General features: G+C 45.2%; 2 protein-coding genes and 1 long non-coding RNA gene across 4 annotated transcripts; 2 read left to right on the top strand and 1 right to left on the bottom strand.

Annotated features, from left to right (window-relative positions):
* The first annotated feature begins 323 nt into the window (after positions 1-323).
* Positions 324-4859, top strand: LOC132008449 (secretoglobin family 1D member 2-like). Its single transcript, XM_059387076.1, has 3 exons — positions 324-378; positions 2621-2808; positions 4818-4859. The coding sequence occupies exons 1-3, from the start codon at positions 324-326 to the stop codon at positions 4857-4859; spliced, it is 285 nt and encodes a 94-aa protein (XP_059243059.1).
* Positions 4860-27970: 23111 nt separating this feature from the next.
* Positions 27971-50478, top strand: ASRGL1 (asparaginase and isoaspartyl peptidase 1). Of its 2 annotated transcripts, none has more exons than XM_059404136.1 (7): positions 27971-28097; positions 29297-29497; positions 38844-38986; positions 39568-39725; positions 47606-47724; positions 48473-48583; positions 49257-50478. In XM_059404136.1, exons 2-7 carry the CDS (start codon positions 29308-29310, stop codon positions 49460-49462), a joined length of 927 nt encoding a protein of 308 aa, XP_059260119.1. In that variant the 5' UTR covers positions 27971-28097; positions 29297-29307; the 3' UTR covers positions 49463-50478. The 2 variants fall into 2 exon arrangements, with proteins under 2 accessions (XP_059260119.1, XP_059260107.1); XM_059404124.1 differs by lacking the exon at positions 27971-28097 and adding an exon at positions 28128-28282.
* An 11461-nt stretch (positions 50479-61939) lies between these two features.
* On the bottom strand, positions 61940-63053 carry LOC132006744 (uncharacterized). The gene is made up of 2 exons (XR_009401213.1): positions 62660-63053; positions 61940-62139 (listed from the first exon to the last, which is right to left on the bottom strand). It is a non-coding gene; the product is annotated as an uncharacterized LOC132006744 (long non-coding RNA).
* Positions 63054-70942: the final 7889 nt, after the last annotated feature.

Genomic DNA, 70942 nt, shown 5'->3' with positions numbered 1-70942 from the left:
CCATTCATGAGTTGCCTCTTTATTTCATTGACTGTTTCTTTTGCTGTGCAGGTTTTTAATCTTGACAAAGTCCCAAAAGTTTTCTTTGCTCTTTGAACAGGAACTTTGACCAAGTCATTGGGGTCTATGACACTGATGGATGGCGTGAGCACTCACTGAGGAAGCTAGGGCTGGAAGCCAGGGCCGTGGCCAGACCACATGTTTATTTGGGCAGCACCAGGGAGGCTGTCTAGGTATAAGTAGCCTAGGTTCCCCAGTCTCCTGATATAAGCTTCTAATTGCTCACCACTCACTAAAGCCGAGAACTTGAAGGAAAATACACCATGAAGCTATTCCTGAGTGTCCTACTGGTCACTCTGGCTCTTTACTGCTATGAAGGTGAGTGCTATTTCTCATCAGACTGGCACCAGCCCTGGTGAGTACCCCTGTCTGAACTAGGTGACCTTAAGTGGCTTTACTCCTTTTCCTCTACTTGTGAACTAGCCTCCTGCCCCCACTCCCAACCCAGGGCTAATTTTGTGAGTTGCCAACACCCTGGAAGTTGTACAACAAATTATTACAGACAAATTTTAAGAATTTCCACTGAGGTCTCCCTCCTTATCTGTGATCTCTGTTTCAGAAGCAAGAGAACATAAATTTAGGTGTGAATCATGGCTCTGCCACTTATCAGACCTTTGACCTTCAACAAAATGCTTTATCTCTCCAAGTCCTTTGTCATGGTTGGGTTTGACAGATACCACAAGAGAAGCTATAGTAGTGGAGTGAGATTAAGTCCGTCATGGGTCTAGCTTTGGTGCTCCAGCCAGTATCTGGTACTTCCCAGACATAATCCTTCCCAGAGTTTTTCAGGTGCCAGTTGAGTCCACAGATTTTTCACTCATGGATTCAGACTCATAAAATGATAAAGTTGGAAAGGTTTGGGGAAGGTTTTCACTTCCAGAAGAGCCAGTGTTCTTTTAATATTTGATAATGAATCTTCAAGGGGGCTCTGAAATATACAGCATTCACTGTATCTACTAGTGAATAGATTTCACTGTATCTACCAGTCCTCCTGGTTTTCTAGGAGTGATACCAGTATTTTGTAGTAGAACATGTTCATTCTGAGGGGTGGAATTTCTGCTTATCTTGATTAATTCTAGCCATCCATTCCACAATGTCTGCTTAACCTTGAGACTAACCCAACTCTTATTCAGTCTTTCTATTTCATCTGGCTTTCTAAACATCCTCTTACTTCCTCCTTTGCCTCTGATTTAAACCTCTCTCAAATTCTTTGCATGGTGTGACATCTGATCAGGGGTCAGATTAGATCCTGACAGGATACCTCTCTGGCTACAGCATGGTTACAAAGACATGAGGTGTAGAGAATCCACAGTAGGAAAAGTGGTCACTTTAGGTCTCCACACAATTCCAGAGGGATCAGGAAAGAGCCCCATTCCCTGTCTCCCACCCTCTCTAAGGAATTCTGTACATCCATGCAAGAATAACAGAGCTAGCCATTGCTTTTTGTATGAGCTTTGAATGTGTTCAAACTGCTTACCTGGGAGTTTGTGTTTATATGCGTGTGTTTAGCTTTTTAACCATATCTGCATTCAATAACATAATCTTACTCTTTATTTTTTAATAGCAGATGATTTATTTTAACTTACTTTAAATAAACAAAGAAAATAAGTAGATTTTTAAAAATAAATAAATAAAAATAGAAGTTTAAATAAATATGAGTACAGGGACATCCATTAAGAGACCCTTTGCTGGAGATACCTAATAATTAACTAAATGAGAGGCCATTCCTAATGTTTGGCCTTCTGAGCTCTGAATTTTTTTATTATTATAGTATGTTAGTCACCATACAGTATGACATTGGTTTTTGATATAGTTTTCCAAGATTCATTGTTTACATATAACACCCAGTGCTCCATGCAATACATGCCCTCCTTAATAACTATCACTGAGCCAATCCATCCCCCCACCCTACCCTCACCTCTAAAACCCTCAGTTTGTTTCTCAGAGTCCACAGTCTCTCATGGTTCATCTCTCCCTCCTCCATGCTATTCCTTATGTTCCACAAGTAAGTGACACCGCATGATAATTGACTATGCCGAGTGAAATAAGTCAAGCAGAGAAAGTCAGTCTTAATATTCTGTCTCAAAGTGGGATCTTCCACCATATAAAGAGTGTGACGTGATCTTCTCCAGATCAACCCACCCCTTCTCTGCTCTCGGGAAAGACCTGACTCTACCATTCACTTAACAATTGATTACTAAAATCTCCTCTAACCCAAAATCCAAGACAAAAACAAGGTGTCATTCTATTCAGGTAAAACTTAATTATTTGAAATATAAAGAAAGTAAATTCCAGAAAACCAGGAGAGTCTTGGAAAGAAGGGAATGTGACTTTAAAAAGATAAAAACTGAACTAGGTATCAGTAAGCCTATATTCTCGTCCTAGATCCTCTGAGGGCTCTTCAATATGAAGTCACAGGTTCCCTGTTCACCCATTGTCATTGGTGCTACGGTGGGAAGGGATCATATGACCTTTCCGTTCCTGTCTAGTTCTAACATCAGGAAACCATCGGGGAAAACTGACTTTCCTTATATTAATTATATTTCTTTTTCTTCACCAGCCAATGCAATCACCTGTCCAGCCTTAGTAACTGATATGACAGGCTTCCTTCTTCAAGAAAAAAACATGTACGAGAAAACACTTGAGAAATATAACGCACCTCCAGAAATCATTGAGGCCAAGATGAAAGTGAAGGCCTGCACAGATGAAATGTCCTTTATGTCCAGAATGCTAATTCAGAAGGCATTGGTAATTCCTTTCTTCTTTGTGTATAGAGGCTTCTGCTCAGCTAAGCAGCCAGGAAGGAAATAAAGGTGCTGCTCTGTCACGGGCACAGGTGGTGGAGGTAGTTGCCTCCCTGTTCACTGCTGATAGGATGACCAGTGGCCCCAGGGTGGATGATATTATACCTGGGGAGGTATACAAAGGCTGAACAGAAAACCTGGGAATGTTTTTCCTTCTCAGGTCACTTCCCTGGATATCAGGTTCCCCATAGTGTCCTGAGGAGGAGGATACCTGGGGCCCCAAGCAGTGATGTTGAAGGACCAAAGTCTGGCTGCCTCCTTACCTGGGAGCTTTCCTGAGGGCAAGATCCCCCCACCCCTGAGTGGACATAGTCACAGGGGAATCCCAGGGGCATGTTGGGAGTGTTAGGGAGAGAGCTGGAAAGAAGGGAACTCAGACCTCTGTCAGCTTGGAGGGCAGATGGCTGGGCACTCTGCCAGCTTCTGCAGTCCAAGGCCTAACCCTCATATCTTAGCCTACTTCACCACTCCATGCCTACAACTCTCTCCCTTATCACACCCATGTCCAGAAAACATCCTTCCACTATCTCCTGTAGTCACATGTGAGGGAGAAACACTTAAATTATGTATTTGTCTAGAAATAAGATACTTGAAGGTGTCTCTCAGCCCATCCACTGCTGGATTTAGGTCATGAGGTTCAGACACAAAGGCCCACAGGGACTGGGTGTTCAGTGCTGAGAAGACATGTGCAATCTGGTTGATTTTCCACACCCTGAATCTGGGACTCTCTTGAAAGCAGCATACCCAAAGTCCCCTCCCACCCCTATTCCAGTCTCTACCTCCGTATCTCCACTGCAGTGAAAAATTGGAGCCCTTCCCCTTGGGATAGCAAAGAAAAGAGTCCTGGGCCGCTCCTCCTTCCGTTAGAAACTTGAGTCTTACTCTTGGGTCACCTCAGGCTTTAATTTGCCAGACTATGGAAATAGATTTTCCTGACTTGCTTCGTTGTTATATTATGTCAAGTGTATTTAGTTTACTATCCTCCCTGGTATCCTGTCTTGTGCCCACTCTACTTGCCTTTTGTTGGCTGAAACTTCACAGACAAGGTCTTGTGAGTAGAGTCTGTGTTAAGGTGTCATCCCCAGGAGCATCATGACTGAACTTCTCTCTCCTTTATCTGTTTCAGGGGAAAATCCTGCTGAAATGTCCAATAATCTGATAAACTAATACATCTGTCTTGCAATAATCACCTATTCTGGAAAATGTAAAGGTTTCAACATCTTGCTTCAATAAATCAGTTTCCCTGCACTTTTTTATTTATCTTGTTATTATCCCACAGTCTCTGGCCTTGAGTTGGGGTGTTCTTTGTCATGAGGTGGTCACTGGGTGTTGTCAATAGTAAATTTTGGAAAGCTAATGTCAAGTTACTCATGGCACTCTGGGGAGTAGGGACCACAAGAGGAAAAACTTGCCCAAGAATCATCATGCATCACTTATTAGATTTCCCATCACATGGCCATGAGTGAAAATGAAGTTTCGGAGTAATAAATGATACAAATATTCCTGCTATGGTTTTGTATGGAGGATACCCATGGCCTAACTGTCTGGCAAGTCACATGGTTCTCAACCAGAAGCACCACTAATAGTCTGTCCTTATCACAACCACAACCAACCTGCTCCATCCTGACACCTTCACTCTGGATTTGATCCTATGAATTCTCTAATATAATTTGTTTTCCATATACTTCTCAATTTTTAGTGAATCTCCAGGGTTCATCCTTAAGCTCTTTTTGAGTCTGCACCTGCGCATTGCTCATAAAGGTCCAGCCCACTCAACACCTCAAGCTAATGCTTCTCCCTCACATTTTCCCGAGAGCTCCAGACACAGCACCCAGCTGCCATCTGGAAAATTCCAATCAAGACTTCACAGTTACTTTAAAAAAATGTAGAAAACTATATGCACTGCCTGCAGCAACCTGCTCTACCTTCCATGAGCCTCCCTTTTTCCCCAAGACCACAAGCAATAAGGCACCAGATGCAGAAAATTTGGATTAGGGGTACCTGTGTGTCTCAGTCAGTTAAGCATCTGCCTTCAGCTCAAGTCATGATCCCAGGGTCCTGGGATCAAGCCCCGCATCAGGCTCTCTGCTCATCAGAGACTGCTTCTCCCTCTCCCTGCCACTCTCCCTGCTTGCGTGCTCTCTCTCTTTCTCTCTCTCTCTCTGTCAAAAAAATAAATAAAATCTTTTTAAAAAAAGAAAAAGAAAAGAAAATTAGGATTAGTTTCCACTGGCTGCTGCAAAACACTATGATACGTTTAGTAGCCTACACCAATTTTTTCTCAATGCTTGAATGACAGAATCCAAAGTCTATAACACCTTCCTGAAATCATTGTGCTCCCTCTGGAAGGTTGAGGTGAAAATCTATTCATGGCTGCTGATGGGTAGAAACCAACATTCCTTGTCTTGTGTCCCATCACTCTGATCTCTGCCCTATGTGGTCCAATTCCCTTTTTCTTTTCTGTGTCTGTCAATCTCCCTCTATCTCCTTCATTTAAAATATATGGGGTTCTAGCTTTTTGAAAAATACCAGTGGTATTTTGATCACAATGGCATTAAAAGTATAGATTGTTCTAGGCAGTATAGACATTTTAACAATGTTCATTCTTCTGATTCATGAGCATGGAATGGTCTTTCATCTTTTCTTTTAATTTTTTATTTTTTATAAACATATATTTTTATCCCCAGGGGTACAGGTCTGTGAATCGCCAGGTTTACACACTTCACAGCACTCACCAAAGCACAAACCCACCCCAATGTCCATAACCCCGCCCCCTTCTCCCCACCCCCCTTCCCCCAGCAACCCTGTTTGTTTTGTGAGATTAAGAGTCACTTATGGTTTGTCTCCCTCCCAATCCCATCTTGTTTCATTGATTCTTCTCCTACCCACTTAAGCCCCCATGTTGCATCACAACTTCCTCATATCAGGGAGATCATATAATAGTTGTCTTTCTCTGCTTGACTTATTTCGCTAAGCATGATACGCTCTAGTTCCATCCATGTTATCACAAATGGCAAGATTTCATTTCTTTTGATGGCTGCATAGTATTCCATTGTGTATATATACCACATCTTCTTGATCCATTCATCTGTTGATGGACATCTAGGTTCTTTCCATAGTTTGGCTATTGTGGACATTGCTGCTATAAACATTCAGGTGCACGTGCCCCTTTGGATCACTACGTTTGTATCTTTAGGGTAAATACCCAGTAGTGCAATTGCTGGGTCATAGGGCAGTTCTATTTTCAACATTTTGAGGAACCTCCATGCTGTTTTCCAGAGTGGCTGCACCAGCTTGTGTTCCCACCAACAGTGTAGGAGGGTTCCCCTTTCTCCGCATCCTCGCCAGCATCTGTCATTTCCTGACTTGTTGATTTTAGCCATTATGACTGGTGTGAGGTGATATCTCATTGTGGTATTGATTTGTATTTCCCTGATGCCGAGTGATATGGAACACTTTTTCATGTGTCTGTTGGCCATCTGGATGTCTTCTTTGCAGAAATGTCTGTTCATGTCCTCTGCCCATTTCTTGATTGGATTATTTGTTCTTTGGGTGTGGAGTTTGCTAAGTTCTTTATAGATTTTGGACACTAGTCCTTTATCTGATATGTCGTTTGCAAATATCTTCTCCCATTCTGTCAGTTGTCTTTTGATTTTGTTCACTGTTTCCTTTGCTGTGCAAAAGATTTTGATCTTGATGAAATCCCAATAGTTCAGTTTTGCCCTTGCTTCCCTTGCCTTTGGCGTTGTTCCTAGGAAGATGTTGCTGTGGCTGAGGTCGAAGAGGTTGCTGCCTGTGTTCTCCTCAAGAATTTTGATGGATTCCTTTCACACATTGAGGTCCTTCATCCATTTTGAGTCTATTTTCGTGTGTGGTGTAAGAAAATGGTCCAATTTCATTTTTCTGCATGTGGCTGTCCAATTTTCCCAACACCATTTATTGAAGAGGCTGTCTTTTTTCCATTGGACATTCTTTCCTGCTTTGTGGAAGATTAGTTGACCATAGAGTTGAGGGTCTATTTCTGGGCTCTCTATTCTGTTCCATTGATCTATGTGTCTGTTTTTGTGCCAGTACCATGCTGTCTTGATGATGACAGCTTTGTAATAGAGTTTGAAGTCCGGAATTGTGATGCCACCAACTTTGGCTTTCTTTTTCAATAACCCTTTGGCTATTCGAGGTCTTTTCTGGTTCGGAATGGTCTTTCATCTTTTTGTGTCTTCTTCAATTTCTTTCATGAGTGTTCTGTAGTTCCTTGAGTACAGTTTCTTTACCTCTTTGGTGAGGTTTATTCCCAGGTATCTTATGGTTCTTGGTGCTATCGTAAATGGAATCGATTCTCTAATTTCCCTTTCTGTATTTTCATTGTTAGTATATAAGAAAGCCACTGATTTCTGTACATTGACTTTGTATCCTGCCACGTTGCTGAATTGTTGTATGAGTTCTAGTAGTTTGGGGGTGGAGTCTTTCAGGTTTTCTGTATAAAGAATCATGTCATCTGCGAAGAGAGAGAGTTTGACTTCTTCATTGCCAATTTGGATACCTTTTATTTCTCTTTGTTGTCTGATTGCTGTTGCTAGGACTTCTAATACTATGTTGAACAAGAGTGGTGAAAGTTGAGCATCCTTGTCGTGTTCCTGATCTCAACGGGAAGGCTGCAAGCTTTTTCCCATTGAGGATTATATTTGCTGTGGGTCTTTCATAGACAGATTTGATGAAGTTCAGGAATGTTCCCTCTATCCCTATACTTTGAAGCATTTTTTTAAATTTATTTTCAACATAACAGTATTCATTATTTTTGCACCACACCCAGTGCTCCTTGCAATCCGTGCCCTCTATAATACCCACCACCTGGTTTCCCCAACCTCCCCGCCCCCCCACCCCTTCAAAACCCTCAGATGGTCTTTCAAAGTCCATAGTCTCTCATGGTTCACCTCCCCTTCCAATTTCCCCCAACTCCCTTTTCCCCTCTCACTCCCCTTGTCCTCCATGCTATTTGTTATGCTCCACAAATAAGTGAAACCATATGATAATTGACTCTCTCTGCTTGACTTATTTCACTCAGCATAATCTCTTCCAGTCCCGTCCATGTTGCTACAAAAGTTGGGTATTCATCCTTTCTGATGGAGGCACAATATTCCATAGTGTATATGGACCACATCTTCCTTATCGATTCGTCCATTGAAGGGCATCTTGGTTCTTTCTACAGTTTGGCGCCTGTGGTCATTGCTGCTATAAATATTGGGGCATACGTGGCCCTTCTTTTCACTACTTCTGTATCTTTGGGGTAAATACCCAGTAGTGAAGTTGCAGGATCATAGGGAAGCTCTATTTTTAATTTCCTGAGGAATCTCCACACTGTTCTCCAAAGTGGCTGCACCAACTTGCATTTGCATCAACAGTGGAAGAGGGTTCCCCTTTCTCCACATCCTCTCCAACACATGTTGTTTCCTGTCTTGCTAATTTTGACCATTCTAACTGGTGTAAGGTGATATCTCAATGTGGTTTTAATTTGAATCTCCCTGATGGTTAGTGATGATGAACATTTTTTCGTGTGTCTGATAGCCATTTGTGTGTCTTCATTGGAGAAGTGTCTGTTCATATCTTCTGTCCATTTTGATTAGATTATCTTTTTTGTGTGTGTTGAGTTTGAGGAGTTCTTTATAGATCCTGGATATCAACCTTTTGTCTGTACTGTCATTTGCAAATATCTTCTCCCATTCCATGGGTTGCCTCTTTGTTTTGTTGACTGTTTCCTTTGCTGTGCAGAAGCTTTTGACTTTGATGAAGTCCCAAAAGTTCATCTTTGCTTTTGTTTCCTTTGCCTTTGGAGACATATCTTGAAAGAAGTTGCTGTGGCTGATATCGAAGAGATTACTGCCTATGTTCTCCTCTAGGATTCTGATGGATTCCTGTCTCACGTTGAGGTCTTTTATCCATTTTGAGTTTATCTTTGTGTACGGTGTAAGAGAATGGTCGAGTTTCATTCTTCTACATATAGCTGCCCAGTTTTCCCAGCACCATTTATTGAAGAGACTGTCTTTTTTCCACTGTATATTTTTTCCTGTTTTGTCAAAGATTATTTGACCATAGAGTTGAGGGTCCCTATCTGGGCTCTCTACTCTTTTCCACTGCTCTATGTGTCTGTTTTTATGCCAGGAGGACATGGGGAGTTAGAGATAAGGGGGTTGGGGTAAATTGGAAGGGGAGGTAAATCATGAGAGACTATGGACTCTGAAAAACAATCTTAAGGGTTTGAAGTGTGGGGGGGTGGGAGGCCGGGGTACCAGGTGGTGGGTATTATAGAGGGCACGGATTGCATGGAGCACTGGGTGTGGTGAAAAAATAATGATACTGTTATGCTGAAAATAAATAAATGGGGAAAAAAAAAAAGCAACCTATGCCCAGACTGCTCACCAGCCCCACCAGCACCAATATACAGATCTCTCTGCAGGTAGAATCCATGCAATCCTCATTTCTTCATCTCCATTTTCTTTAGGTGGCAGTAGCCCAGTGTCTGGGGAGTCAGTTGCCATGTGTTCATGGTGGGAGGAAGACAAGAATCTCCATGACACTCAGGGAACCCCCAGCATCACTGTGGTGGTCACCTTGAGACATTTTGGTTTTATGTTTTATTTTTATTTAAGTAATCTCTACACCCAATATGGAGATTAAGTAATCTCTACATCCAATATGTAGGGCTCAAACTCATGACCCTGAAATCAAGAGCTCCATGCTTTTCTCACTCAGCTTGCCAAGCACCTCCTGCCTTGAGACCTTTCCTTAGCTACTACTGTAAACCACCAACCCTACTCCTTTTAGTGATACTCATTAGCTCCACTGTTATAAAACTAATAAACCAGGGTTTTCATATAGGAATATATTCCCTCATGAGCTGCTGCTAGAGAGTGCAAGGTGAGATAAAGCATGACTGCAAGGTCAGGGCTTGGAGGATAGAAGTTTATAAAGTATTTACTGCATGCAGAGTTTCTGTTTGAGATGACTTCTGCAAATACATAGCTATTACAACATTGTGAATATACTTAATGCAGTGGAGTTGTACATTTAAAAAGTTTGAATGGTAAATTTTATCTCGTGTATTTTACCAAACACACACACACACTCCTCAGCCTATAGCTACCTGACACAGCAGAAAGATAGCTACATGGGAGCAGGGTCTAAAGTTCAATCTCCACTGAACATATTCCCCCAGAGTTGTTGACACCTTGAAGTCAAACAACATCTAGTGTCAACTCACTGTTTGAGTCACCTCCTAGATTCTTTGTTGACATATGCCTAATTTTCTAGAAACTTTGGTTCAACTCACAACTGTTTAACCAAGCATGAAGGATGGATGTATATAGAGTCTTTTGGCTTTGTTTTCGAGGACTCTAATTGTTCCTCTGGTCATAGATTACTACTCTTTGCCCAAGGACAACTCCTCCAGTGGCTTCTCCCTGAATCCATCTTGCTCGCTATGAAAAGTCAACACTCTGAACACAAAGCTAAGCTTTTCCCATGGCTTATTTTAACCAAACCTTCAAAGGTCCACTGTTTCCTAGGATATGAAGTCTAATGTCTCCATTTGGAAATTAGTATATTGAGGCCTGTGTAATAATCAAAACCTCACATTGTTTCAAAATTAAGACTTCTCCTTTCTTTCACTCCTTTCCTATCACTTTTTCTCTCCCCACTACCAACCACAATTTCTGGCAGAGTTAGGGCCTAAAATGGTGTGAGATAAAAGACAAGAAAGTTCCTAACGGATTCATATTCTTTTGCATATTCTTTTAGTGTAGATTCATATTCTTTTAGTGTAGATTCTCTGGGCCAGGCAACTCATTCTCCTGTGGATCCTTTCATGGTTCTTCAGAAAGCCCACATTACCAAAATCTCCTCATCTCCTCAGGTCTTACAACCATTCAAAGTAAAACAAAGAGCTCTGGAAAAATTAAAAATAAGACCTCTGGAAAAAAATAATAATGAGTTGGAAGACAAAGCAAAATGGTGGAACAAAAGTAATGTATATGTAGTAGAAGGGATTAAAAAATACAAATATGAGAGAATGGAAAAGCATGTTAAAGCACCAATCCGTGACACCCAACAAATAGGACTGCAGAATGAGACTGACCACAGTGGGAAGAAAACTATCATAGCAAAATGACAAGCTATTTTGTAGAAATGAAGAATACAAAATTGAATAACCCACTCACTCCTCACCTCAAAACACATTTCTGTGATTCTTTTGAACACCAATCAGAAGAAAGGTATTTCTTTCAGAAGGAAACACTAGGCCACCCGAGAATGGAGAATAAAAATTAATTCAACACAGGACTGGAAGACGCAAAGTTTAGGTTAAAAATTCAGAGGCTGCAACCTGGGATTTTATATGAAACCAACTATCACTTAACTATGAAGAAAATGTTCAACATCATTAGCCATTCAGGGAAATTCAAATCAAAACTACATTGAGATACCAACTTCCCCAATTAGAATGGCAAAAATTGACAAGGCAGGAAACAACAAATGTTGGAGAGGATGCAGAGAAAGAGGAACACTCTTACACTGTTGGTGGAAATGCAAGTTGGTAGAGCCACTTTGGAAAACAGTATGGAGGTTCCTCAAGAAGTTAAAAATGAGCTACCTTATGACCCAGCAATTGTACTATGGGGTATTTACCCCAAAGATACAGATGTAGTGAAAAGAAGGGCCACATGCACCCCAATGTTCATAGCAGCAATGTCCACAATTGCCAAACTGTGGAAGGAGACAAGATACCCTTCAACAGACAAAGGATAAAGAAGATGTGGTCCATATATACAATGGAATATTACTCAGCCATCAAAAGGATGATTACCCACCATTTGCATCAACATGGATGGAACTGGAGGGTATTATGCTAAGTGAAATACATCAAGCAGATAAAGTCAATTATCATATAGTTTCACTTATTTGTGGAACATGATGAATAGCATGGAGGACATTAGGAGAAGGAAGGGAAAAATGAAGGGGAGGAAACCAGGGGGAAAGACAAACCATGAGAGACTATGGACTCCAGGAAATAAACCGAGGGTTTCACAGGGGAGTGGGTGGGGGATGGGTTAGCCCAGTGATGGATATTAAGGAGGGCATGTATTGCATGGGGCACTGGGTGTTGTATGCAAACAATAAATCGTGGAACACTACAAAAAACAAATGATGTACTGTATGGTGACTTACATAACGTAATAAAATAAAATTAAATAAATAAATAATTTGGGGAAGGCCCTGGGTGGTTCAGTCATTAAGTGTCTGCCTTTGGCTCAGGTCATGATCCAGGGGTCCTGGGATCAAGCCCCACATCATGGTCCCTGCTCAAGGAGAGGCCTGCTTCTCCCTTTCCCCTGCCCCCCCCCCCCCCCCCCCCGCTTGTGTTCCCTCTCTCGCTGTCTCTCTCTCTGTCAAATAAATAAATAAAATCTTTTAAATAAATAAATTTTAAATGGATATTTTGGAAGTGCATATCTTCAAAAGTTTTATCTTCAGTGAGCTTTTTCTCAGAAGGTATGGGAAGATGTGCCTTACCAAAAAGAAGGAGTAGATAAGGAAAGATAAGGCATGGAATCCAGTCAACACAGGAAAAAACTTTGATTTTTATGGATGAATCAGTAGAGAACAATTTAAAACAATATTAAGAACATAGCAGAACCAGGAGACACAGTGAAAGAAGTAGAGGAGTATGAGGCCATGTGGTGTAGATCAGAATAGAGACGACTCCAGCACTTCTCACTGGAAGCTGTTTTTCAATACTTTCCTTTTTCAATAGTGCTTCCATATAACCATTTTAAAAGGAAAATTTTGGGGGGCACCTGGCTTGTTTAGTCAGAAGAAGATGCAACACCTTGTCTCCAAATCATGAGTTCAACCTTATGTGGGGTATAGATACTACTAAAAATAAGTAAACCTAAAAAATAAAATAAGATGAAAATTTTGTAAAATACAAGAATTGTTAGAAATGAAAAGGAAGGACAGGAGGGAAGAGGAGGAGCAAAACAAAAAACGGTCAGAGAAAATTTTGGCCAAAACTATGTTATAATGTGGCAAATTATCTCGTCAACTATGAACCTACACTGCACCAAACATAGGAGCAATTTATGTATCTCATTGGAAGAATTAATGGATTTCCTTAAGGAATTAATTATCATGTCAAATGACAAGACATAAAAGAAGTGGAAAAGATATCAATATATCCCTGAGATTCTACCGTAGAATTCGAAGGCCATAAGACATTCGACCAAGAAGAAAGCCCTTAGGTGCTGAACATTCTTTCTGAAGGAAGACTTCGGGAAGAAAGACTAAGCTGGACTTTGAAGGACAGGGAGAATGTGGATGACAGAATGGAGAAACGATTGTCTGTGAACAAGAAAGAACAAGATGAGCTCTGTGTACCAAATGACAAAGACAATGCCAGTATCTGTCTGCACTGGTGCTCCTCTCACTGTCCACTTAGTGGGAGGCTACCCAGCACATTACTGATATTTTGCTACAGGGAAAATGCTTTTAGTTATTTGTCAAGGCTCTATTGACATTTGAGGATGAAAAAGTCCTTTTTGAGTAAATGTCCTGAGCATCCCAAGTTGTTTAAGAACAACCTCTTGATGCCATTAGCACACCACCCACCCTGTGGGGACACCCAAAATATCTCCGGACATTGACAAATGCCTAAAAGTGTAAAATGGAAGGAGAAAGTCAGTCAAGTTCAGTAGAAAAATCAGTTTTCATAGTGCAAACACTATATCAGTTCTCCCATGTACATCTTATAATGTACCTGAGGACCAAAGCTTCAAAACTATGCATGCCATGATTAGAGAGAAAAGGTGGGCACATAGTGGAGGGAAAAATACTAACTCAATACAGAAGATAATGGTGTAGATATCTAATGATCCATATGAACTGTCATGGGTAAATGAGGATTAAATTCTTTACCACACATTTCTTGACAATGTCACATTGTGTAAAGTTCAGGGTTTTGGTGAATGAGCCAAGACTTCACTGGAGGTGACACATGGTCCTGGCTTGGCTTTCAAATCCGGCTTGCGGTCCCAAGTCATCAGATGGATCCAGGATAGATCGAAACAAAGCTACATTGGCTCAAGGTAATGGTTGCTTCTGCCAGCCATCTCCCTATTGTGACACCAAAGTCCTCATCCAAGAACATAAACAAGGTGATGTTAGCACCACAATGACAGGCTGGTGACTGGTTTTAGTTTGGGATTTGATCCCTGACTTCACTAAATATCCAAATTTAAATGCACTTCTCTTTCTAAGTAGACCTAATAATAAACATGTTATATAATCAGTGAATCTTTATATAAATCCAAAATTTGTCCTGAAAAGCAGTTACACAGCAATTAATTAAGCACCTACCTTATCACTGTAACCACACAAAGACCAGCGGTGCATAGGTGGTACCCTGTACGAGCATAACAGGGAGGAAGGACCATGGGATCAATAAGGAGAGAGCTACACACAAAGCCGAGGAGTCTTGGAAAGAGAGATCCCTATCGATTCAGAGTCAGGAAAGGGCACAAGAAGAGGGTTGCCTTTGATGTAACATCAGGAAAGAATAAGGAGTTTCAACCCAGTGGGACTGAGGCAAGGACAGTGGCAAGGGGAGGCTACAGGGAGCAAAGTCCTCAGCAGAAAACTGGTGGCCTATGCAGTAATCCACCTGGAATTCACCAAGGACAGTCGTGTGAGTCACGATCACAAGAATCCAGTTGAGCCATAGATGAAAGTCCGCAAGTGTCAAACAAGGAGATTGATAGTGTTGAGAGTGGTTTCTCAGCCAGAACATTTGGGTCCTTACCCTGCCTGCCACCCACAAACATGGTCTGAGGGTCGACTTACTTGACCTCTCTTGTCCCATTGTCTGCATCTGGGAAGAAATGATATGCCCATCTCATGGGGAGGTGCTGGGAGAGAGGACGTGACCAGTTGACCGTGAGCTGAACCCAGGCAATTGGGTTCACCTTCCCTGTCCTTGGAGTGCAGGTTCCTCTTGCCGGCTCCACTCCCAGAAGCAGCCCCAAGCACAGTGCCCTGAGGTTGAGACCACCTGAACTGAGAATGTGACTGAACAAACTTGAGGCCCCTCTGTACACTTTCTAATTCTGGCACGTTGGTGTGGAGATTTACCCATCTTTTCTCTTACTCAAGACAAACTTCTTATGTAAGACCCCTTGCTCATTAAAACTGCCACATACCACCTGGAGGGGCCGGCCTTTTCTTCGGTTTCTCCCTACTTTCTGTGTACAGGGGCTGCCTTCAGATTACACCCAGGAAGCTGCAGAGGAGGTTGCCAACCAAGGGAGGGCGACCACACATCTCAGATTTCTCAGGAGAATCCTGGTTTATGCTGCTCTCCTGGCAGTCCACTCATTTTGGGAACTCTTTCACACTCTAAATTACCCACTTCAGGCCAATAACTGTTATTATCACCTCACACACTGGGTTGTTGTTGACAAGATTAGAGGAGGTTTGACCAATGCCTTGCCTCCAGTGACCGCTCTACTATTGTGTGCCATTCATATTTTATTGCATTTTGAAAACAGATAAACATCCATGGCTGCTGGGCTTTGAAAAGATTAACAAACCAACAGTGTGTGGAATGTGTTTGACAGAGAAGTGCTATGTAAATTATACCTCAATAAAAACTCTTCCAAAAAGAAGTCAGAACAGTATAAGTAAGCAAGGATCAAAATATAGTGCTGTATATCACACACAGAACTTTTGCCTCAGATCTCAATGTGACTTTCTCTAGATCATTTAGAGAATGTAAAGTTCAACCAAGTTTGCTGTGGTCTCTGACAGTCCCAGTAGTCCCTCAAGGTATATTAGAAGAGCTTTCTCAATTGTATAAAGTGAGTCACAGGCGGCTGCCATGGACACAGCACCTGATCTGTGCCCAACCCAGTCCTAAGGACTTGTGACAATCCCAGGACTATTCCCAGGGTACAAAGAAATGCAATCTTGAAATCTCCATAGCTGGCTGGCCCAAGGCTGGTAGTGAGCCTGGTCTAGGAATGGCCTAGATACTGTGAACAACCAACATCTCACTGCCTTCGAGATGTCTCCAAGGCCAGGTCCTTTCTTAACACCGCCGGCCTGGGTAACTAACTCCCTCCCTTCCCAAGTTCTTTGACATGATCATAATGAGGAAGAGGTTCACTTCCAAAGAATATACCTGAGGTTAATGTACCAACAGCCCTGCAGGTAAGGGCGGAACTGGTTTTCCAGAATGAGTAAAAAAAAAAAAAAAATGTGGGGTATTTTGTCCCCAAATGTCCCCAATTCATATCAGTAACTTACAACTTAGGAATGTTTAAAGATCATCTAAATTTCCAAAAGAAAAAAAAAAAAAACTTCATAGGCTTTTGTGTCAATGCATGAATCATTGAGAAAAGATGGTTCTGACTGACTGTTATTACTTTTATGCAATACGGCAAGGGCTCAATGACCAAAGTCTTGATGTAAGTATATCTCAGGTCTTCTGTGAGACTGAGGGCAGTCCAAATATAACTCACTCTTGCTGCATTTTTTCTTTCTCCTATGACACAAGTTGTTCGGGGCAAAACCTGTACAAATTCACCCATACACCATGGTCTGTCATAGTACGGGATCAATAAGTGTCACACCAACACCCAGACTGAAGACTCCTTCATTCCTCTACTTTCTGAGCATCATCTGGGGACCTGACTTAGAACCCCTTTTGGGGAAAGAAAACATCATGCTAGCTACACGTGCATCCTGACATTGGTTTCTTCTCTTTCTCCCTGTCAACACTGGCTTGACAATGTGTCATTTGCAGGCTGAGTGTACTGCTTGTTCATTCACCTGAGAATGATCATCATCTGCTCTGGAGAACACATGAAAATAAAAAAATATATACAACTCTCTGTTGTGGGCACCATGTACATCATGTGGGATATTATTTTATTTTATTTTATTTTATTTTATTTCTTGATGAGGAAGAAACCTCTACCAGGACTTATGTCCCCACAGATCCTAGGGAAAGTCCATAGTATCTGAGGCACCAGGAATAGTCCCCATTAAGATCTAGCCAAAAAGTCTCTCATTTCATCACTAAAGTCCTTTGTTTGCCTTTGGAATGGAGATTGACAGCAATGGTCAAGTGGGGGAAAGTACACACATAAGAACATCACCTTCTTCCCTATCTCTAGCCTCTTCCTAAATTAGTATTGTTCTTAGCAACTTATGCCCCCAGCTGAATGATGGAGGGAAATGGGTCGCTAATAATCCAAACAGCAAATACTGCATTCGTGAGTAATTAACTCATCTCTCTGACTCTCTCATCAATTTCTTTTTCTTTTTCTTAACTTGAGTCAATATTGTTTTTCTTGTTGCTATTACCTCCTATTGTCCCTGCTTAAGCTGATGTGGTTTTTCTATTTCTGTAGTCTGAGGCTGTCCTGTGTCTCTCTTGACAGCCAGAGGCAACATGGTGTGTGCTTTCCTTATCTTGCCAAATAAAGTGCTCCAGAGCCTCTGTACCTACTGTTCTTTCTGCCAAGAACGCTCCTTCCCACACTTTCCCCTTCATATCATTGTCCACTCATCCAGGCTTTAAAGTCCGTCCTCCTGGAGCTGGCCTGGACCTCTGTACAGGACACGGCCCACCATGGTTGTTTTGTGGTTCTGTGCAGCAAACTCTTTCTGATGTCATTCATTCTGTTATGGGATTGTTTGTTGTCTCCCCTGTGAGAAGTAAGCTCCACAGGGTCAAAGTCCTGGTTGAACACCTGAATCTGGTTCACACAGCACAGCCCCAGTCATGGGGGAAGCTCGTGGTTACTGTGGAACAGAGGATGGATGGATGGATGGTGGATGGATGAAACCTCCCATTTATTCCTAATTACCTTGTTTGAAGCCTGAATAAGCTCTTCACAGAATGTCTGTCATTCTTGCAAAACCAGGGGTGGTATTATTCCTGCTCATTTTAGAAATGAGGAAAAAGAAACTTGAAATGAACAGCACTTTCACTTGCCCGAGGACACTTCCTGATTAGGTGTTGCCTCCAAGATTTGAATTCACATCTGTTTATGCCCAAACCTGGTCACATTTCGTCCACTCACACTGCCTTCTGCTGACCAACCACTTGCTCTATAGTTTGCATCATCCTTTGAATCGGTGGGAAAAAAATCCTGAACAGCTAAAAAAAATTCATAGATTTATAATAGACTGAATTTATGAAATTGAGTAAATTAGATGAGATACTCTTTTTTAAGTATTTTATTTCTTTATTTGAGAGAGAGAAAGACAGAACAAGCAGACCGGAAGAGAAGAGCAAAGGGGAGGAGAGGCAGAGTGAGAAGCAGGCTCCCCACTGATCAGGGAACATGCCGCAGAGCTCGATCCTGGGACCCTGAGATCATGACCTGAGCTGAAGGCAGACGCTTAACTGACTGAGCCAACCAGGCATCCCCAAATGAGATATTCTTTATAAAAACAGCCTCAGTGAAAATAAGGCACTCTGAGTATTCTCAAAGGTCAAGTGCCTTACTGAAGTCTGTGGATGAGGGAAGTCTGCCCTCTAGAGGAGGTACGTGGTATTCTTCTTTATACCGATGTGGTTTTATGATGTTTAATTGGGTTTTTACCCACATAGGCCAAAAGTACATAAGGCTCACAAAAGCCATAAGGACTCCCTCCCCTCTCCTTCTCCCAAACACCTCAGTGTCTGTGACGCCAAAGGGACCCTTGCCCAAGACCCACTTTTTTTTTTTTTTTTTTTTTTAGTAGCATATAATGTATTATTTGCTTCAGGAGTACAGGTCTTACACAATTCACAGCACTCCCCATAACACATACCCTCCCAAGACCCACATCTTAAAAGATCCCAACTATTACACACACACACACACACATTTATTGATTGATTGATTGATTGATTGTAATTTCCTTAACCCTTTTATTTTAAAATATAGTTTCACAGGAAGTTGCCACAAACATGTGCAGAGATGTTCTGTGCCTCCTTCAGCCTTGGTCTCTCAATGGTAACACGTTAAATACTTAGAGTACAATATTAAAGCCCAGAAATCGTCATTGATACAAAGCACTTACTCAGATTTCCACAGTTTCACTCCTGTTCATTTGCATGTCTGTATAGTTTTATGCAACTTTATTACATGTGTAGCTTCATGAAATCATCACCATAACCAAGATACAGAATCATTTCTTCACCGAAAGTCTACCTCGAGCCATTTCTCTTATAGTCACACTGGCTCTGTCAAACCCATTCCTAATCCCTGGCAAGCATTATAATTTTGAGATTTCTAGAATATTCTAGAACCTTATATTACCATTTTATAGTCTCTAATCGTTTGAAATTGACTTTTTTCATTCAGTAGAATTCCTTTCATGTGTGTGTATCAATAGTTAGCTCCTTTTTCTTACTGAGTAGTAGTTCTGAATGCACTGCAAATTGTTTAACTTTTTACCCATTGAAGGACACTGGGTTGTTTCCAGTGTATGGCGAATTTGAATGAAACTGCTCTGAACATTCACGAACAGGCTTTCCCACAATTATTTGGTAAGACCACATGGACCATACTCAGTTCTCAGTGCTCTGGGTATATCCTCACTTGGGAGGGAAGTCGCACCATCTCTCTCTGTCTCTCAAAAATGGGGACCTCAGTCCACCCTCTCTCACTTTTGGACCATAAGAGAAGAGGAAAAGGAAGACATTCAGCTGCAGAACTGGAGATGGTCACACAGATTTGCAGGAATTTGCATCTGTAGAGATGAACACTGACCCATTTGTTGAAGGTGTCTACATAGGGAGGGGAGCAATTTTCAAGCAAGAATTGATAATAAAGGTAATTGAAGGAATGGAGCAATAAAAAGGGAAGATGGAGGATGTCCAATGATTGATTCTTTGAGAAGACAGGGCTGAGGGGAAAAAAAGAAAGAAAGGAAATTGTAGTGAAGTAAATGGAATAGCACATCAACAGAAGTTCCTACAGGTAAAAGTACGTGGGTGTTCTATCCAGTGCACATATCACTGCATCATTTCTGTAACTTTGAAGTTATTTTCAAGTACAAAGTTAAAAACTGTCTTCCTGAGGCAAAAAATGCATTGTGATGAACACAGCTTCTTTGTTCATCTCCGTGGTAATAAGAATATCGAGCACATTTTCATGTATCTGTTGGTCATCTGAACGTCTTCTGCCCATTGTTCAATTGGATTATTTGTTTTCTGCGTGGTGCCCCCAGAGAATATTCTCAATGTGTTTTCCTTCCTTTTTGTCTTTGATGAGTTTTTTAAGAGTAATTTTAGGTATATAGCAAAGCCGAGCAGAAAGCGCAGAGAGTTCCCACAGATCTCCTACTCAACACGCACGCAGCCTCCCTCACAACAACATGCCCCACCAGGTAGTATGTAACTGTCCCTCAGAACAATGTATTACTTGCAATATAACCCATGTGAAATTTTACTAGTTACCAAGCACGTTTAGATATAACCTTAAAAAAAAACACATACTGGCAACAGGCCTCTGGGGGAGAGGACGATAAACGGCCTTGAAGCTGAGCAACAGGAAATGCCGCCTACTTCATTTTTCTCTTATCGCCCCCTGCCCCCTTGGAGAGCACCTGTGGCTAATTAGATAAGTCCTTTGAGTGTGCTTGTTCGACTATAAACTTTATACTGCTTGTCCAGACAGATTTCGCCTTCCTTCTTTTTATCTACAAGGCATATGACTAACGTTTGGCCTTCTTCGGCTCTTCTGTTGATTACTGTTTCTATCTAATAAAAGTGAGACTGAGGAGCTGTTCGGGGCAACAGTCTTTTCTACTGTTGTCCCCTGCTTCCTTTCTCTTGTAGCTGACTTGTTTGTGCCTCATTCGTCTCCCGTGCACCATCAGGAAGCGGCAGTAGTCCATCAGTTACACAGGATGAACCTCTGTGGACACACTCTTATCACACAAAGCCCATAGTTCACCTTAGGGTTCATTCTTGGTGTTTTACAGTCTACACCTTTTGTGAAATCTATGTGATGACCATCTTCCCCCCTCCCGTAGTACTGAGAGTTTCACCATCCTTAAAAATCATCTAAGCTCTATTCCTTCCCTCCTCTCCCAAGCTCTTAACAGCCACTGGTTTTTTTAATGTCCCCATAGTTTTTACTTTTCCAGAATGTCTGCTACAGAATGCAGAGATCCAGCAGAGCCCTAAGCCCCTTAGACACAGGAGCCACTCAGTGGGAGGACCCTGGACTCCTGAATGACCGGATATGGTCAGGATGTGTCATGGACAGGCCACTAGGAGCACCCTGTTCCAGGTCAATGTAACAATTATTTAGAATGTCCAGCCCAGGGGCGCCTGGGTGTCACAGTCAGTTAAATATCTGACTCTTCACTATTTGTTATGCTCCATAAATAAGAGAAATCATATGATGATTGACTCTCTCTGCTTGACTTATTTCACTCGGCATAATCTCTTCCAGTCCCGTCCATGTTGCTACAAAAGTTGGGTATTGATCCTTTCTGATGGAGGCATCATACTCCATAATGTATATGGACCACATGCTTGCTCTCTCAAATAAATAAATAAAATCTTTAAAAAAAAAAAATCTAGAATGTCAAACAAGGATGGGGCATGTTATCCTTGATACTGTCTAGGAAAACTAGCTCATGATGATCAGTAAAGGCAGTTGACTTTTATTCCATTTCACTGTTGTTCTTAAATCCTCCACACACAGGCACCCATTCATTCTCCATACACTGTGGGAACACTCCCCCCACACCACCCTCCACCACCAGCATGTCACAGAGCTTCTCCCCTATACTGGCCAAGTGTGTTGCACTGAGATATTCTAATAATTATGAGCCATTATTTTTTTTAATTTTTTATTTTTTATAAACATATATTTTTATCCCCAGGGGTACAGGTCTGTGAATCACCAGGTTTACACACTTCACAGCACTCACCACAGCACATACCCTCCCCAGTGTCCATAATCCCACCCCCTTCTCCCAACCCCCCTCCCCCCAGCAACCCTCAGTTTGTTTTGTGAGATTAAGAGTCACTTATGGTTTGTCTCCCTCCCAATTCCATCTTGTTTCATTGATTCTTCTTCTACCCACTTAAGCCCCCATGTTGCATCACCACTTCCTCATATCAGGGAGATCATATGATAGTTTAATCCACTGAGATAATAAAAAAATAAGTAGAACTGGGTGTGGTGCATAAAAAATGAATTTTGGAACATTGAAAAAAATAAAATAAAATAAATTATGCTGACTTTGAATAGCATGGATTAGCTTTGCCAATTTTTATGCTTTATATTAATGCACTCATACAGTTTGCATTCTCTGAGTGTCTGGCTTTTTTCACTTAATATAAAGTTTGTGAGATTCATCTATACTCTGGCAAGTAATAGCAGGTCTTTTCATTGCTGTATAGCATGCTATTATGTGAATATACCAAAATTTATCTTTCTATTCTAATGTTAGGGGCATTTGAGGAGTTTTCATTTGGGGGCTACTATAATTGTATTACTGTGAACATTACACGCCTGTAAAATTACAATGAACTACCACATAAAACAATGATCCTTGGGAAATAATATGTTCACATTTTCAACTTAATAAATGTTTATGTGTTATTTTCTATGACGAAAAATAAGTAGAAAATGGAGATATATATATGTATTTTGGGGATAAAGGAAGAAGATCAGGAACTCAGAAATGACTTCTGCAACCAAATGGAATCAATTGCCATTGGCCCTTCTCTGAGCAGTGTATTTTCCAAAAATACACAGTCCAACCACTGAATAATTGTTTTTTAAAAATTACTTTTAATTGCATTTTAAGGATTATTTGGAATTTTTTATATTTTTTTATTATGTTATGTTAGCTAACAAATAGAAATACGTAGTGTGCAGCAATTCTCTCTTTTTTGAGAGAGAGAAAGAGGCAGGGGAGGAGCAAAGAGAGAAGGAGAAAGAGAATCCTAACCAGGCTCCATCCCCTGCAGGGAGCCCAACTCAGTCTCACAACCCTGAGATTATGACCTGAGCAAAAACCAAGAGCTGGATGCTTAGCCGACTGAGCCACCCAGGTGCCGTATTGTGTGCAGCAATTCTTAAATCCTGTTTTTCTGGGGCACCTGGGTGGCTCAGTGGGTTAAAGCTTCTGCCTTCAGCTCAGGTCATGATCTCAGGATCCTGGGATCGAGCCCCGCATCAGACTCTCTGCTCCGCAGGGGGAGTCTGCTTCCTCCTCTCTCTCTCTGCCTGTCTCTCTGCCTACGTGTGATCTCTCTCTCTGTGTGTGTTCAAATAAATCAATAAAATATTTTTTTTAAATCCTGTTTTTCTTTCTCTTCAGTTCCTCTCCCCTCTTTGGTCTTTACTCAAATGTCTCTTTCTCAGAGAGAAGAATAGCATTTTTAGATTTTTCCTAGTCTCAATAGAAGACAGCCGGTTTTACATATTTACTTCAGTCTTAAATGTTGCCACATCACATGCCTGGAAGCCAGATTACATAGGGGTGAGGAGTAAATGGAAGGTTAAAAAGAGAAGTCAGTCACCCTCCAGGGCCTTGTGATGGTTGTTCCATATGTTGGTCAACAGAACCTAAATGTGCTATTTTTGGGAATGTGTTCTCTAGAATAATCGAGGACAACACATGTTTATATAAAAACGAAGAGAACTGTCTGACCAGACTCTGGAGAGTCCTTCCACCAAGAATGCTCATTCCTAGACACCTCACCCTCTCTCCCGCACCTCCCTCAGAGCTGGGCTGAAGCATTATGCCCTCGGTGAGTCCTTCCTGGTCCTCCAGCTTTGTGTTTGTCTGAGCTTATCAATAGTGATGGTATCAGCTAGCAATGCCTTGGAGACTCCCTGAGCCGGTACCACCTGTATTGATCCCCCACATTCCAACTGGAGCTTACGTGGTGGCTAGACCAAGCCTGAGGTTCTTGTTATGACCGCAAGAAGCAGCTCAGCAACAACCATACGGGAGCTTCAAAAAACAAGGTTGATTACTCACAATTCCTGGGAGGAATACTGCATGCAGGGGTCGCACTTGGAAGTAACCGGGAGAGAGAGATTGAGTTCTGACCTGGGCTTCTGCCTTTTTTGGAGCTGAGGGTGGGGTGCCTTAGGGTTTCCTGGGTTCACTCTTTGGTGGTGAATTGAAAACATACAGTGACAACTAGGGCGCAGGAGGGAAAAGCAGGGTCCGTCAAGCAGTCATCTTTCTTTCTGTGGTCTTGGCCTTAGGCTGATGCTGAAATTATCTATGTGCCCTGATTTGCGCTATCAAACTGGGCCCCCAAGAGGTATGCCAGCCATAAGGGAATGTTGGCTGGGATTCAAAGTCGTTGCAGATAAGCCACAGCATATGATACACTGATTCAACTACATGAATAAGAGGTAGGAAAATGTTTCTAGAATGCCTTTTGTGTACAATAGTCCAGTGAAAAAGCCTCCGTAGTTATATAAGGGAAATTTCATAACTAATATTCGCCAGGTGTGGGGCTATGTTAGCCAGAGTGGTCAAAAGTAAATAAAACTATTTTAGTTGCTGATACCATCCAGACCCTATCTCCATGGTCTAGACTCTAAGAAAAGGCAGCAGGGAAATGTGGTTCTCTCTATGCAATGCCTAATGCTTGTTTTGTCTCTGGATTCAAAGCTTCATGAGATGAGCTTCCAACAGAAGTAAAACATTGCAGTGTGGCAGTTCATGACTCCTGGAAAGGCAACATGAGAAGCTTCTATAAGATCTCCCAGCCCTGTACTGACAAGGAGCCCACCTGGATCCCAAGAGTGCAGAATCAGATGAGAGCTAGGTGGTTGTATTAGTGTCCTAGGGCTGCTGACGCAAAGTGTCACAACTCAGCCAGCTTAAATCAATAGAAAGATAGTCCCTCCTATTTCTGGAGGCTAGAAGTCCAAAATCAAGATGTTGGTAGAGCCAGGTTCTCTCTGAAGACTCTAGGGGAAAACCCTCCCTTGCCTCCTCCTAGTTTTTGGACATTGCTGATAACCCTTGGGTTTCTTGGCTTGTAAATGCATCACTCCAACCTCCACCTCCACATGGTTTTCTCCCTCTTTGCATCCAAATTTCCTTCTAAAATCACATTGTTAGACCAGTTGTTGTGGCCCGAGTCCCCCAGATAAACAAAGACACCGTTATCAGATAGGATATGCCAGTGCTCCCAGAAGCAAGGGGCAAAGGCCAGATCCTTCTTCAAGTAAAATTAATTCTTTATTACACAGCTTCATTCCATAAACAGACTCTCCGCGTGGGAAAAATGACCACCAACAGCCCCGAATCAACAGTCTCTCTAATTAGCTACTGCAGGAGAAAAAACTTCTTTCTTTTTGTGTCCAAACTTCAATTCTAGAGAAGTTATATAATTGACCCTGCATGGATCACACAGTTACTTTCTAGCCAACTGCTGTTGCCAAACAAATGGAATAATGTGATTGACCAGGTTGGGTTTTTGTGTCCATGTCTATGGTTATGGATTGAGGGTCCATAACCAGAAAAAAAGGGGATGGAAACAGCCAGGATTTGATCAATAAATGCCAGCCTCCCCAACAACTGTCCCAACTTCCAGCTTAGGACCAACCAGAGAAGACCAAATGTATCCCCCTAACCGATGACATAGGATGTCCACTTCTGATCAGCCAGCCCCCAGCTTTCCCACACCGATAAGTTCCAGTCAGAGCACACCTGAAGTTTCCTCCCTTCCTGTCATTGAGTCTCTCCCTTGTGCATTCATTTCCTGTACGGTGACTTTCAAACTTTTTCACTAAGAAATTCCTAATGATGAAAGAGAGGGAGCTAGTTATTCTCCTTCTCTGGAGCAGTGGAGGTAAGTGAACAATAAGTATATTAAAAATAATAATAGCATAAACAACATCAACCCTGTATTATGCATTTACTATGCACCAAGTTAGTGCTAAGGACTTTGCACACATTTTCTCATTTAATCTGTGCAACTAACATGGTTTTCTGGACTGGTTGCTGCAGAAGTTGTGGTTCAGAGTTCTATTTTTGTATGAGGTCTGGCCATTGCCCTTTTGAATTCAGTCTTTCAGGAAGAAGTTGTTATGGGTGGAAGAGTATGTGTTGTGTGGACAGAGGTCTCTGTTCTTGGATTCCCCAGGAAAGATTTATGTGAGGATCCATACTGGAATAAAGATAGAAGGAAAGTAGCCAGCACCAAGCAGTTTATTAAGCACAGTACACTCTCAAGAAGGGAGAGTGGGGGGCGCCTGAGTGGCTCAGTGGGTTGAGCCTCTGCTTTATGCTCGGGTCATGATCTCAGGGTCCTGGGGTCGAGCCCCATATCGGACTCTCTGCTCGGCAGGGACCCTGCTCCCCCCCCCCCCCCCCCCCCCCCCCCCGCCGCCGCCTGCCTCTCTGCCTACTTGTGATCTCTGCCTGTCAAATAAATTTTTTTAAAAAAAAGAAAAAGAAGAAGAAGAAGGGAGAGTGGGCAGAACCAGATTTGGCAATTGCACTATGGTTAGAGAATGTCTCTTCTTTTTATGTTTGCAGAAGCAATGAGTCGTGGCTAGGGTAATCTCCCACAGAGGTTGTTTCCAATCACCTAGGGCACTCCTACTGGTTGGGAGGGAGAGTTTTGGGACCTATAAGGCTCTTGCTAGATTGTCAAGGCCATCTTCCTCCAGGAAGTGTGGGAATGGGGGGTGGGAGTGTTGAAGCCACCATATAAATATATTACAATGAAGTTATAGTTACCCTGGGGCAGAGGTTGATGAGGAGAGTGTTAAAAGCCACAGAGAGGGAGCAAACCAGGAGACAATCTTGACTCCAGGAAACAAACTGAGGGTTGTGGAAGGAGAGGTGGGTGGAAGGATGGGGTACCTAGGTGATAGACATTAAGGAGGGCATGCATAAACAATGAATCTTGGAACATTGAAAAAATAAAATAAAGTTTTAAAAAAAAGAAAAGAAAAACCAAAAGTGGGGGGCATGTGATGTGATGAGCACTGGTTGTTATATGCAACTAATGAGTCATTGAATAGTACATCGTTTTTGGTGTACTATATGTTGGCTAATTTAAATTTTTAAAAAGCCACAGTCAGACTTCAAATGTGTCATCTATTTATCACCACCTTTGTCTCCAGCTCTTAACTAAGAGTCTGCTCTCAGAATCAGGTCCTGCATTATCAGTGTCTTAAATTGGGGAGGCTGTGTGATGCTATTTGTTGGACACAGTGAAAACTTATTTTTGACATTGGCTCATCCAACCAATTAAACGTTTAAAGCAAATTACTATTGAAAATAAAATTATAATTCAAAAGGCTACTTTGCATATTAGAATAATGTATCCTTTGGTTCATGCCACTAATCTAGTATCAGATAGTTGTTTTACTGGATAGAAATTAAACTCCTCCCATTGGAAGGACACCATGACAATGAGAATGGGGGTTATGCAGATACAGGTGATTGGTCCAAGTCCAAGAGGGTCAGAGCCTTAAGGGAACTCTCTAGGGCAGGTTGAAAAAAATGTTCAACAACAACAACAAAAACTAAGGGCACAGTGGTTTAAAGAATTTAGAGGTGGGTTCCTGGAAACTCAGAGGAGGGAGTAGCCTAGGGTTTCAGATCCTTCAGAGCACTCCCGGCTCTGAAGAACCAGACCAATTAAGTTTATCTTTCTGTTCTTTACAAAAGGTTAAGGGAAAAGACGATTAAAAGGGAAAGATTTGAATTTAAACAATTACAAGAATGAGAAATATTTCGAACAGAGGAAATATATTAGTGCGCACAGCGTTGGGGTTTTTTTTTTTCTTTTTTTTTTTTTTTTTTAAAGATTTATTTATTCGACAGAAAGAGACACAGGGAAAGCGGGAACACAAGCAAGGGGAGTGGGAGAGGGAGAAGCAGGCCTCCCGCTGAGCAGGGAGCCATATTCGAGGCTCAACCCCAGAACCCTGGAATTCAACGACTGAGCCACCCAGGCACCCAGTCTTTCAAATTTTCAGTTACAAAACCTTGGCACATCACGCATTTCGTCCCCAAAGCCAACACCCCAGCCTCATAAAGAGGAAGAGGAAGTTCCCCCTTCCTCCAAGAAGCTCGGGTGAGTGGAGGAGCGGCACAGGGAGACAGCCTGCTGGGGCAAGGCCGGAGCTGACACACCGGCAAAGGTGTGAGGTGTTGCTCGGCGGCCGGGACTTTACGGTAAATGAGCTGCGCGCCGGCCCCGCCCTCGTGCGCAAGCGCGGAGCCGTTGTCCGCGGAGCGGTTGCGAGCCCAGCGGTTTCCCGCACAGGCTCGCCCAGTCGCTGAACCGCGCAGGCTCGGAGGCCGGCTGGGCGGCTCGGCCCAGCCTGAATCCCCAGTGTCTACCTCCCGCGGCGTCCTCAGTAAGTCGAGGGTCCAGCCGGAACAACCGCCGGAGACCGGGAAGCACCCTGCCCGGTGGCGGGGGTCCAGGATGGGGTGGGGGCCGGGGGTGGGGGTGGGGGGCCGCCGACGAACTGGCACTGCCTGAGAATGTCAAGGCTAAGGGATTCCAGTGAGATGTGGCACATCTCTTTTTGGGGGGCGGGAGAGGGGGACCTGGACCTCTGCAACTCGGGGTATCCCCCAGAAATCCGTGTGCGTGGCACAGTATGTCCCCACACGGCCTGGACTGGACGATCCCAGGGAGTTGGATACTGTCACTGGCAAGTGTATGCGCAGTTCACACCGGAGCACCTTCCCCTGGTTCTGCAGCCCTCCCGGCCTGTTAGGGGCCTGTTGGATAGGGCCTGTCTTTCCCCACCAGGAATAATCCCGAAGCCAGAGTTTCCTCCCACTGAGGTCGTGATGAGGAGGTTGGAATTGGTGGTTACCCTCAGACCCTCAGACTCTTCTTCCTTGCCTGGCGTTCATGATTCCCAGCTGTCTCCCATCCCTAAACTCTGACAGCCCCAGAATGGCTTCTGAGGTCCTGCGAGATCCGGCTTTAGAGGATTTAGTAACTTTGCTTTGAAGCGGGATGACCCTCAGCAGCCTGGTATCCTTCCCAGAGGCTCCACCTGTGTCCCTAACTATCCCTACATGGTCCAGACTCCAGACCAATCTCAGGGCTCTTGGTTGCCTAGTCGGTGTGGTACCTGCCTTCAAATATCAAGGACTTACAGGCTTGGAAAAGGGGCCATCATCCTAGGGGAAACCCAAGACCAGAAAGAGCCCAGGAGTAGGGCTCAAGCTCTGTCTCTGTCCTCCAATCCCAGACCCTCGGTCTCAGGAAAAATTTTGTGGCTGTAAACCTGGCCTCCCTCCCGGGGTAGAAACTGGACCTAGTCTCCGGTGGAATCTCCTCCAGGAGATTATGCCCAGGGTAGTTTTCTTGGACCTGTTCGAAGTGACACTTCCATCTTCCTGATCCCTAGGATCCGTCAACATGAATCCCGTCATCGTGGTCCACGGTGGCGGGGCCAGCAGTATCTCTAAGGACCGGAAAGAGCGGGTGCGCCAGGGCATCATCAAAGCTGCCGAGGTGGGTTACAAAATCCTGACGGAGGGAGGGAGCGCAGTTGACGCTGTGGAAGGAGCTGTGGCGTTCCTGGAAGATCATCCTGAGTTCAATGCAGGTATGTTTGCGGTGCAGTTAGTAACTGATGCCAAGTGAGGTTAAGCTTTCCCCCGAAACAAATAGAATCTAAAGTGCCAATGAATCTAGTAAGCTTTTTGGTAAAATGTGCTAAAATATTTAATTTTTCTCTTTTTACGTGTTGACCAAATTGCTTTAAGAATTTTTAAATCCATCAGTTCACTTTTTTTAACTTGCTTCAGAGAATTCACATACTGAGACGCTTTTTTAGTAGATCTTTTCATGAGGGTGTGGGAATAGACTATATACTATAAAGCATACCCATATTGAGTTTTGAAAAATATATACATCTGTGTAACCACACCACAAGATTTAAAACATTGCCATCAGGGCACCTGGGTGGCTCAGTCGGTCAAGTGTCTGCCTTCCGCTCAGATCATGGCCCCAGGAACCCCGCATCCCGGGAGCCAATACTTCTCCCTCTCTCTCTGCCTGCTGCTCCCCCTGCCTGTGCACTCTCGCTTTTTCTCTCTCTCTGTCAAATAAATAAATAAAATCCTTTAAAAAAAAAATAAAAATAAAGCATTACCATCGTAACCTAGAATTTCCTTCATGCTGCTTTGCATTTAATCTGCCCTCATCCCCACTACCAGTTATCCACTGCTCTTCTGTCATTATAGATTAATTTGCCTTCTCCAGAATTCCATATAAATGGAATCATGCAGAGTGTAATCTTCTCTGTTTGGCTTCTTCTCTAAGTTGATCCCTTTCTAGTAATCATCGTAATTACTACAAGTATCTACTATGTATCAGCCAATGGTCTGAGAAATTTGCATGATTAACTCATTTAATCTGCATTATGAGTTAGATATAATTCTTATGCTCATTGATCTTAAAATAGAGAACCTAAAATCTAGGGATTAAAATACTGCTTGGGGGTGCCTGGGTGGCTCAGTGGGTTAAGCCGCTGCCTCCTCTCTCTCTCTCTCTGCCTGCCTCTCTGCCTACTTGTGATCTCTCTCTGTCAAATAAATAAATAAAATCTTTAAAAAAAAATACTGCTTGGGATGATACCACCCACCCAACATCTGTCAGAGAAAAGAATTTCAGGACATCTGAACCAATTAGTTATGAAATACTGAGTATTTGTTCCAGCCTCTCACGTCTGAGACAACAACAACACAAAACTTTTGACCTGTAACTTAAAGATCATAAACTTCAGGCAATAATATTTTCTGTGTAAGCTTTTAAAATTATTTTGGGGGATCATAGCTTGTTTTATTTTGTGCTATAAAATTAACAGTATTAAATGACTTATATTCTTAGAACATCGAGTGTCTTTTCTTAACAGATTAGTGCCTTTTTATTTTTGTATTCATTTTACGTTACTGGTCCCGGCATCAGAACCCTTGTTTTCTTGGCCTGTTTGTACATTGTCTCAATAAAACTTGCTCAATAAAGCACTCTTTAACACTTAAATGCAAGATTTCATAGTCAGCCTGAACATAGAATAAGGCATAAGTGCATTGTTATGGCTATGTTGGTTGAGTTGGAATTTACTAGATGCTCCCCCACCATTGTGACCTGCCTCCCCTGTTGCCAGCAGAGGGAGGGGCCTGCTGTTTCAAGGGAGTCTTGTTCAAGGACATGCCATTAGCAGTTGGGACCCTCTGGCTGACAAACACCCACTTATTCCCAAAGAACTTTGATTTGGAACAGGTCTCCTGGTCTGCCACTCTCTAAACTACTGGGATCAGTCATTTGCATGACCTGGGGAGTATTGATTCAGAACTGGAGTGGCTAGTTCTCATCTTTGCTCTATACCAGAGCCTGCCTTCTAAGTGACCCACTTCTTCTGTCCCAGGTGTCTACTATGCAGCACATTGAGGGAGAAGAGAGTAGAATCGTACAATCTGTAGCTTTTCTGGATTCTTCATTTAGCATAATGCGTTGGAGGGCCACCCATGTTGACAAGAGTATTAATAGTCCATCCGTGGGGCGCCTGGGTGGCTCAGTGGGTTAAAGCCTCTGCTTTCGGCTCAGGTCATGATCCTAGGGTCCTGGGATCAAGCCCCGCCTCGGGCTCTCTGCTCCGCAGGGAGCCTGCTTCCCTTCCTCTCTCTCTGCCTGCCTCTCTGCCTTACTTGTGATCTCTGTCTGTCAAATAAATAACAAAAATCTAAAAAAAAAAAAAAAAATAGTCCATCCGTTCCTACTGTTAAGTAGCATTCCATTGTATGAATATACTAATTCTTGGTCATTCACCAACCAGAAGACATGGCCAGTTGGGGGCCATTACAGATCACTAGAAACAATTGCATACAGGTTTTTGTGTAAACATAAGTTTTTCTTTCTCTTGGGTGAATACAAAGGTGTGGGATTGCTGGTTGTAGGGCAGGTGTGTATATCACTTTATTTGAAACTGCCGAACTGTCTTCCACAGTGACTCCCACTTTCCCTTCCCACCAGCAGTGTATGAAAGCTCTAGTTTCTCCACATCCTCACCAGCTCTTGGTGTTGTCAGTATTTGTGTTTTAGCCATTCTAACAGCTGTGTGGTGGGATCTCGTTCTAGTGTTAATTTGCATTTCCCTAACAGCAAATGTTTATTGTAATATCTTTTCAAGTATTTTGTCAATTTCGGTATTGTGATTTTATTTATTACTGAGTTTTAAGAATTCTTCATAAATTCTAGATGTTGGCCTTTTATCAGATATGTGATTTGCAAATAATTTCTTTCGGTCTGTGGCTTGTCTTTCTTTCTCTTAAGAGTGTCTTTCAATGCTTGACTTATTTCGCTAAGCATGATACGCTCTAGTTCCATCCATGTTGTCGCAAATGGCAAGATTTCATTTCTTTTGATGGCTGCATAGTATTCCATTGTGTATATATACCACATCTTCTTGATCCATTCATCTGTTGATGGACATCTAGGTTCTTTCCATAGTTTGGCTATTGTGGACATTGCTGCTATAAACATTCGGGTACACGTGCCCCTTTGGATCACTACGTTTGTATCTTTAGGGTAAATACCCAGTATCTCCCTGATTTGAGGAAGTGGTGATGCAACATGGGGGCTTAAGTGGGTAGGAGAAGAACAAATGAAACAAGATGGGATTGGGAGGGAGACAAACCATAAGTGACTCTTAATCTCACAAAACAAACTGAGGGTTGCTGGGGGGAGGGGGTTTGGGAGAAGGGGGTGGGATTATGGACATTGGGGAGGATATGTGCTTTGGTGAGTGCTGTGAAGTGTGTACCCCTGGTGATTCACAGACCTGTACCCCTGGGGATAAAAATATATGTTTATAAAAAATTAAAAATTAAAAAAAAAAAAAGAGTGTCTTTCAATGAACAGAAGTTCTTAACTTTGTAGGAGTCCAATTTTATAATGGACTGTGCTTTTTGTGTCATACCTTAAGACCTATCTGTCTATGCTGAGTGGCTCAGTCATGTAAGCATCTGCCTTCAGCTGATGTACTGGAATTGAGCCTCAAGTTGGGCTCCTTGCTCAATGGGGAGTCTGCTTCTGCCTCTGCTCATACTCTCTGTTTCTCTCTTTCGCTCTCTCTCTCTTTTTCTCTCTCTCTCAAATAAATGAAATCTTTTAAATATATATATATATTGATATCTATATCTATATATATCTCTGCCTAACGCAGGGTCACATATGTTTTCTTTTATGTGTTTTCTAGAAATTTTATAGTTTCGGGTTTTGTATTTACATCTCTGATCCATTGTTAATAATTTTTTGTATATGATGTGAGGTGTTTATCAAGGTTGTTTTTGCATAATTGTTCCAGCACCAATTATTGAAAAAGCAATTCTTTCTTCATGGAATGCCTTTCCACCTTTGTGAAAAATCACTTGACTTTGTTTATATGGGTCTATTTCTGGACTCTAATCCATTGGCCTATGTGTGTAACCTTTCACCAATACCACACTGTCTGGATGACTGTAGTTTTATATTAAGTCTTAAAATCAGGTAGTAAGAGTCCTGCAACTCTTGGTGCATATGTGGGTAATTGTTTCGGCTATCCTAGTCCCTTTGTCTTTCCCACCAATTTGAGAATCAGCATGTCAGTTTCTACCAAAAAAAGTCCTGCTAGGATTTTGACTAGGACTGATGTACTGATGTACTGATCTACTCTATAGATCAGTTTGGGCAAATTGAAATCTGAGCAGTACTGAGTCTTTCAATCCAGTACTTCCAAAGCATGGTATATACTTGCATTTGTCTAAATCTTTGATCTCTCTCATCAGTGTTTTGTGGTTTTTAGCATGCATATCTTATAAATATTTTGTTAGATTTATACTTAGTTATTTCATGTCTTTTGGTACTATTTTAAATGTTACTTTTTACGATTGTCGCCAGTATAAAAGTACAATTGATCTTTTTCATACTTGCCATCTGTAGATCTTCTTTGGTAAGGTGTCTGTTCAGGTCTTTGTCTCATTTTGTTGTTATTTTTTGTTTTTTGTTTTTCCTTCTTTATCTCATTTTTTAATCAGATTTTTTGTTTTCTTATTGTTGAGTTATAAGAGTTCTTTGTGTATTTTAAATAATAGTCCTCTATCAGATGTGTCTTTTAAGAATGCTTTTTCCTAGTCTCTGGCTTGTCTTCACATTCTCTTGACAGTGTCTTTCATATGGCAGAAATTTTTTGTTTTAATGACGTCTAGCATAACAATTTTTTTCTTTCACGGATCATGCCTTTGGTGTCGTATTTTAAAAGCCAATCCCAAGGTCATCTGGATTTTCTCCTATGTTATCTTCTAGGGGTTTTATAATTTCACATTTTACATTTAGGTGTGTGTTCCATTTTGAGTTAATTCTATGAAGAGGGTCTGATATGGGTTTAGATTTGGTTTTTTTGCCTATGGATATCCAATTGTTCCAGAACTGTTGTTGTAAAGACTTACCTTTGCTCCCCTGGATTGCCTTTGTCTGAAGATTCTGAACCCAATTCCAGTGCATGTGTAGGTTTTCCCACACCAAGCACTTTTCCTACACCAGCTGGGTATCCTATAATTTAGCTCATTTCTGACACTGTCCCCCTGGAGGTAACATCAGATTCCACAGGTGAGGGGGCCTCAGTGGCTCAATTGCTTAAGTGTCAGCTCAGGTCATGATTCCTGGGTGAGGGGATCAGGTCTGGCATCAGGCTCCCTGCTCAGCAGGGAGCCTGCTTCTTCCTCTGTCCCTCCCCTTCCCTGACTTATGTGCCCGTGCTCGCTCGCTCTCTCTCTCTCTCTCTCTCTCTCTCAAATAAATAAATAAATAAAATCTTAAAGGTGAAGGGCTCAGTCCCACAAGGCTACCCTCCACTTCAGATGCCAACTGTGAATCTAGGTTGTTCCTTGTGCTTCTGACCTACTGGCTGTAAATTAAGTAATTAATAAAGTCCTTTTTTTTTTTAAGATGTTACATTTATAGGGGCACCTGGATGGTACAGTCAGTTGGGCATCTAATCCTTGGTTTTGGCTGAGGGTCATGAGATCGAGCCCCACCTCAGGCTCCATGCTTAGCACAGAGTCTGCTTGTGTTTCTCTCTCCCTCTCCCTCTGCCTCTCCCCGCCTTGCTTGTGCTCTCTCATGCACATGAGTTCTCTCTCTAAAATTAATTAGTCTTGTTTTTTAAAGATTTTATTTATTGATTTGAGAATAAGAGAGAGTGTGCAAGAGAAAAAGCACAAGCAGGGGGTGCAGGAGAGGAAGGGAGAAACAGACTCCTCACCCAGCAGGGAGCCTGACATGGGGCTCCATCTCTGCACCATGAGATTGTGACCTGAGCTGAAGGCAGCCACTTAACCAACTGAGCAACCCAGGTGCCCCCAAAATAAATCTTTAAAAAAAAAAGAAAAGAAAAGATGTTGAATTAATTGGCATAAGAGTTATTTACAATGTAGTTTATTATTTTTTTGATGTCTGTAAGGTCTCTAGAGAGGTCCCATCTTTCATTCTTGATATTTGAATTTTTGTCTTTTTTTCTTGGTTGGTCTAGCTAGAGTTTATCAAGTTTGGTTTTTGGGGTTTTTTGGTTTTTTGTTTTCAGAAAAACAGTAGCTTTTGGTTTGGGGAGGGTTTTGTGGATTTTTTTTATTGTTTTTTTCTTTTACTATTTTTCTCTTCTGAATTTCATTGATTTATCTGTATTATTTCCTTTCTTCAACTTACTTTAGGAATAATTTACTATTATTTTTAGATCATTAATTTGAGACCAATCTTTTCTAATACAAGCATTTAATACTTTAAATTTTCCTCTAAGCCCTGCTTTGATTATATCCTATAAGTTTTCATATGTTGTCTTCTCATTTTCATTCTGTTCAGAACATGTTATAATTTCATTTGTGACTTCCACATTGAACAGTGGGTTATTTAAAAGTGGGATAATGTCCAAATATTTGTGGATTTGCCAAATATCTGTATGATTTTTATTTTAATTCTGTTAACAATCAAAGGACATACTCTGTGTTATTTACATTCTTTTGAACTTTGTAAGGTTTGAGTTTTGACCCAGAATATAGTGTCTCTTAGTATATATCCTACTTGCATTTAAAAATTTAGAATATATACTCTGCTATTGTTGTATGGAAGATTCTGTAAATCTCAGTAAGGTCAAGTTAGTTGATAGTGTTGTTCAGATCTTTTATCCCTTCATTTTCTGTCTATTTCTGTTGATTACTGAGAGAGGAGTGTTGAAGTCTTTCACTTTAATTGTGGATTTCTCTATTTCTCCTTTGACTTCTATCAGTTTTGCTTCATATGTTTAGAAGTTGTTGTTAGGTACATAGGCTGCTGTCTTTGTGTGAACTGACCCCTTTTATCAGTTCAAAGTGTCATTATTATTTAACATTCCTTGTTCTGAAGTCTACTTTGCTGGATGTTAATATAGCTTCTCCAGCTTTCATTTAATTCATTTTAGCATGGTATAACTTTTTCCATCCTTTTATTTTTAACCTATCTATATCTTTATGTTTAAAGTGGATTTCTTTTAGGTAGCACATAGTTGTAGCCTACCTTTTTATACAGTCTGACCATCTCTGCTTTTTATTGGGATGTTTATGCCATTTTCATTTAAGGTGATTATTGATATGGTCAGGTATTAATCTGTCATCTTGCTATTTGTCTTATATTTGTCCAATCCATTCATTGTTCCTTTTTTCTCTTTTTCTGTCATCTTTTGAGTTGAGTGTTGTTTATGATTCTGTCTTACCTCTTTTGTTGGCATAATAGCTAGACTTCTTTTTTTAGGGTTATTTTAGAGTTTATAGTATACGTCTCTCACTTGTCACAGTTTACCTTCAAGTCGTACTTCATACATAATGTCAGAACCTTGTAATGGCATACGTGTTTCCCCTTTCCTTGCCTTTGTGCTATTGCTGTCATAAATTTCACTTCTGTGTATGTTATAAATTGCCCAATATGTTGCTATTATTTTTGCCTTAAATAGTTTTATAGAGAGATATAGATATACACACACATATATATAGACATTTTTTTTGAGAGAGAGAGATTGAGCATGAGTAGAAGGGAAGGGCAAAGGGAGAGGGAAAAGGCAAGAATCTTAAGCAGAACTTGCCGAGTGTAGAGCCCTACGTGGGGTTTGAACTCACAACCCTGAGATCATGACCTGAGCTGAAATCAAGAGTTGGACGCTTAGCCAACTGAACCATCCAGGCACCCCTAAACATTTATATTTTAAAGATATTGTTAAAATGAAGGGAAAAAATATTTCTGCTTATCCATTTACCAGCCACTTCCTGTGCTTTTCCTTCCTTTGTGTGGCTTATGATTGCTGTCCACTGTCCTTTGCCTTCTTCCTGAGAGACTTCCTGTACATTTTTTGTAATGCACACCTGCTATTGGCCATTTCTTTCAGCTTTTATGTAACTGACAAAGACTTTGTTTTCAGTTTTTGAAAGATACTTTCACTGGTTATTGAACTTCCAACTTGACAGGCTTTTGTGCTTATGTGTGTGTGCGTTGTCATTGTTGTTTTTAATTTCAGGGCTTTAAAGACATTGCTCCACTATCTTCCAGGCTGCATCATTTCTGACAAGAAACATATTCTCATTCTCATTTCTTTTCCTCTCTTCCTAATGCTTCTCTCTGGCTACTTTTAAGATTTTCTGTCTCATTAGCACTAAGCTGTTGGATCAAGATGTCCTTGCATGTAATTTTCTTCATGTTTCTTTTGCTTGGAGTTTACTGAGCTTCTCAGATCTGTGAATTTGTAGTTTTAATCAAATGTGAAAATTTTTTCTTGGTTTTTCTTTAAACATTTTGTTGCCCCTCTGTCTCACCTCTCCTTTTAGAGATTCTAATTACACATAGATTGGGTTGCTTGAAATTGTCCCTGAGCTCAATGGTCCTCTGTTAATTTGAGGTTTTTTAATCCTTTTTTATTTTTCATTTTGGATGGTTTCTATTGCTGTGTCATCGTGTTCATTAGTCTTTCCTGCTGCAGTGTCTAACCTTGTTTTAATCCCATCCAGCGTACTTTCCACTTCAGATGTTTTTTTTTTTTCATTTCTAGAAGTTCTGTTTGGGTCCTTTTTATATTTTCCTGCATGTTCTGGTACATACAGAATATAGTTTTAACAGCTATTTTATTAACATCCTTGTCTACTTTCTATCATTATGTCATTTATGATCTGTTACTATTAAGGAATTGTCTATTATCTAATAGATAATTATCTAATAGATATCTATTATCTAATATATAATGTATCTATTATACATTATCTATTATGTCATTTATGATCTGTTACTATTAAGGTTTTTTTCCCCCTTCTCGTTATGGATCATATTTTCTTGCTTCTTTGTGTGCCTGGAAATTTCTTATTGCATGCCAAACATTGTGAATTTTATCTTATTAGGTACTGGGCAATTTTATAATCCTTTAAATATTCTTGAGCGTTGTTCTTATCCCATTTTACAGATGAGGAAACAGGCACAAAGAGGTTAAGCGTAGCTAGCCTTACAGCCATTATCTGGGCAAAAGCAGTTGGAGGAAGGATGCTGGTGGTAAAGAGAGCAGCATGCACAAGGGCACTGAGCAATGAGAACTCATGGTGCTTTCATGGAAACCTAATATCTCAGTAAAATGCAGCCAAGGAAGGGGGATACAGCTGGTAAAGGAGATCAGAAGCCAGATCGAGAAGGGCTTCATATTTTATATTTTGTAGGTCATGGGGTGCCGAGCTAGATGTGTGTTTCCAATTTTAGTATATGTGCTGCCGAAACGAGCACTAGATGTGTGTTTCCAAACCTATTTGTCTGGCAATGGAGTAGAGGATGAATTAAAGTCAGTGGCTTAAAGGAAACTTGGGAGCCATTTCTAAGTTCTGAATTCTTGCTTTTCAACTTCTCTTTGGTTTTAGGTTGTGGATCTGTCTTGAATGTAAATGGTGATGTTGAAATGGATGCCAGTATCATGAGTGGAAAAGACCTGTCTGCAGGAGCTGTGTCTGCAGTCCGCTGTATAGCAAATCCCATTAAACTTGCACGGCTTGTTATGGAAAAGGTATGTGACGAAAGCATCCTCTTCGTAAGAAATTATTACCGATGTACTTTAGCAACTAAAAGTTGTCTAACTGTAGGGAAATACTTGTGAGCACTGTCCTCCTAAAACCATATAAAAGAACAGAAGCAATGTTATTTAAATTTCTCAAATAAGCCGAGACTCACCGCTGTTGACTAGTGGAATTTGACTAGTAACCCCTTGTCCAGCAATTACTTTGTTTTCACGTTGTCTTCCTGTATTTTTTTAAGTCTTTTTCAACACGTATGACATAAGAGATACAAACTGAACAGACCAACTATTTAATAGCTTGTGTAAAATAAAGATGAATTATGTTCTCTAAACTTAAGATCGTACATGAATACCTTCCTAGTACCATTCCATCACTTTGGGAGTTTTTTAAAAATACAAGGTCTCAAGAGTGCCAGGCCCTGTTCAACATTCAGAAAAGCAAGCCAGTGGAATTTGCATCTTTGAGGCTTTGTACCCAGAGAGAAGTAATTATATCCACACAGTTGGAACGGTTAAAAAGATTTTAACTATTTCAAAAGACTAACCATGTTTCTGTTTCTTTCTGGCTCAAGACAACTCACTGCTTTCTGACTGACCAGGGCGCAGCAAAATTTGCAGCAGCCATGGGAGTTCCCACGATTCCTAAAGAGCAGCTGGTGACAGAGAGAAACATAAAACGTCTAGAAAAAGAGAAAAATGAGAAAGGTGCTCTGAAGCTAGGCTTCCAACAGTAAGTGTCACCTATGGCTCGCAGTTTGCGGACTTACTCAGATATATCAGACAAGGATCTGATTATCTACATTTCGTAGATAAGTCAGGAGTCACTTGGTAGTTTCCGTTTTTGTACAGAGCAATTGACACTATATCATGGAAAAACTGCTCTTTTGATTCTTACATTTAACCTCATTTATTAGTCCTATAATAGCAACTCAAATTCGGCCAAGAGTTCCTTCTCCAGTAGTAGAGTGCCTTATGTTATGGGATTAACTGCCGATGCCTCTTGATCAGTTTGTACCATAAGCAGACAAAACAAGCTGTCTGGGATCTCGTGTACCCTCTGAAGTTACTTGAGTGTGCTGCCCTAGTGCAGAGAAATCCATACAGTTCGTAGAAGTTTGAATTAATCATTTGTTCTGAATTGCGGTTTTCTGTGTTACAGATTTTAGAAGCCCAAAATAAAAGCCCCCTTATTCAAAGCAAAATTTGAAAAATAAAATTGGAATATGGGCTAGGAGTTTATAGTGGGATATAATTATTAACTCTGCACACTCCTTCTAAGATCTGTCATTTTGAACCAGCAGTATACTTTAATATTACCTAGGGAGCTTTTTCAAAATACACATGCCTGGTCCCCTTCCCTGAAGAATTTAATAGATTTGAGGTGAAGAGGCCAGGCAGATGTATCAGGAGAAAGTTTCCCAGGTAGTTCTGATGTGTCCCCAGATTAAGAATCTGTTTTACAAAATCAGCCATGTACTGGTAGCTTTTGATAACCTTACCAAGTGTGTAGGCTAGAGTCACAGGAATGGGGCTGCTTTATCGATGGTTCTTGGGTGTTTTACCAGATGTTACCACATCACTTTCCAGAAATTATGCAACAGCTCACATCTCTACCAGCCAGTATTCCCCTTAGATATAAGCGAGAGGGCCCCCGTCCTGGGTCCTGCGCTTCAGAGGAACACCACCCCCATCACAAATATACAAAACAGTTGGCTTATTACCGACACCTGGGGCACCTCTGTCACTCAGCAGTGGCATAGCATGACCCTTAACCCTCACCATCCACTCTTGTGATTAATACCACCCAGCCCCCAGGGAAATGCTTCTCTGCATCTCTTGCTCTATGTCTTGAAAGCGAAGGCCACCTAAATCTAAAGATTTATGGATTGTGCCACTGCTGGTACCGGAAATGGACACTGCTTCGGAGTGGGGGGAAGAATTGAATAGCAGAAGGACTTAGGTAAGAGGAAAAGACAAGACAAATTAATAACTTGTCAAATAAATTCTTATATAACAAAGTAATTGTTTCCCAGTAGTGCCAAGTATCCATTTTCTTGCCTCCTTACATGTTCTATGCTATGGTTCTGGTGAGATTCATGGATTAGTACAATATCTGCAAGACTTGCATAGGAGGACAGATGCCCATGAGTCTAAAATATGTACATGCGTAGGTCTAGACCAGCACTGTCCAACAGGAAGACGAAATGCATTTGCAATTTAAAATATTTCTAGTGGCCACAGTAAAAAAGTAAAAAGAAACAGGTATGGGGCACCTGGGTGGCTCAGTCAGTTAAACATCTGACTCTTGATTTTGGCTCAGGTCATGATCCCAAGGTCATGAGATCAAGCCCCACATCAGGCTCCACACTCAGCGCTGGTCTGCTTGAGATTCTCTCCCACTGCTCCTCCCCACCCCACCTCACACTCTCTCTGTCTCTAACAAAAAAAAATAATAATAATAATAATACACAGATGAAATTAATATATTTATCCCAATATAACCAAAATATTTTCATTTCAGCATGTAATCAATATAAGAAATTATTTGAGATATTTTACAGTCTTCTTTCACACTAAATCTTCAGAAATCTGACCCATGTGCTAGGCTTGCAGCACACCTCCCCACCTCACCCTGGGGGCTGCCCACACTTCCAGTGGCCAGTGGTGCGGGTAGCTCATGCCAGCCACATTGGACAGTGTGGGTCTAGACAGAACCTGCCTGAAGAACCAGCTCTATGTTGGCAACTAAATGGACATTGTATGTTAGCTATGATTTTATTTGTAAAAATATGTTAAAATTTTTAGCTTTTAAGGAATTTTAAAATGTTATATTCACTAATTATAATTCATGTTTTATCTGTACTATTAATAGGTAATTCGGTATATTTTAGTAAAAAGCCTAACTTTTTGAATTTATATCTGCAATTCATTTGTATTTACTCAGTTATATTTGCTGTTCATTTTTGATGAAAATAATCCTAATTTTGTACACTTTCAAGACAATTACATCTTTTTAATCCCTAGATTATTGAAAAATGCATGTTAAGTCAAGATTTTGATAGAAAAAGAATATAAAAGTGAACAAAACAAAACAAAAAACTGAGAGGTAAAAAGGAAAATAATCTTCCAGGATACAGTCCACATTCATTTTAAAAAGGAACGTAGTAAAGAGGCGTCTTTCAGGATGGTCCACCTAAGGTTCACAAGCAGGACATTCCAAATTCTTGGTCCAGTGAAGATTTAATTACCTTTTGGAACGGTGGAAATTATTAAGAATATTATTCTTGCCACATCCTCAGTTTGTACAGTTCCAATGAAATCCCAGCGGTTCTCCGTCCTTTACTGCAGGAAGAGCTAATTGCTCATCACAAAGAATCACACACCAAAAGGACATGTGCAAGCAGTAGGATTGGGCAGTAGGATAGAGGAAAAAGAAAAAGACCATCTGAAACAAGGATGTAATGTTCTTGAAAGAATAATACAGTGTGCCCGATATTTAGCCATGGCAGTCCGTCATCAGCACTGTGTTTACAAAACACAGTGGAACATTTCTAGGCTTAATAAAAATTATTTCAGAATTCAATAATACATGTAATTAAGACAAAAAATAATAAAACCGACGATCGCTATCTAGGATAGAGAATTCAGACATTAATTTACTGGGTGATAAGCGAGAGAGGAAATCAAATACCTAAAATGTTTTAACAAAATATTCAGTTCAACTGGAAGGTACCATGGTCAGAAGACACGTCAAGCAACTAACATTTATTGAATGTATTGCTGTGTCACCCTGAGAAGAAAAACAAGTCTAACTCACCTGCTTTTTGGAAGTAGACATTTTGGATTTAGAGAAGAAGTGGGGAGAACTTTCCATCTTAGGCATCAATTTAAAAGACCCATCAAAGGTCATGTGGCACCTGGGTAGCTCAGTCGATTAAGTGACTAACTCTTGATTTTGATGCAGGTCATGATCTCAGGGCTGTAAGATCAAGCCCCGCATCAGGCTCCACACTCAGTGCAGAGTCTGCTTGAGATCCTCCCTCTACCTCTCCCCTTTACCCATCTGCACATGCTCACTTTCTCTAAAATAAAGCTTTAAAAAAGTAAAAGACTGTCAAAGGCAAGCCTGGGATAATGGAGTGAACATGGTTGGTAAATAAAAGATAGATAAACATGAAGTTTAGCCAAGAGCCCAGAAGTCTTTGATGTAATGTGTAGGCTCACAGTTTGAAACTACTTCTAGGAGGTGTGCCCCCAGTGTGCACCAGCGCTGACGTGGTGGACAGGAGAAGGTCCAACATAGGTTTCTCTAGACAGGCCCAAAATGGAACGGCGTGCTCAAACTCCTATCTGACCTTGGAACAAATCTCTGACAGATGGTGGCAATGACCAACTCAGTTCTGTTAAAGTAATTACATTGAATTTAGATTTTAAAATTCCATGAAATCACAGAAGATTCTCAAAGAGTAAATTACGGACTTAGTAAAATTAATTTTGTTGCTACCTACAGTCACTTAATATGAACTCTTAATTTCTATTGATAAGCTTAATAAAAGCTTTAAAATATTTTTGGCTATTTCACTTTTAAAAAGATTGAAAACATATCATAAATATATTATTGAATATATATTATTGAATATATATTATTAAAATAAGTTTAGAGAAAAACAAAATCACACTGCATGGAAAATATGCAAGAAGAATACATTCCAGGGGCTCCTGGGTGGCTCAGTCTGTTACTTAAGTGTGTCCAACTCTTGATTTCAGCTCAGGTCATGATTCAGGGCCATGAGATCAAGCCCCAGGCTTCCGCACTGGGTGTGGCGCCTGATTGGGATTCTCTTTCCCTCTCCCTCTCTGCCTCCCAGCCACTTGAGCACTCTGCACTCTCTAAAAAGAGAAGAAGGAAGAAGAAGAAGAATAGCATTCCGTAAAATAAAAGGAACCTGAAAGAAGTCAACAAAAATCCTTGCCTACCTTGAAGGAGAAGATTCACGTTCAAATAATCCCCAAATCAGCTCCCATAGAGGCTATCCTTCTGTCTGTTGTGTATCAAGAGTGTACTGCCACTTGAAGAGAGACTTGGCCAAAAACAACACAGCTGCTACTTTCAGTCTTATAATACACTGGCAGTGAAATGTGAAAGAGCTGCATGGATCTAGGTGCCGCTGAAGAGATGGTATAAATGACTACATGTATGATCAAATTATGAAATAGTGTCTTCTGTTACAGAAATGTATCCTGCATGCCTGGTAGCATTTGAGCTGGTAATGTTCAAATCAGGAGTTCCTTTCCAAATCTGAGGATTGCGTTAAGAATTTTGTTGCGCATCCCAGTTGCTGCTGCCTCAGCAGAGGGAAGCTTCTCCAAATTAAAAACCTGCAAAGAACTACACAGACTCAAAAAAGATCTGTCTTATGTGGCAGTTTGTCAAGAGAATGCATGTTGTACAGACATACTATTATAAGAACTTACTGCTTCCTGAAATGAAAGCAGGAAAATCAACCTCATGGAGTAAACACTTAATAATTTATAGGGTGTGTGTGTGTGTGTCCCACTCATCCAGCCATCAATAGCTGATCAACAAAAGACCCAGATGGGCACAATAATAATTACATTAAGTCATTATTGGTAGTTTGTCCACTTTTGGTCATGTAAAAACCATGGCTTTACAATATTTTTGAAGACATATGCACCACACTAAGATAAAAGAACATATCTACAGCTTCTAAAAAGTGAACAGATGGTGTAATGGCTACCGTTTGTACCTTGTAGCCCACACCTTATGAATGTTAGGGGTGCGCCTGCCACCAGCAGAGTCTGGGGGTGTCCCCTGCATGAGGAGGGTAACACTGTCACTTTAAGTTGTATCCCCTATCAACACATGTGAGCTTTTGGCCTTTGTTGGTGGGCCATTTGTTTCTATGGATTTGCCTATTTTTGTCCTATGATCATTTTTTTCTCTTTCACTGTTAGGTCCCTTCTTCTCAGTCTTAAGGCTGTCTACTCTGTTTAAAAAAAAAAAAAAAAAATCCAAATCTGTTATCTTTAGTCTTACTTTTGCTTTGCTTATGGTATTTTTGCCATACACAAGTTGTTAATTTTTTGTAATCAAATACACAGTCCACCTCTCTCATATAGTTTGTAGGACTAGAAACATAGAAGGTATTTCCTACCCTGAGATGTCTGTAGTCCCCTAGACTTTCCTGAATAATTCTGTTTTATGTTTTATATTCAGGCCTTGAACTCTCTGGAGTTGATTTTTGTGAATGCAGGAAGACAGGGTTCCTGTTTTCTTTCTAGCAGACTGCCAAATTTCTCTTTGTAGCCCCCTGAATGCCAGCCCACACCCAGCTGCAATTTGCTCCCTCCGTGTGATTGCCCAATAGGTACCTCAAGCTTGTGTCCACAACTGAGCCCAGCATTTCCCCCACCTAACCTTGCTCCCCATGCACTGTGAACCAACAGACACCAAAAAACCTATTCCTAATAGTCTGCATTTCAGTGAATGGTTTCTGTACCCTTTTGGTTCTGGAAGCCAAAGCCTTAGAGCCATCCCTAATCTCTTTCTTACCCAGTACACCCGCAAAGTCCGTCAGCTCTGCCTTCAGTGTCCTAAGCCAAGCCCACTTCTCTGTGTCCCAGGGGCACCCTAATGAGGCCAATGACCCTTCAAGCCTCCTGACAGTCTCTAGTTCCACTCTGGTCTCCCTCAGTCCACACACAATTGCCAGAGTAATTATTCTAAGAGAAACTTTTCGTATATGTACAGCCTACCTCTGGAAGTGCACAAGTCTTACATCACCTCTGATGACTTTTCACAGTGGACCCATATAACCAGCCTCCAGGTGGGGAAACAGATCATCACCCGATGCCCTCCCCACCCCTCACCCCCCAACCCCACCATGCTCCCTTCCATTCCCAGTCCTGCTCTAAAGGCAGCCACTTACCTGGCTTCTAACACTGTAGACGGCCATTGCCAGTTTTTGAACTTGATTTAAGTGCAACCATATAGTATGTACTTTATTTGGGCCTTCTTTCCTCATTGTATTTCTGAGACCCTTCCATGTGGCACATCCACAGTAGCTCATTCTCATGGCCATAGAGGATTCTGTTCCATGCCTACATCTCAGCCCACCCCCTCTGCCTTTGCTGGACATTTACATCACTTTCAGGTTTCTGTTACTACAAACAGTCCTGCTGTGAACATTTTGCTGTATATTTTTTGGTGAATGGAGCTCCACATTTATGTTGGGAGAATGCAGAAATGTGGGAGTGTGATTGCCAAGTCAGCGTTGGTAGATTGTGCCAGATGGTTTTCCAAAGAGTTGACCCAGTTTATGTTTCTAGCAGTAGTGACTGAGCGTTCCAGTTCTGCATATCCTGACCCACACCTGCTACTGGGTAGCAGTCTTCATTTTTAGCCATCCTGATGGATGGGTGTAGTGGTAAAGAATGATATTTTTAAAACTGAACTCATCTTGTGACACATCTCGGCTCAGGTTTGGCAATGTCTTCTCATCTCACTCAGGGCCTATGTGTAGGAGGACCCTATAATTTAGTGTTCAGATCAGAACTTGACTTTGAGAGTGAAGGGGGAACTGTTACACAGGGATAAATCAGGACCGTTCTGGGTCACCAGGGTACAGTCACCCCACCCATCAGAGCCTCCATGGTCTGGCTGCTGGCCATTCCCTGAGGCCCCCTATCCTCTGTCCCTCACTTTATTCACTGCAACCACAGTGACCTCCAAATTCCATGAGTTTCACAACCATGTTCCAGCTTCAGGAGCATCCTCCCCAGCAAGCCTGGGGATTGCCCTCACCTCCTTCAGAGAGGCCCTGCATAAAGCCCTCTCCACACTGCTGGAGTCATCATTTTTACTGTTGTTCCATAAAAAATTTTTTATCACCCTGTTGGCCTCTGCCCCCAAATGCAAGCTGCACAGGAGAAGGGACTTTGTCCGTTCACTTCACTGCCATGCCCAGCACTTACTACATGCCTCAAATATAGTTCATTATAGAATCTGGGTGGTGGGTATTATAGCTGTTGTTCAGTTTCTTCCAATTCTTTTTACGTGAAATGTATAATACGTTACAGAAAACAGTCGCGTATTACATCTTTACAGCAAGCCCTGTGACACAGGCAAAGTGGGGTGTGACAGGCAGCATCAGCATTACCTGGGAGGCTCTGAGAAATGGAAGGTCTTGGGTCCCCCGTACTCACCAATTCAGGATCTCGGGGTGGGCCCAGGGATCCAAGGGATTTTTATGCACACAACATTTGAGATGCACTCAATTGTTTTTACCCCTGTTTTATAGGAGGGGAAAATGAGACACAGAAAAGAAAACTTAGTAATTAAGTCACACGGCTAGAGGACGGTGGTGCTGGGATGGGATGTGCTCTCAAGGCTGAGATCTAAAGGAATGTCTAGCAAACTATCTGACCTGCAGAATAAAAAGCTAACGTGAGCCGTAAATGTTGGAATCAAAGCGTGTCCCGTTTGCCCTTAGCACCTAACGTGGGAACTTAAGGGCCGTTCAGCTACAATGTTAACTTGTGATGGTGTGTCTCGTCTCAGTCTGTCACTTTTTTCTTTATTCTTGGCAGAGACTTGGGAACAGTGGGGGCCGTCGCCTTGGACTGCAAAGGAAACGTAGCCTACGCAACCTCGACGGGTGGCATCGTTAATAAAATGGTCGGCCGGGTTGGGGACACTCCATGCGTAGGTAGGCTTCCTGGCTGGCTGCTGCCCCGCCCCTTCTGCTACCGTCCACTGGTCTCTCTTCCCTCCCCGCCTCTTCCGGCCGCTCCGGCATTTCCGGGAGTGCGGGGGTGGGGGTAGGGGGCACCTGTATCTAGCAAGGGAGGGCTTCTCCGAGGCTGGTGGCTCTGGGGACGACGTGGGGAGGCTCAGGTGGCCCCTAGCAAGCCCCCAAGGGCCTCTTTCTTCTCTCTAGCTCCAGGTTCAGACTCTGCGGTCCTAGTCCGGAAGAGTTACATACACAAAGCCTCTTTGAGCCCAGGCATGGGCTCAAATTAACACACTGAGAAAAAGCTGAGAATTTAGGTTGATTTCATACCACTAGATTTGAGTGGTATGGAAGTGACGTAGTGCTGCTACAAATGGAAGTGTTTGCGTTGACATTGAAGTACATCCTCTAGTTCCCCGGGCGTGGGTCCGTGGCCTGGCTGGGAGTGGCGGAATGGGCTCTGAGGAGGAGAAGGAGCCTTCCTGGAGGAGCTGCTCCCTGAGAGCCCAGGCCAACCCCTCCCCCCCACCACCACCACCACTGATTTCAGGGTCATTACCTGGCCATTTCTACTCCACCTTTGCATCTCAAGGTCACCGCTACTGACCTTCCTTCATACTTTGGCACTCTGGGATTTAGCATTTAGGTAGCATTAGATTTGATACGTGTTTGAATTTCTTCACTGTTGCTGCTCAGTTAGAACCAGTCCACCTTTTTTGAGCAGGATCCGGAGGTTATGCTGACAATGACATTGGTGCCATTTCAACAACGGGGCACGGGGAGAGCATCCTGAAAGTGAATCTGGCCAGACTGACTCTCTTCCACGTAGAACAAGGTACATAGAGCAAGTTCATATGGTCTGAAGACAAGTGAATGGAAGCGCTTTATAAATAGGCTGTGAAGTATCTGAAACCCTTTCCCATTTGCTTTAGATGTTCCTTTCAGGTTGTTAACACTACTTTGACTTCTTCCCACCTTGTGTTAGGATCTGGAAAGAAGTGCACTTAGACTGCTGTCATGTTGGGCATCTCAGGGGCAGTAGAGAGACTTTGAGTCTGGGTGTGGAAGAGAAGGCAGCTCCACTTAGGCTGATGCTAAGTTCCATCTCCATGCAAAGAGGGCCTCTGTGGTGAGGACCCTTCTTTGAAGCATTCAAATAGAAATCATTTGCCCGGGGCACCTGGGTGGCTCAGTAGGTTAAGCCTTTGCCTTTGGCTCGGGTCGTGATCCCAGGGTCCTGCATCGGGCTCTCTGCTCAGCAGGGAGCCTGCTTCTTCCTCTCTCTCTCTCTCTACCTGCCTCTCTGCCTACTTGTGATTCCTGTCTGTCAAATAAATAAATAAAAATCTTAAAAAAAATAAATTCTATTTTTAAAAAAAGAAAGAAAAAGAAATCATTTGCCCAAAACCTTTTGTTAACTCATTTGGGTTTTCAAACTGCAACTGATTCTCCCACCAGATTCCTTTCATTACAATGCGTGTTGTTTCTCAACCTTTCCTTGTTTTCAGGAAAGACCTTGGAAGAGGCAGCCGACATGTCGTTGGGTTATATGAAGTCAAAGCTGAAGGGTTTAGGCGGTGTCATCTTGGTCAGCAAAGCAGGAGACTGGGCGGTAAAGTGGACCTCCACCTCCATGCCCTGGGCAGCTGCCAAGGATGGCAAGCTGCACTCTGGAATCGATCTCCATGAGACCAGTGTCGCTGATCTGCCCTAGGGCCCCGAAGATTGTATTGTGGAAGCTAGCTTGGAGGGAGAGGCCGGTTTCCTGGTGTGGAGACTTGGCTTAATCAATTAGATCTAGAAATGGAAAATTCTGCAGTCTGTCACTCGTTTTGTCGCCTTGATCAATGAGTATCTGAGTGTTTGGTTGAGGGGCGGATCGGGAAGTGCCAAGAGAAACGCCCCACTAAGGTCAAAGTAAGACCAGTGTAGATGACCACGTCTTGAGTCTTTCTTATGAATTGTCCCCAGTATCTTAGATTAGAAAGGAGAAACGACATGATCTGAGCAGAACAGCAGCCACCTCAGTGCAGGGAGTTCCATATGGGATCAGAAGACCCGCCGCAGGGACAGAACGGCAGGCTCAAAAGTTGGGGGGAGGCCAACACCTCCCAGGGCTGTCTTGGTTGCAGAGTTCATGTTAAGTCAGAAGAATATCAGGGAAAAGAACCCATGAGAGGAGAAGCTGATTTTTCTTTCTAAGAAGGTTCATTTCTCCTCTGACTTACTAATGTAGACATGTTTCTAGATCCTTTAAAAGTAGCCTCTGGTAACCCATAGCCCCCAGTCTGGAGGTGAAGGGTGTAACGGAGACTCTGCGGGGCTCCTGCAGGTCTCGTGGGCTCCCAGGTGAGTCTGCTAGCCTAGCATTTCCCACCAGCCTCTGCCTGCTGCAGGCCCTCCTGGTGCTCGTGCTGAGGAAGGGGGCTCATGAGCTCTCTCTCAGCCGCTGCTCTAACCAGAGCCCATGGGGATGCCCCTCGACCTACTGCATTCCCTCGCTGTCCAGGGCCGTGGGCCCCCACGTGACTGCAGGTGCCGCGTGTTCAGCATGGTCAGCGTGACAGAAAACATAATTTCCTTGGCGGAAACTGTTCCTACCCATCTCTCTTTACACTGGAAATGATATTTCTGCTGTGACGGTTTTTTAGTCTGTCAGGTCTTACCTTCTCTCTGGAAAGAAATTGCTTAACTTTAAATTCCATGTGCTACTAATAAAATATATTTTGAAAGAATAACAGTGTGGTTAGGAGTCACTGTTGACAAAGACCAGAGTGTCCACAAGCTCCTGTTGTTTCAGTCAGTTCAGACGGGCGTACTAACTCCAGAGGACTTTCGAGTGGAGGGTGGTGTGGGGGTGTCCATACGTCCTGCCCCATGGAGTAGATTGGACAGTTTTTCAGAGAAATGGAGCTTTTTCTTGGTGGGTTAAAAGAGAAACCAGACCACCGTTTGCAAGGATCAGCAGGGAAAATGGTCAATGTTCTCGAAGTTTACCCAACAGCCAGCCCCTTCCTGATCCCTACCCATGACCTTCCCAGGCTGGCCGTCCGCTCTGAGCTACGGACAAGGAGGTGGCACTCAGGGGCCCAGCTGAGTCTGAATCCTGACTGTCCCCACCATTTGGGTGACCCTGGGCAAGTTAACTTCTAGGAATGTTTTCATCTGTGGAATGGATTGCCATAAAGACTAAACGAGATTAAAGGAAAACTGCTCCGAGTTTATCTTAAGGATCCTCTGGACAGATGGAGAAACTGTGGCTGGGCCCACAAGGGACTGGGTGTATTTCTATCCTTGAAAACCTCAAAATGTTGGGGCACCTGGGTGGCTCAGTCGGTTAAGCGTCCAACTCAGGGTCATGAGCTCAAACCACACTCAGCAGGGAGTCGGCTTGAGATTCTCTTTCTCCCTCTCCCTCTGCCCCCTTCGGCGCTCGCCCGCTCTCTCTCTCTCTCTCTCTCTCTAAATTAAAGAAAAAGAGGGGGAAAAAACCTCAAAAATACAACCACTTCCCTGTAGAAATAAGTATTATGTTAGGGCTGTATTCGTTTGCTAGGGCTGTGCCAAGAACGAACACCACGGACATGGGCTTCAGCAATGGCCAGTTACGTTCTCACAGCTCTGGAGGCTGGAAGCCACGGTGTCTCCTGAGGCCTCTCCTTGGCTGGCCGATGGCCGCCTTCTCACTGGGTCCTCACGTGGTCTTTACACACGTCTGTAGCCAACTTCCCTCTTCTGATGGGGTCACCGGTCCGACTGGGTGAGGGCTCACCCTAGCGGCCCCATTAACTCGACCCCCTCTTCCAAGGCCCTGTCTCCAAATACGGTCACGTGTGGAAGTGACTTTCACATACCAGTTAGGACTTTCACATACCAGTTTTGAGGGGATACAATTCAGCCCGAAAAGGAGGCAAAGCAGGATGACATGAGAGGTTGGGGAAGGAGAAATGGAAGAAGGTGGGCGTCACTCAGAGGATAAGGGGCGGGGGCGGGGGGGGGGCTGAGGCAGGAGGAAGCCCAGCTGAAGCTTCTCGTGCTGTGCCCATCACTTCCACCATTCCGAAGGAAAGCAACTCTAGTTGTCAAAGACCGCTGGAGGCTCTGGGGGCCTCTGACCTCTTGGGCCGGGCGCCCCAGTTAGGGAAGGGTATGTATGTCAGCCCCCTGTACAGCCCAAGGCGTGGACTGTTGCCCTCGGACCATGGTTCACCTCCACTAGCCTGGAAAATCCCTCAGCAGAGATCTCGTATAGGGGTTTTGTCCCGCACATTCTCCCCGGGGCCAGATGCTGTGGGAAAGAGGAGACTCTTGTCACCATTTCTGCACCACAAGAGGGCAGCAAACCATAAAACGTCCAGCGTTGCCCGGGGCACACAAGGGAGACCAACTGATTTTTTTTTTTTTAATTTTTTATTTCTTTTCAGCGCAACAGTATTCATTGTTTTTGCGCCGCACCCAGTGCTCCATGCATCCATGCCCTCTCTAATACCCACCACCTGGTTCCCCGAACATTCCACCCCCCACCCCTTCAAACCCCTCAGATGGTTTTTCAGAGTCCATAGTCTCTCATGGTTCACCTCCCCTTCCAATTTACCCCAACTCCCTTGTCCTCTGCATCTCCCCATGTCCTCCATGCTATTTGTTATGCTCCACAAATAAGTGAAACCATATGATAATTGACTCTCTCTGCTTGACTTATTTCACTCAGCATCATCTCTGACCAACCGATCTTTGATTGCATCAGTATAACCTAGTCAGAAAATTTGGGACGAAAAGAGGGCTCCTGTCCCTGACCTTCATTTTCATCCAAACACTACAGTTTATTTTAGAGCAGCATTGTCCAGTGACCCATCAAGATCAATCATGTCTCTGACTCTTAAACCACATCTCTGACTCTTAAAACAACAGAAGCACATTCCACACCTGACGCCCGATGCCAGCGACCCCCGGGTGAGCACACTCAGACAGCCCCAGCCTCTGCCCTCGGTTGCTCCTTCCAGCCAGGAAGACTCTCTTTGGACTAAACTTGCTAAAATGGTGAGGTGAGAAGGAGCACAAGAGGGGCCCAGAGTCCAGAGCGGGCGTCTGCTCCAGCAGATGCCCTGGTCAGCAGTGGGCTGGAAGGAGCCTTAACCTCGTAGCTATGGCACAATAATTGTTTTTTTTTTTTTTCCCAAATGACATCCTTCCCGAACGTGTTCCTTTCTGGCATGAGAGATTACAGACTCTGAGTGCGAAGGAAGGTAGAATGAGACGTGTGCTTTGGTCCTTGTCGGGATTCCTCTCATTCGAAGTGGGTGGTGTTCGGAGAAGTTGGCAGGAGACATGGCCCTTCAGCCCCACACCTGCCCTGTGGTCCTCGGGCAGCCTCGATCTTGGCATAGACCAGCACTGCTTTCAGACTTCATACCAACCAGGGAGTAAGGAGGTGCCCAGAGAAGCTGGTCCAGCTTGGAGAAACCCAGGCGTCCTCCTCCTCCTCCCTGTGTAGCTCCCCAAGGCCATAGGGGCCAGACTGAAGGACGGAGGCGCACCAGGCCCGGGAAAGGGGTTAGGAGATCTGGGCCTGGACCACAGGTAGGCTTGGGGCCGGGAGTGGAGGTGGGTGCCCAGAGTGGTCCCAACCAGGGTGCGGGCTCCATTCAGTGGGCAAGTGCCTTTCTCCCATACCCTACCTCACTTCCATCCACCCCAGAACAACTGCCACGGTCATACATAGCTTGTGTCCTGCAGGGACCTAAAGATGGGGGGGACTCCCACAGGGACACCTTTTGAAAGATGACAAAAGGGCCGGAAAACTGGAGTTTCCTCAGATTAAACTGAGGTTGATCTCAGCCTCTCTGTTCCCTGCCCATCCTCATGATCTCTCTCACGGCTCCCAGCGCTTTCCAAGACCCGCACAGAGCGTAGGGGCCATCCCAAGAGCCTACAGGTGAAAACCAGGAGAGAACACCACGTTTTAACAACTTTATCCTTCGAACCCTGCTTTTCCTCCTAACCCTCTATTAGAGCGAAGTTGCGGGCAGGGGACACCTGCGTGGCTCAGTCCTTAAGTGTCTGACTTCTGCTCAGGTCATAATCCCAGGGTCCTGGGATCAAGCCCTGAATTGAGCTCCTTGCTCAGCAGGAAGCCTGCTTCTCTCTCTCCCACTCTGGCTTGTTTTTTCTCTCACCGTGTCTCTATCAAATAAATAAAATCTTTGAAAAAAATAATAAAGTGAAGTTGGATTTTTCAAGCAGTGAGCAAGAAGGAGCAGGCATGTGTGGGGCTGACAGAGGACAGCAGACTGGGATTCTCAGTCTTTTTGCTTTTCCATTTCCTTTTTTTTTTTTTAATCACTGATCATCTCAGAGTTAACTTTTTTGTTCCGCAAATATCACCACTTTCTGGATTCTGTGCAGAACTTGGACGGGGTTTTGGCTCTAAACTATAACTAGCAGAAAAGCAGAAAAGAGGTCAGTTCTTCCCAGTCTCTGAGGTGAGACTGAGGGTCCACCACCCAATGCTCTGGTTCAAACAGCCCCTGGATTGTTCCCTTCCAGGGTAGCGATTTTTAATCAACATTTTTAAGTTAAAAATAACCTTGTAATTAAGTAAAAGAGCTATGTGTGCATTGTAAGACTTGGAAGAAATAGCAATTCTTAAATAAGTTACAAGAAAACATAGATCCTGCAAAACAAAAAAAATAGAGGGAACATTTCCTACCACCCGGTGACTACGCTATTAACACCTGTTGTATATTCGTGAGTCTATCTTCCAAAATGAAATCATACCATCCATGCTTTTTAAAACCTTTCTTCCGGAGTGCCTGGGTGGCTCAGTGGGTTAAAGCCTCTGCCTTTGGCTCAGGTCATGGTCTCAGGGTCCTGGGATCAAGCCCCGCATCGGGCTCTCTGCTCAGCGCCAGGCTCCCTGCCTCCCCTTCTCTCTCTGCCTGCCTCACTGCCTACTTGTGATCTCTAGCTCTGTCAAATAAATAAAATCTTTTTAAAAATTTTTAAATAATTTTAAAAACAATTTAAAAAAATAATAAAACCTTTTTTCAGTTAACAATCCACCTTTCCATGTCAATAAACTTTCACCAAATGTCTGCAGTTTTCTCAAGAAAAAACACCGCCAACAACAGGTGTATCCAAATCCCACAGTCAGTCTGGATGAGTGACAGGCCCCCGTGGCTATTCTCCGGAGTTCGGCCCCCGTGACTTGGCGAGGCACTCAGGACCTGGGGCCAGGCGGTGTCATACCTCCGCAGGAGGCCAGGTTGCCTCCTCATGACATCGGGTGAGCATTTGGCTAGAACGCATGACTGGGATGCTGGGGGCCGGGCTGGCCATTCCGAACACACACGTGGCCGTCCCTTCTGCACCAGAAGCCTCCAGAGCCGGGCTGTGGGAACAGGACTGGGCTCCAGGTTTGGGAAAGGGAAATGCAGGTTGTGCCAAGAGCACAAGGCCCCACCCAGAAGTTTGGCAAAGAACGACTTGGCGTCAGAAGAACAGGTGGGGATCGAGTTCCCCCTGTGTGGCCACCAGAAACCGTGGCCCCTTCCCAGGTCACTTTCCCTTCCCAGCTGTGCTCACCCTTCAACCTTTCCCAAGGCCAGCCCTGCCAGACAAGAGCTACCCCAAGTGCCTCTCCGGCAAAGAGCCCTTTCCCGAAGTATTTACCGACTAATTAGCACAGGTGGATGCTGGTTTCACCCCAAATCCCGGAATATTTACTGTGGACGTGGAATGAGAACAAAGGCTGGGGTTCTCTCGCCTTCGAGAACAATGTCCCACTGTCCATCCAGCCCCAGATCCCTGGGGGACTGAACTCCTGACCTCTCTCCCGCAACGTTCCATTCAGACACCAAGTACTTAATCTTTTACAAGTAAGAACGGCCAAAGCGAGTTCTTCCCTTCCTCCCTTCCGTCTGCCTCCCTCCCTCCCCCTGGGCCCACTCAGCCCACAGCTCGCTGTGGGCCCGCATGCTTCCCCGGTGACCTCACCCCGGATCTGGCCTCTCTGCCCCGGGGCCTTCCCAATCTTCCTGGCCATCTCTGTTCATCTCATCTCTGGGTTTTGCACAGATATCACACCCTGGATGCCTCATGGCTAAAAAACTCTGCCGCTTCCCCCAAGCATCTTCTTACCCTGTCCCTGTCTTGGTTAGAAATTCCAGTGTGCTTGCCGACTGCCTCCAAGCAGAAATGGTCAGGACGCAGGGTGAGGCGCCCTGCAGAATGGAATCTCCCCCCATGCACACCCCGCGTTCCCAGCCCCCGGTCCTCGCTCAGAGGTGCTGCAGAAAGCAGGCAGCCCGTCCCTGGGAGGGTGCCACACACCTGCCTTTACTTCCCCAGAGGGTCCTACTGATGTGTGGGCACCCGAATCGTCCGAATGGAAAGCCTCCACCGTGGCCAACTCTGCGGTGGCCTCCCCGGACTGCATTCTATTTGGGAGAAAATGTTCCAGCCCTGCTTCCTGTTTCTAATCACTGAGGCCCCATTGCCCTACCTCTCTGTCCCTAGCTGGCCCAGCCCCCATGACCGGGCGTGTGCAGGGGGCTCCGACCAGGAAGATTCCATTGTCCTGCCAGTGTGAGCAGAAAGCTCTAGGCTCCTCTGTAATCCAGCAGGCAAGGCCGCCTTGCCTTCCTGGGGTCAGACCCGCGATGGGGCGCAGTCTGACCCGTGTAGGACCCGCTTCAGGCCACTTGGCTGCAAGCCTGGCCTCCCAGGGCTCTGAGAGCTCAGGCCCCCGGGCCTCCCAGCTTCTGAGCCCGTCTCGAAGTCAAGGCGTTCCCCTGGGGGCTCCCTGGGCGGCAGTTGGGCCTGTCCTCAAGTATGAAGACAGAAGAATGAGGAACCTCTCTCCTTGTTCCTGGACTCTACACCATGAAGCCAGCCCATTAAGGCCCTTGCCCCCCTCCAGGAGCCCCATCCCACCCACCCTCAAGGATTAGGTCACACAAGAGCCTGTAACATTCCCCGGCTTGCCATCTCAAACCTAACCCCCGGGGTGGGCTGCCAGGGCCCCACGAGGCCAACTCCTCCCGGCTGCAGGCAGGCGGCCCACTGCCCCCAGGATGGGAGATGCTCCCCAGACTCTGCACATCCAAAAATGCCTTTTTGCCCTTAACAACACGTTTACAAGACCAGTGCTCTAACCCCTGAGCTATGGAGCCACCCTCAACAACACGTTTAAAGAGGGGGGTGATAGAAACCTCCTTCGGAGGGTCGTTGTCAACTACTTTTTCCTTTTTTTTTTTTTTTAAGATTTTATTTATGTATTTGACAGAGATCACAAGTAGGCAGAGAGGCAAGCAGAGAGACAGAGAGAGGGAAACAAGCTCCCTGCTGAGCAGAGAGCCTGATTTGGGGCTCGATCCCAGGACCCTGAGATCATAACCTGAGCCGAAGGCAGAGGCTTTAACCCACTGAGCCACCCACGCGCCCCTTGTCAACTATTAAGTGGAAAGTTCTTAGACGTGTGCCTGGCGTATAGTAAGCCCACAGGAAATCTGACTGTCGTGCTCTTTTTCTCCCAAGCCACACCTACCGGAGCGAACTCTTCCTTTTCTGGGCCCGGCCACTCTTCAAGACCACCAGCCAGCACCTCCTGAAATGTGCTTCTGTTCCAAGGACCCAATAGTTGGCTTTGACCATTCCGGACAAGGGTCTAGGCACTGGGCCTGCAGGCCTGGGGTGAGGTCCCTGGGCAGAGGCCTCCATCCCACCCCCAATGGCAGGGGGACCCCCGTGTCATCTTTTCCGTGGTTTACCAAGCACTTTGACATGGATTTCTGCTTTGGGGAGTAGGCAGAGCAGAAATGATTACTCCCGTGTCCCAGTGGGCTCCTCAATGTTCAGAGGCAGTGGGTGCTTCACCCGAGTCTCACAACCAGTAAGTGGCCCAGGTAGCCTTCAGTCCCAGCTGACGGATTCCAAGCCCAGCGCCCGCCCGTGCCTCAGCACCAAGCTGGTCCACAACCGGTTAAGTGCATCTCCCTCCTCCTGACAAGCTGACATGCCAAAGGAATTAGAGGCAGCCGCCCCCCCCCCCCCCCCCCACCCCCCCCCCCCCCCCCCCCGGCTAACCGCCCCCCCCCCCCCCCGACAACCCGGCCACCCAAAGGAAATTGGGGCCCCCCCCCCCCCCCCCCCCCGATGAAAAGCAGACGCCCTCCCCCTGGTCTTTGGACCAGCTCCCAGGAAAGAGAGAACAACTGATATGTGGCCCCCGAGGCCCGCCCCACCCTGTGAGCTCAGGTCCTGGCAGAAAGACCTCACTGAGGGGAGCCTCTCACCAGAGCCAGGGCCAGACCGCAGGGCTCAGAACAAGGAGTGGTCAAGGCCAACTGTATTGCCACTAACCTCCTCGAACCCTAACAACCCAGCCAGCCAGGTGCTAGTCTGGTTTTTCAGACAGGAAACCGAGGCTTGGAGAGATGTGACTTGCCCAGCGAGCCAGCAGGGCAGCCCGGGACACCTGGGTCACATACAGCCTGGTCCTCAGCCCCACTCACAAGCCCCTCCCCACCCACAGCCAGAGGTTGGACCCACCAGGATGGCCCCCCGGGCCCCATTATCAGGCCCCCTGAGTTCAGGGTCCCCTTGCTGTTGGGGGAGAGGGATCACCTCCCAGCCACGGCGAAGGCCCTCTTGGCCGAGCCTCCAGCAAGTCAGGGGCCTCCGGATGGGAGTGGGGCAGAGGTGAGGCAGGACTGGCCGGGAGTGGCGATTCCCTGAGGAGGGAAGAGGCAGCTCCGGAGTCTCGGACGCTCCCACTCAGCAGCCCAGGATTCCCCGCTGGGGGCCGTTTTACCAGCCGCCTCTCCCACCTCAATGTCAGGAGGGACTGTGGGGCCCAGGGCAGAGCTGGGCTCAGGCCAAGTGAGGGTGTGAGTGTGGGGTAGTATCCGTCTGATCAAGCCCAAGTTCAGGGGTCCAGCCAAGGGGTCGTTCACACTCTTTTGACAAACATAACTGTGGAAACAGCATGAACATTCCTCAAAAAATACAGGCTTTGGGGATGCCTGGGTGGCTCAGCCAGTTAAGTATCTGCCTTTGGCTCAGGTCATGATCCCAGGGTCCTGGGATCGAGCCCCGCATCGGGCTGAGAAGCCTGCTTCTCCCTCTCCCACTCACCCTGCTGTGTTCTCCTGCTCACTCTCTCTCTGTGTCAGATAAATAAATAAAATCTTTTTTTAAAAAAAGTTCTCAACAAAAGAAAAAGATGTTTGAACTCCGTGCGGTGGCAAACGTTACCTAGACTTCTTGGGGAGATCATTTCACAACAGATACAAATACCGAATCATTTCGTTATATACCTGAATATGTACCATAGGTCAATTATACCTAAATCATCCACATATTTAATAAAAGATGGAGAAACTTAGGGTGCCTCCTCTACCACCGCCCCAGGAAAGAGGCTAAAAGAGCAGGTGATTGGCGTGGAGTAAGAAGGGGCGGAATTAGGTTCTATCCCACGAATTAGGTTCGATCCCACCAGCAACGCTGTTGGGACTCACAGTGCACTGAGGTTCCAGGAACAGCCAGGAGGAGGCAGAGCTGCGAGAGAGGACAGTCTGCGAATTCTGGGGTCCCTGCAGACAGGTGATACGCCAGCATGGCAAGCAAGGGGAGAGGCAACTGGACGGGGCGTCAGCAGAGGGATGTCCATCAAAGTGGGGTCAGCCTCCCTAGGTGGAGATCCCAACTCCTCCCACTGGCTGACTAGGAGACTTTGGCCTCAGTGTCCCCATCTTTGAAATGGGGATGGAATGAGCACCTACCTGGTGAGAAAGAGAGAACTTTCTTTCTCTCAACGTGAGAAGAGCTCGCGTTGCCTGGAGAAGGGACCTATTTTCCCCGAAGGGGTAAAGGGAGACCAGGGGATTCCAGCCCACGGAGATGGGGGAAGACAGCTGAGTGCATTTCAGGAACGGGAGGAGTTACCGAGGCTAGGCCTCTGGGTGAGCCTGGGATGCCAGTGTTGTCACAGAAAAACACTGAATATTTTCGTTTTGGTGTATGTCCGATGTTCCACGTGCTACACACATCCTCCCCACTGGTGCTCGCAGAACACCTCGAAATGGAGCCACAGGCTGAAAGGCTCAGAGTCCCATTCATGCAGCCAACAAATATTTTTAAAGCACCTACTATGTGCTGGGCTGCAGAGACTCGCCGCTGAGCATGGAGCATGCCTTCTAGGGGTGGGGAGATAAGAAACAGATGGCCACAGAGGGTGGCAACAGCTCAGATGCCAGGACCCAGAGTGATGGGGGTGGGGAGCTCAGTGATCGGAAGCCTTATCCACAGAGGAGCTGTGTGGGTTGACACCTCTGATGATGATAGAGGGTGTGATCAAGAAATAATTTGGGTGGAGTGTCCTGGCCGAGGAAACGCCAGAGCAAAGGTCGAGCAGCCAGCCGCACTCACTATCCTGTGGGTAAGGAGGCCAGGGTGTCACCAAGGGCTGAGTCACAGGGAAGCAACACACACCGGGATGGGAGGGACACGTGGGAACCAGTCACTCTGGGTCGTATGGACCAGGGGTGATTTGGGATTTCATTCTAAGTGTTGTGTGAAGCCAAGAAGGGTTTACACAGAGATTTGACATGATCCCTGATTGATGTTTTTAAAAGGTCACTCTGGCTGCTCTGGGGAGAATGGGAACAGGCCGCTTGCAACCCGTGCCTCGCCAACTCCAGCCTCCCTCTGGGACCAAGGGATGCATGCGCTCTCTAGTTATCCCATTTCCTGGCATTCGGGATCTACCCGCAAAAGACCCACCAGTGACCAGAGGAAGGTCAGTTACAGCCCGTGGTGCTGGTTTGCCAGCATTTTTGCAGACCCCGAGGGTACGTGAGATTCAGAGCATAAATGCATGGACCGTGTTTGCCCGTAGGAGCCTGGGTGCATTTACACCTGGAGCCGTGAACTGCAGGGGCCAAGCTCTGCTCTGCAGCCCAGCACATCAAGGCACCCCCTGTCCCACCCCCTGGCAAGCATCACAGGACCTGGGTTCAAGTCCTGCCTCTGCCCCACACTTTTGCAACCTCTCACAACTCACAGCATCTCTCCCGTCCAGAGACCCCCGTCTCCAGAGCACAGAGGGTGGAGCAGAGGTTCCCTGCAGCCCTTCCAGATCCCAGAGGCAAGAACAAGCCAGAGGCAGCTACAGAGAACCATCTGGAATCTCTGAGTCCAGGCCCTGCGCCTCAGCCAGGGCTCACCACCAGGGCAGGGATGCAGCAGCCCTGAGCCCGCCCCGCTCTCCCAGGGCACAAGCCAGCCATTTCGAGGCGGAGAGGTTTGGAAACACTCACCTGTGTTATTTTTCTTATTTTTCTTTCCTTGTTTTCCTTTTTCCCTGATCAGACAACCCCAGGAAAGGCTAAGAAAGAGGAAGGCAGAAGACGGGGGAGTCTTTTTCCTGGCTGTTGAAGTTCAAAAGGCTAGGCCTCCAGAAGAAAGGAAAGACCTCCAGGCACCCATTCCGGGTAAAGAGCCAAGCTTCCAGAGCCCCCACCCAGCACGGATGGCGGCTGCTGAAACCAGAGGCTGTGGCCCGCTCCAGGTTCGGGCGGGAGGAGGATTTATGAACAATGGTAAAGGATGCCTGGGTGGCTCAGTCGGTTAAGGGTCTGCCTTTGGCTCAGGTCATGATCCCAGCATCCTGGGATCCAGCCCCATATCAGGCTCCCTGCTCATTGGAGAGTCTGCTTCTCCCTCTCCCTCTGCCCCTCTGCCCCTTTTCCCACGTCTCTCCCCTCCTCTCCCCCTGCTCCTGCTCGGTGCTCGCTCGCTCTCTCTTTCTCAAATAAATAAACACTCTTTTTTAAAATTTTAAAAAATAAAACAACAATAAGCCCACTACAAACAACAGTACCATCACAGGCTGGTGATGAGGGACATCAAGCTCCAGGCGCCCTCGCCAGCACAAAGCCCTCCGCCATCTCGGTCCCGCACAAGCCCCTGGAAGTTAGGCACAACCCTAGGGAGGAGGGATCCCCAACATGACTGTGACTAAATTTTCATCCCTATAACAGAAAGAAAACTTTAGGCTGAAATTACATGCTAATTTAGTTACAGTATAAATATTGTATATTATGTATTATATGCAATATGTATGTTACATACATCTATGAGATAAATATGCATTATATAATATATATTACATAAAATCTATAAACACAAATATAAACCGTAACTATTTTATTTATAAAAATAGAGGGGCGCCTGGGTGGCTCAGTCGGTTAAGCATCTGCTTTCAGCTCAGGTCGTGATCCCAGGGTCCTGGGATCAAGCCCCCAAGACAGTCTCCCTGCTCAGCAGGGAGTCCGCTTCTCCCTCTGCCTGCCGCTCCCCGTGCTTGAGCTCGCTCCCTTTCTCTCTCTCTCTCTGTCAAATAAAAAAATAAAATCTTTAAAAATAAAATAAAAATAGAAAAAGACAATGATGATGGATAGAGAAAGGGAAGCCCCACTGCACTGTGTGGACACCCGGGCTTGAGAGCCTGCCTTGCCCCACTGGAGCAGAAGTGACGTGGTGCCCAGAGCGGACAGCACAGCGCTTGGTCTGGGGGACAGACAGAGACCCAGGGGCCCAGCAGGCTCCTCTTGGGTAGGACACCCCTTGCCTCAGACTAAAAGCCAGAGGGAGCTCAAGGCGGTCTTCCCCACAGCCCGTCATCCCTGTGCATCTAGGACAGCTTCAGCCCTGCAGAGCCACGGGGCCGGCCAACCCGCATCTGCTGACCACGGCGACTCCTGTCCCCAGGACGGCTGAGAGCAGAGCCGTACGACCCACCCAGAGGGTGACCTGCCTGAGAGGTGACCTGCCACGTCTGTGGGTGGAAAGAGGCCCCGGGCAGCGAAGGTGAAAGAGGACAGACACAAAAGGTAGGATCTGGGTGACTCACCACTGAACAAAGAACCTGCAGAGTTAAGCAAGCTTCCTGGGAAAGGGCAAGAAGTGTTATGTCAACCCCCCAGCCTGCTGCCCAAATCCCCAAAGCTGGCCTGTCAAGTGAAGGGGAACCAGTTTCCACTCGCAGAACAGGGACTTCATCAAATGGATTGTCCCCACCCCTCAAGAGAGCTGGTCCCAGGCAAAGAACCAGCGGGCTCTGCCAGGCTCCACGGGGACCGGCCCCGCTTCCCAGGCCTGATCCGCCTTCTCACCCTCCGAGTTTCAGCTCATCCACCTGCCCGGCTGGGGAGCGAAGAAAGGGCTCTGATCCTCTACAGGTCATGGCCTGACTCACCCCCACCCCTCCCTGAAACTCTCAGGCTCAGCCTCCAGAAACAGCTAACACCAGGGTCACTTCCCACCTGGGTTCGACGTCCAGCCCGGGTGGGCAGTGGGTACCAGAGGGTGCTCTCAGCAGCCCCAGAACCATCTCTGCCGGCTCCTGCCCTGGTCTGGGGCTGAGGGACAACTTGCTCTGGGAAAATGACCAAGATCCCCGTGGGAAATCAGAGCAGTGGCTGCGGACATGCCACCTCCTTCTCCCACCTTCCCACCCCCGACCCCCACCCCTGCAGACGGAACAGACAGACTTCAGCCTGGAGAATCAGCACCGCCAGACCGCCGCAGCAGGTCTGAATCCGGGCATCTCTCCTACAGGGCAAGTCCCCAGAGCAAGAGGCACCATGTGTGGCTTCTAATGGCAGAAAAACTGGGAAAAATACAGACGCCCATCCCTAAGGTACTGGTAACTCCAATTATATGACATCCTACAAGGGATATTCTGGAATTGGAAAAAAAAAAAAATCAAGTACATCTCTAAGTGCCAAAGTTTCAAAAGATATCCCAGACTAATATAAAGTGGAAAAGGCAAGATCCAGAGCTCTGTGTATCGAATGATACAATTATGTGCGGGTTCTTCTATATTTGACACTCATCCCGCCCGTCTGTTCTCTCCCTTTCTCTGAACTACTCTGTGCCCCCAGGAAGCTGACCTCTACGAAACCCTCCTAATTGATGTTCCCTCCCCACGTCATATCGAACATTGAAATATACCTACTTCTCAGGCGCCTGGGTAGCTCAGTGGATTGAAGCCTCTGCCTTTGGCTCAGGTCATGATCCCAGGGTCCTGGGATCGAGCCCTGCATCGGGCTCTCTGCTCAGCAGGGAGCCTGCTTCCTCCTCTCTCTCTCTGCCTGCCTCTCTGCCTACTTGTGATCTCTGTCTGTCAAATAAATAAATAGAATATTTTTTTTAAATTATAAAAAATATATATATACCCACTTCTCACACTATGCATAATTTTGGCTATACATTTTTGAAGGGGCTTATATAAACTTAATAATTCTGATCCTGAAATATATGCATTTTGTTCATACAATTGAAACTTCATGGCTTCTTACAGAAAGCTAGGCCATAGCTGAACCGAGTTGCAGTAAGCAAGGTAAAATGATGTTACCTAGATAAATATTCATTACTTACAATTTTGAGGATTTCTTTTCCTATTCTGGAGCCTGTAAATACATGATCACTAGGGGAGGGGGGCATTCTCAAAAATTCACAGGACCTGGGCCTCATGGCTGGTGGCCCAAATGGCTGGACCGTCCAAAAGTTGCCAGGCGCTCCTGGGTCAGTACAGGGATCAGCCCTAGGAGACGCCAGGGGAGAAGAGAGTAAGCCAAACCCACAGGGGAAAATCCACTCTGCTCAGGGGTTGCTTCCAGAGCAAACACAGAGCCAGAAGCCCAGGGTAGAAGGAGGCTGAATTCTGCAGCTTGCCCAGTGAGCTGACCCCATGAGCTGCTCTCATGAACCTGTGGCCGGACCGCCTGACCAGTCCCTGTTCAGCAACCCAGCCAGATGGGCAGGATCAGAATGGCCCACCCACGCCTCCAGCCTGTTTCCTGGGCCATGCTGGGACTCGCAGCAAGCCGGATGCCCACACTGGCTGCCCCCCCAGCTTCCTGCTCACTGGGATACACTGAGCCCTGAGCCCAAGGGCTGAACGTCCGGCCCGAGTCGATAGCTCTGGCCCTAGGGGATGGGAGCTGCTGCTGGCTCATGCCCTCCCGCCCACCATTGCTACCTGACCCTTAAGTGGGTTCTGCAGAGGCTCCCCAAGGGGCAGTGAACGTGACTCACCAACCTGGCACACGTGTACACACACACACACACACACACACACACCTGAATGCTCAGGGGAGACCGGCAGGCCTTAGGCCTTACAGTCCAAGTTCCCAAGGGAGACTTCTGGATCCCCTGGGACCCTCAGGCTCTGGCTGAGGCTCCTTCTCCGGCTCCTCTCATGGGCCAGAACCAGGCATACCCTCCAAGGCAGACTTCCTGGCCACTCCCCCAGCCCAGTCCCTGAAACTCTAGCAACCCGGGGTCAGGGCTCACACAGACCCTGGCACGGTGAACACAGAGTAGAGTTCTGGTTGGGGGCGGGGGTGGGGGGGCGCTGCTGTCAGGAACCAGGCAAATTCACTGCTGTACCTACAGTGCCAATAACCAAGCAGCTTGTCTTCCCTTGGACAGTTTATCTTTACACAGTGACCGGGTCACTGCCCAGCGTAGCCAGAAATGGTGGCTCCAAGCCCTCCCCCTGTGCTAAGGCAGGCTCGATGGTTCTGGCCTGGAGTTCACAGTGTGTGGGGTTTCAGGATTTGAGAAGCAAGTGTTCGAGTCTAAAAATGTCCCCCAGCCTCATACCTGGAAGGACCCTGCCCTGGGAACAGCAGGGGTTGACTGTCCCTGAGGCTGTCACATCCGAGCCTCCCTGATGGCAGGAGAGATGTTAGATGTCAGGTTCCCCAGCGACCCAAAAGCCAGCTCTTCTGTTCCCAGGACCTCGAACCAGGAAGGTGGGATGGATGCAGGGAACAGGGTCTAAGGCTGTGGGTGACATGCTGGGAGAGCCACAGGCTTCAGCCACTCCCGCCACCAGCTCACAGAGGAACCGACCCACTCGGGGCAACACTGAGAGGGCTTCAGGGTACCCTGGGGTATCCAGCATGCTACTCACACTCCTGAGACTGAGCCCGAAAGATGGGCTGGCCTCAAGAGACCAACCAGGTCACTGGATCGTGGATTCAGACCCAGAAGGAAGAGGGTATTTATATCATGGGGGTTTTGTTTTCTTTTCTTTTAATAATGAAAAGCTTCTTATTTTCAGCTTTCAGTGGTTTTTTTTTTTAACCTCTTAGATAAGTAGCCCCTCAAATAAACCTACCATGAATCAGTGATATTCCCAAAGTAGAGGGAAATAATCAGACTAAACCTCAGGGCCTTACTCTGATGCCCAGAGCTGATGGCCCCAGAAGGAGCTGAACAAGGAAGAGAAGGACCTGGGTGGTTGACTGACAGGCCTGGGGTGACCCTCAGAGAACACCAAGGGGGGAGCGCCCTCAGAGTTGTGTCTATGCCCATGCACTTGGTGGTGGGCATGGGGCTGGGTCAAGATGACCCTGGGGAAGGTGAGGCATTAAAGACGTGTCTCCAGTTTATGTAACCAGTTGGTTGGTGAGATCATTTGCTGAGATATGGAATCCTGGGGAAAGATCTACCAGGCATAGGAGCAAAGATCATGAGGTTGACTTTGTACAAAGTGAGTCTGACGGCCTTTGAAAAATTTAGGTGAGGATGTCTAGCGAGCATTGGATGGTCAAGGCTACAGTTCTAAGAACGCTGCGGTGGAGATAAAAAGGAGTTGTCTTATCGTAGGAGGTAACCGAAACTGAGCAGGGATGAGTTGCCCAGGGAGAGAGTACAGAGGAGTGGGGGAAGGGGGAGGAAGAAGGAACATGGAGGAACAGAGGAACCAGAAAAGGAGCCTCCAGAGAGAGATGGTGGGAACAAGAACAGGACATGCACAGTTCCCCCTGCTGCCAACAAACCATGGGGAATATCATAGGTGGCCCTCAATGGCACGGACAGAAGTCTTTCACAAAGGCGGCATTTTTAAGATGCTTGACCTGATGAACTATCTTGCTGACACTCATTGGGCCATTCTCTGCACAGCCACCAGGCTGTGTCCTCAAGTGGTCACGTCGTGTGTCCAGGAAACCCTCCCTGGTTCAGGGAGAACACATGGAGAGACCCTCGCTCTACGAGTCTACAACACAGGGGACATGAAAATACTCCTGGGCATTCCAAGCTTCTTGACACGGCTTACATACAGGTGGACCTCCGAGCTCCTCTTTCTTCGTAGAAGCCCACCTACCACTTCCAGCCCCGGGATCAGGTCAGGAACATGGGTGTCAGCTAAGCTTTCGCTAAGCCATGACAGCTCAGCATGTCGTGGACACAGCATGGGAGCTGGAAAAAAAGAAAAGCTCATCCTGATGGCTTAGGCTAAGTACTGAGCATGGAAGTGGATCCTCTCTGCCCTGGTCATGCACAAGTAGACTTGGACAAATTGAAAGATTTGTAGACTTCCAAATTGAAAGGTCTTCCCAGCAGGGACAGGCAAATACGGTAGTCGGCAAGGTTCATTCACAGAGCACGCTCTCCACCCCAGCACCACTTACGTGCAACAGATCATAGTATCAGGCTCCCTGTACAAACATGGAACTCAAGGCAGAGGGATTACCTGCTTCACACACGATAATACAGCTAGTATTAACCATTCATGGATCTGAGATTCAACTCAGCCCAATTCTAAAACCTATTCCGCACTTAATTATTTTATTATTTATTGTATTTTATTTTATTATTATCTATCCTTTTTATTACATTTTAAATTGTGGTAAAATGCATGTAACAAAATTTATTATCTTAATTATTTTGCGATGCTAAGTTCAGTGGCAGCAAGACTTTCCCCGTGCCGTGTAACCACCATCCTCCTGCAGAACATTCTCACCTCCCCAAGCTGAGACTGTCCCATCAGACAAAGACAACTGCCCATTCTCCTCCCCTGGTAGCCTCCGACAAGCCTATTCGATTCTCTGTCTGCACAAATCTGATACTTCTAAGGACTTCATCTAAGTGGGGTCATGCCACGTTTGTCTTCTGTGACTGGCTTGTCGCTTAGCATAATGTCCCAAGGGGTCATCCATGCTGTGGCAGGTGTCACATCTGTTCTATCTTTAAAAACTTGTTTTGAGGGGTGCCTGGGTGGCTCAGTGGGTTAAACTGCTGCCTTTGGCTCAGGTCATGATCCCAGGGTCCTGGAATCAAGTCCCATATCGTGCTCCTTGCTCAGCGGGGAGCCTGCTTCTTTCTCTCTGCCTCTCCCTGCCACTCTGCCTGCTTATGTGCTCACTCTCTCTCTCTCTGACAAATAAATAAATAAAATCTTTTTTAAAAAATTTGTTTTGCTGGGCCTCTGGGTGACCCAGTCATTTAATCCTAGCCACTAGACCACCAGGGAGCTTGACCCAGTCATTTAAGCCTCTGACTCTAGGTTTCAGCTCAGGTCATGATCTTGAAGTGGTGAGATTGAGCCTCGAATCAGTGCTCCATGATCAGTGAGGGTCTCCTTCAGGGTCTCTCTCTCCCTCCCCAGATTGTGCTCGCTTTCTCTCTCTCTCTCTCTCTCTCTCTCGCAAATAAATAAATAAATATTTTTTAAAAATTCGTTTTGACGAAATCTTGCCATTTGCAACAACATGGATGGAACGAGAGGGTATCATGCTAAGTAAAATCAGTCCATCAGAGAAAGACGATTATCACTGATCTCACTGATATGAGGAATTTGAGAAACAGGACAGAGGATCACAGGGGCAGGGAGGGGAAAATGAAACAAGATGAAACCGGAGAGGAAGATAAACCATAAGAGACTCTTAATCTCAGGAAACAAACCCAGGGTTGCTGGAGGGGAGGGGGTGGGAGGGGGGAGGGATGAGGGACGGCTGAGTGATGGACGCGGGGGAGGGTAGGTGCTATGGGGAGCGCTGTGAATTATGTAAGACTGATGATTCACAGACCTGTACCCCTGAAACAAATAACACATTATATGTTGATTTTTAAAAATTTGTTTTGAAGGGCCCCTGGGTGGCTCAGTCGGTTAAGTATCCCCTTCTTCATTTTGGCTCCGGTCTTCATCTCTGGGTTGTGAGTTCGAACCCTGTGTCAGGCTCCACACTGGGTGAGGAGCCTACTTTAAAAAAAAAAAAAAAAAAAACGTGTTTCGAATCAAGAGCATATTTACACAATTCCAAATTGCAAGGGCACCAAAGTGTTGAAATTGAAAATCTTCCTTTCTCAGTCTCCCTCCCGTGTGGTTCTTCCTTCTGGAAGCAGCCAGTACCATCAGTTTCAGAGAGCTTTTATGCATACGCAGGCAGTTACCTTCGTGGATTCCTTTTTGCTCTTTTTCATTCTGGTATTTTTCTCCTCTGCTCTGCCTCCTGGTTGTTTCTCTCCCCTCCGCAGTCTGCAGGGAGTCTTTCCACTGTTCCTTCAGAGGCTCTCCCTCTCCTGATCTGTCGGCTGCATTGTCTGGACACACAGAGGCTTGCTCAGCAAGTTCTCTTGGCTGGATAGTTTGGAATTTGCGGTCTGAGTCATGTTTAGGCACCTCTGAGCCTCATCGTGGCCTCCAGAGACCACAGGGCGAGCGGGGCTCCTGTACTACTTCACGCCATGGCTCCCTGTTTAGCGACTATGACATGACAGAGTCAAGTGAACAACCACACAGTTAAAACCCTCTGTGGGGAGCCTGTAGCAGAGGAGTATAGAAATGAGAGATCAGCCACGGGAACTGCAGGTTGAGAAGCTCCATCTCTCCCCATCCTCGACCCTCTCCTACCTGGCATCTTCTCTCGCTCAGGAAATAGCATCCCTGGGTCATCATCTCACCTCCCTCTGCTTCACCCGCCCTGTTCTAGCCAGCACGGAGCCTGTCCCGGTGTCTCTCAGACCCTCACCCCACTGCCTTCAGTGGCTCCAAAGCCCACGGTCCCTTCTGCCAAGCTGCTCTGCCACCCCCTCCCGCAGAGTAGTCTGGGGCAGCCCATCAAAAGGGAAATCAGACCCCACCTCCCCAGATTAAAACCTTCCAGACTGTGCACCCCTGTCCACAGCAGCCTTGTTCGCAATAGCTAGAAGGCGGACACAACCCAACTGCCTGACAAATGGATAAGCAAAATGTGGTCTGCACATACGATGGAACATTATTTGGCCTAAAAGTAAAAGAAATTCTGCAACACACCCCATGGATGAAGCTTGAGGACACCACGCTAAGTGAAACGAGCCGGTAGGGAGGACAAAGACGACAGGATTGCACAGAGAGGAGGCACTTAGTGATCGAAATCCTAGGGCCAGATGGTAGAAGGGGGACTGCCAGGGACTGGAGACGGAGGGGAGTTCATGTCTAATGAGGACAGTTTCTGTTTTATATGATAAAAAGAGCCACAGGGAGGGATGGTGGGGACAGCTGCACAACGTGAATGGATTTAACACACTCAGTGGCACTAGTGAAAGTGGTAAAGATGGGAGACTTTGTGTTACCTGTATTTTAGCACATTTTTTAAAGCATTAAAAAGAGAAACTCCTTCCAGGGCTTCCCAGGACTGTGAGCATAGAGACCTTACTTAGCAGGAGGCCGTGCGAGATCCGGGTCCCCGCTTCCTTCCCAGTGCAGGCACTACAGGCCCCCTGTGTCCCTGGGGCACACCCTGGTTCTTCCAATTGGAGGGCCAGGGTGCTGGGCATCCCTGCACCCAGACCCCATGCTGGGGGTCTCAGTAGGAAGTCACCTGCTCAGAGCAACTGCCCACTGATGCCCCCACCTACTTTCTACCCCATGTCCGGCTTCGTGTTCCCCAGCACCTAGGACCCCTTCAGTTAGGTCCCTGGCTTCACGGCCTGCTTGCCGCTCTCTGCCCCCAGCACAAAGCTCCTCAGCATCGGGGACCCAGGCATGCTTCATCCATCACGGCCAGCTGCCATGGGCCGATGCCGCCAAGGAAGCCCATGCTGAGATGGAGTCTGGAGGGCAAGACCGCTATCACAGGTAGTAACCGTGTGGGGAAGGGGCCTCAGGAGGCTTGGGCAGAGGGAAAGGCAGCTGGCAATGCTGGTCTGGTGAAATCTCAGCCGGCCAAGCCAGAGGTTCTAGAGTAGGCGTCGCCCCCTGGAGTGGTTCTGGGCTGGGCAGAAGCACAGTCCTTGCTTGGTTGCCAGAGGGGAGTGGCCCCAGGAAGGGCACGACCTTGAACCAAGCAGCGTTCTGCGCCCTGGGCAGACCCCAAAGTGACAGGCATCTAGTGGCTCTCTGTTGACCATGCTCCTC

This window comes from Mustela nigripes, chromosome 1 (assembly GCF_022355385.1).
Source record: "Mustela nigripes isolate SB6536 chromosome 1, MUSNIG.SB6536, whole genome shotgun sequence".
NCBI classification, from domain to species: domain Eukaryota; kingdom Metazoa; phylum Chordata; class Mammalia; order Carnivora; family Mustelidae; genus Mustela; species Mustela nigripes.
The sequence above is the reverse complement of the archived record's forward strand: the minus strand, read 5'-3'. Positions and strand labels throughout refer to the sequence as shown.

What these genes read in the sequence shown, in the direction of transcription:
- LOC132008449 (XM_059387076.1), top strand. Translation starts at nt 324, where the DNA reads ATGAAGCTATTCCTGAGTGTCCTACTGGTCACTCTGGCTCTTTACTGC. An exon ending in GGCTCTTTACTGCTATGAAG is followed by an intron (nt 379 to 2,620) that starts GTGAGTGCTATT and finishes TTTCTTCACCAG; the next exon opens with CCAATGCAATCACCTGTCCA. An exon ending in TGCTAATTCAGAAGGCATTG is followed by an intron (nt 2,809 to 4,817) that starts GTAATTCCTTTC and finishes TTTTTCCCCAAG; the next exon opens with ACCACAAGCAATAAGGCACC.
- ASRGL1 (XM_059404136.1), top strand. Translation starts at nt 29,308, where the DNA reads ATGAATCCCGTCATCGTGGTCCACGGTGGCGGGGCCAGCAGTATCTCT. An exon ending in TCATCCTGAGTTCAATGCAG is followed by an intron (nt 29,498 to 38,843) that starts GTATGTTTGCGG and finishes CTTTGGTTTTAG; the next exon opens with GTTGTGGATCTGTCTTGAAT. An exon ending in TCTCTTCCACGTAGAACAAG is followed by an intron (nt 48,584 to 49,256) that starts GTACATAGAGCA and finishes CCTTGTTTTCAG; the next exon opens with GAAAGACCTTGGAAGAGGCA.